The following is a 72089-nucleotide window of genomic DNA, read 5'->3' on the forward strand; positions in this document are numbered from 1 at the left end:
CTCCGGCCCCGGAGGAACATGAGGGCTATCCAGGGGCCGACCAAACGCCATCTCCGCAGGGGTGCGGATCTCTCCCCAGCATGAGGAGGGCAGGCGTGCAGGAAGTGGAGTCTTGGACAGCGGAGCGGCATGCCATGAGGACCATAGGCAGGTGCTTGTCCCAGTCACGCTGGTGTTTGGAAGAGACGATGGCCAGCTGCTGTCCAAGCGTTTTGTTGAAGCGCTCCACAAGGCCATCACTTTGAGGATGGAGAGGAGTAGTGCGGGTCTTGTGCATACCCAGCCTCTCACATATGGTGGCGAACACACGGGACTCAAAGTTTCTGCCTTGGTCGCTGTGGATGGACTCTGCAGCTCCAAACCTGCTGAACATCCCCGCTGTCAGGGCGTCGACGATGGTCTCTGCCTCCTGGTCAGGCAGAGCACCTGCCCCTCTGGCTCTCTGAAAGACATGAGCCACTGGAGAGCAGAGTGGTCAGTCCTTACAGTAAAGGGCAGACCACCCAGGTAGTACTTGAAGTGTTTGACGGAAGCCACAACAGCCAAGAGCTCCCGCCGGGTGACACAGTAGCGGCGCTCATGTTTGTCAAATGTTTTGCTGAAGTACGCCACCACTCTCTTCCCCTCTGGCCCCACCTGGGCCAGCACCCCACCCATGCCCACATTGCTCGCGTCAGTGTCCAGGATAAAGGGCAAGGTGAGGTCAGGGGGCGAGCACGGGGGCCTCGATCAGTGCACGTTTGAGGGTGTTGAACGCCTCCTCACACTCCACTGTCCAAGTGAAAGCCTTGTCCTTCGGCAGCAGGCGGTTCAGTGGAGCAGCAACGCTTGAGAAGCCCCGTACAAACCTCCTGTAGTACGAGGCCAGGCCCAGGAAGCTCTTCAGCTGACGCTGGTCGGTGGGGGTGGGCCAGTCTCTGACAGCCCCTACCTTGTCCTCCATGGTGCTGATCCCCTCCTTCCCCACTCGGTGGCCCAAGAAGGACACCTCTCTCCTCATGAAGTGGCACTTCTCGGGGTGGAGCTTCAGACCTGCGGCAGCCACCCTCTCCAGCACACGCCGTAGCGCCCCCAGGGCTGACTGGAAGGAGCTGCCATGGGCCAGGATGTCATCGAGGTATACCAGACACTGCTGTCAGGGGATGCCATCCAGCTCCCTGTCCATTAAACGCTCAAAAGTAGCTGGAGCGTTGCACAGGCCAAAGCACAGGACCTTGAACTGCCAGTGTCCTCTGTTAGTGGAGAACGCAGTTTTGGCTCTGGCCTCTGGGGAGAGGGGCACCTGCCAGTAGCCACTGCGGAGGTCTAGTGAGGAGAACCAGGAGGACGCCCCCTAACCAGGTCCAGCGACTCATCGATACGTGGTATGGGGTATGAGTCCTTCCTGGTTACCTCATTCAGCCGCCTGTAGTCCGCACAGAACCTCAGCTTGCCCCCCTTCTTCGGAACCATGACGACTGGCGCCGCCCAGGGGCTGTCTGAGGGCTCAATGAAGTCTGCCCGCTGCATCTCCAACACAGCCTTGTCTGCCGCCTCCTGGCGTGCCAGCGGGATACGGCGGGGACGCATCTTGATGGGTCGAGCATCACCTGTGTCGATCTCATGCTGCACCAGATGAGTCTGACCCACCTCTTCCTCACTCAACGCAAAGCTGTCTCTGAATTCAAACAGCAACTGCCACAACCGTTCCTGCTGCTCGGGGTCAAGACCAACACAGTTCCTCCCCATATCTCCCTCACTGCAGACAGTGTCCTCTCCTCTCCCATCTGGGGTAGCTGGGCTGGGGGTGCGGCCCGGGCTCACAGAGGGCTGTGTCATGGAGGTAGCTGGGGGAATGTAACACACCGCCGTAGGTGACAGGGGGACTGGGGAAAAGTCACACACAGCTGTGGGGGGAGGGGCGCAGCCATGAGTCTCTGCTGCTTTAACTGTTGGAGTAAAGGGTTTGTTGGGTTGAGTGAATGTGACATTAGGGGGACATGGTGACTTCCGTCCCTCCCTGGAAGCTCAGTGTGCCCCTATTTAGGTCTAACTGGCAGCCTGTGCTCCTAAGAAAGTCCAACCCCAGGATACAAGGGTCCTGCACAGCCGCCACCCACACAGGATGACGCACAGTCCTGCCCCTACTGTCAGAGTCATTATTCCCTTCCCTTTCATGGGTGCCAGCTCCCCTGTGACTGTGCGGAGCTGCACAGTTGTAGGCTCACACTGAGTCCAACCTGGCACAATATCTGGCCTCACCAGGGTTACTGTGGACCCAGTGTCCACCAGGGCGGAGCAGGGCACCCCTCCACAGTGACAGGGACATGACAAAAGTCCCCAACACAGGTCCGGCCCACCACAACAACAGGCTCCATCCGCTTGCCCTCGTCTGCTTCTGGGGGAAGTGGAGCCTTGCTTCCCCGTCTGTGCCGGTGGGCTCCTCCTGAAGATGATGGTGGTTGGGATAGAAAGCCACGGGTCCGCACTACCCAGTCTATGCGGACCCCGAGCCGTTTCCCTGAGCTCTGGGGGACATGGGGCAATCTCGGCGCAGATGGCCTGGCTGGCCACAACCCCAGCAGACCCTGGGACCAGGGCGTGTGTTTCGTTCCGCCTGTAGCGACACAGCACGAATGAGTTTTGTCATTTCGGCCACCCAAGCAGGCTTTTCCGGCTCCGGGCTGCTCTGCCCCCAGCTCGCACAGAGGGTGTGTCTCCCTGCACCCCCACCAAAGCCCCAGCTGAAGCCCCAGCCCACACCAGCTCCCTCTCCAAAGCCATCTCCAAGGCTGTCTGCAATGACTCAGGATGAGCCAGCTGGGTCTATATGCGCAGCTCCGTAGGGAGAGAGCGCCTGTATGAACTGGTCCCGTGCTAGCTCGCTCTGCACGGAGGGGGCATGTGAGCATATGCCCCGAGAGAGGCTCTCAATGTCATTAGCTAGCACCCGTAGAGGCTCTCCAGGCTGCCTGCGTCTATTACTCAGTTCGGAGCGCCGTAGCCCGGGCTGTACACACTGTCCATAGCGCTCCTCAGTGCTCCCACTAAAGCACCATAATCATGCCTGTCCTCGGGCTAATCAATATCAAACAGGCCAGAGCTTCATCCGTGAGGCATAAAGCCAACTGCAGTGCCCTTTCTTCATCCGACCACCCCTAAAATGAGCTAACAGTTCAAACTGAGCATGAAAAGCTTCCCAATCTTAACAGATACGGACGCAGCCGGCCTCTGGGAACTGGGCGCCGCCATGTTTGTTTACATCCTGAGCCCCAGATTCCTCGTCACGCCGCGTAGCCACGTCAGCCACTTGCTGGGTCCGCCCACCAGAATGACCGTGCATAAATGAACAATACAGAGTCGACGAAGTTTATTAAACACTCCTGCCCGCAAATAGATCAGCCGCCATCACTCTAACGTAAGAGAGAGAGAACCTCCCTCAAGCGGCCTCTGCGCTCCGACGCCCTGGCGATCTCCTCAGACAGAGCCCCCGGGTACGTCCATTCACACGCACCTCCTTGGCCATAATCGTCCCCTACCTCCACCTTCACATTTCGGATTCCCTCGTCATCATGAAGCATTTTCAATCCCCGTTCTCACCTACGGTAGCTAGCCACATAAGTCAGCTAGCTTGCTGGCTAACTGAGAATGTATCAACGCATTTTTACTTCTGACACCAATGTAATGACCTGACTAGATCATAAATGAACAATTGTCCAGACAGAGGCTTGAGTTTGCGAATTGACGGTTTATTAAACCAACTTTACACAGGCTACTGTTTGGGCCGTAGCACACGCCAAATAGATGACAGATAACCCACAAGCCAATCGTGACCTTCTCTGTGAAGCCCAGACGTCAGGAGAGAGAGAGAACAAAGGCTGAACCTGGTCTTAACTTCCAATGCTCCACCCCCTGCCCAACCCCCTCCACGCCACTCCGCCAACCACCAGGATGCCCGGCATCAGAACATTCCAGGCATTCCCGTGATTGGCAGATAGCAGGTTGATTGACATGCCACTTTCGGACCCCTACAAAACCGGGTACTGGTCAGTACAACACAACCACCTCCTAGCCTAACACATAACACACAGCTGTCTACCATCTACTGGGTCTGTACCATCACTCATTCTACAGTACTGATAAGTGATTTGTATGGCTGCTCTCTCTGTGGGCCTACATTGTAACAATGAAATATAACTTTTTCATATATTTAAACTATTACTGAGAGACAGAATATTGAATACTGACATGAATAACTGCATGTGGAAATGTACTTTTGTGCAAAAATAATTAAACGGTTAGAGAGAAACATTGAATTGTAAATTTATTCATTCTTGAAAATGTAAAAAAATATCAACATCATGAAATATTACACATAGACAAAGATGGGCCTGACACCATGAAACAACACATTTCCATTCAGTGGTACATTTGACCACTGGACATCCATAATGTACACTTATTTTGGAAAACATATTCATTATCAGCCTGTTTGTTCATTTCAATGTGTATTAAGCTGGATAAAACACACATGGATCTCAGTTGTGATATGTGCTTGATCATAGTGAGAGGAATCTTGAAGGCTATCCGTTAACGATGGGTGTTGTTAGGTTCACAGTCTGGTCTCTGGAATGGCAAACAAGTCAAAAAGGTGATGCAACACCTATGGGGCGAAAAAGAACAGACATTTAAATGTACTAAGTACACACTATTAGAGAATATCCAGAGACGGTCAAAGAAGGCTGGCATACTTTTGAGATATCTTTCTGATGTAATAAGGATTATGCAGTGGGGATATCCCATTGATCATAACCTGGCACAAAGGCTGCATTCTTATCACCCCTTTGAACTTACCGTTCTCTCTGGTCTCTAAGGGGAAGACGTTTTTCAGTTGCTCTATGACCTGTTGAAGGTGATCGGCTGTAACACCCTGCTCTGGCTCCAAGGCAGGCCCTTGGAGCCAGAGGGAAAACAAAGGCATGAGGGCTCCCTTTTAGACAAGCCCCTAATGGCAACATGTCTTTGATAGTTAATCCTCATATCAAACTAGCGTAGTATGTTACCTGGGGGTTCTGTGTTGGAGGCTCCTGAGCTTAGCTGTCTCCCCAGCTGGTCTCTTCGTGACACAGGAGAGTACGCAGATGATGGTGTTCCAGTCGATACATTGTCCTCTGAACCCTCTCTGTTCTGTTGGACTCACAAAACATATGCTAAAATCACAAGGAAATAAAAGGATGCACTTTCATGTGGACAGGACTGTGCATTCGAGGCATCCCCCTATTTGCTAACCTCTTGCTGAGACTCACCTGTTGTAGAATCTCCCTGAGCCGGTGAAGCTGGGACTCTAGCTCCTTGTTGTGGTCCTCCAGGATCTGCATGCGGGTTTCCAGCCTGCCCTTATGGTGCCTCAGGCCTTTGGCCTCAGCCAGCAAGGCCCGGTCCTGGTAGTCCTCCTGGTCCACAGAGCCCTCCCTCAGGTGTGGACATGCCTGGGCCTCAGCGTGCTGCCACTTCAGACGTCGGTACTCCCCCTGGAGCACCCTGGGGGAAATTACACCTTTGTGACCCCAGGCACTCATTTGTGTTTTTATGTTTTCATCTATGCTCTTATGGCAGATCAGAGGTAAACTAATGATGATTGGATATGATTCGATACCCTGATGGCAGAAATATTTTGATTTGGATGTGATTGGACTGACCTCACCACTCATGAAATGATAAGGACATGAGCGTTAATGACCTCTCACCTGTTCTCATTCTCCAGCATGGCCAGTGTCCTCTGCAGCTCATCCTGGGTCTCACAGCCTGTATAACCCAGGTAATGATGACAGGAGGCCAGGGAGTCCTGCTCCAGACGGTCAAGATACTGATCCTCATCCCTGGCCATTAACAGAGGGAAGGACAGAATGAACTATGCGGACATGTAAGAAAGATCATGTAATGTTCATCTTGGACACAGTCTCATTTTGTATCATTAAGTAAGAGCTTTATATGATAAACTTACAAGCTCTCATTGAAGAAGGAGCAGTTCTGGTCCTCCATATCAGCAAGTCTTGAACAGAAGCAGACAGTAAAAACATACAGTACCAGTCAAAAGTTTGGACACCTACTCATTCAAGGGTTTTTCCTTTTTTTAACTTCTTTCTACATTGTAGAATAATAGTGAAGACAACAACACTATGAAATAACACATATGGAATCATGTAGTAACCCCAAAAATGTTTTTTTTTATTCTAAATATATTTGAGATATTTGATTCTTCAAAGTAGCCACCCTTTGCCTTGATGACAGATTTGCACACTCTTGGCATTCTCTCAACCAGATTCACAAGATAGTCACCTGGAATGCATTTCAATTAACAGGTGTGCATTGTTAAAAGTTAATTTGTGGAATTTATTTCCTTCTTAATGTGTTTTAGCCAATCAGTTATGTTGTGACAAGGTAGGGGTGGTATACAGAAGAGAGCCCTATTTGGTAAAAGACCAAGTTCATATTATGGCAAGAACAGCTCAAATAGACAAACAGAAATGACAGTCCATCATTACTTTAAGACATGAAGATCAGTCAATCCAGAAAATGTCAAGAACTTTGAAAGTTTCTTAAAGTGCAGTCGCAAAAAAACATCAAGCAATATGATGAAACTGACTCTGAGGACCGTCACAGGAAAGGAAGACCCCGAGTTACCTCTGCTATAGAGGATAAGTTCATTAGAGTTAACTGCACCTCAGATTAAAGCCCAAATAAATGCTTCACAGAATTCAAGTAGCAAACAAATCTCAACATCAACTGTTCAGAGGACACTGTGTGAATCAGGCCTTCATGCTCGAATTGCTGCAAAGAAACCACTACTAAAGGACACCAATCATAAGAAGAGACTTGCTTAGGCCAAGAAACATGAGCAATGGACATTAGACCGATGATGAAAACCATTCTTTGGTCTGATGAGTCAAAATGTGAGATTTTTGGTTCCAACCGACATGTCTTTGTGAGATGCGGAGTAGGTGAACGGATGATCTCCGCATGTGTGGTTCCCACCGTGAAGCATGGAGGAGGAGGTGTGATGGTGCTTTGCTGGTGACACTGTCAGTGATTTATTTAGAATTTAAGGCACACTTAACCAGCATGGCTACCACAGCATTCTGCAGCGATATACCATCCCATCTGATTGCGTTTAGTGGGACTATAATTTGTTTTTCCACAGGACAATGACCCAAAACACACCTCCAGGCTGTGTAAGGGCTATTTGACCAAGGAGAGTGGTGGAGTGCTGCATCAGATGACCTGGCCTCCACAATCGCCCGATCTCAATTGAGATGGTTTGGGATGAGTGTGACCGCAGAGTGAAGGAAAAGCAGCTAACGAGTGCGGGAACTCCTTCAAAACTGTTGGAAAAGCATTCCAGGTGAAGCTGGTTGAGATAATGCCAAGAGTGTGCAAAGCTGTCATCAAGGCAAAGGGTGGCTACTTAGATTCTCAAATATAAAATACGTGTTATTTCATAGTTTTGATGTCTTCACTATTATTCCACAATGTAGAAAATAGTAAAAATAAAGAAAACCTTTTAACGAGTAGGTGTTTCCAAACTTTTGACTGGTACTGTAGTTCACTGTGAGGTAAATGGAATGTGTATCATAGGAGGGAATTCCCAGAAGTACAAATGCAGCAGTCTAAACATTACAAGGGGGAACAACTGTTGCTCCTTCTGTTGCTCCTAAATCAGGCTTCTGTGCTTTTCTGTAGACACTTTCCTTGGCAGAATTACATTTCTGTGTTTTCCTCACTTTTTGCTTTAATTTCTTATAAACATGACTAACTGTTTTAATATGATTAAGCCGAAATAAGGAAGTCACACCACTCCACCATACTCATTAGTGGCATCATGTTCATCTGTGTGGAGAAGATTATTTCAGAGAAAAGGCACATTGTGAGCAGTGCTGCTGAGGGCCGACTGTAGGGACAGATAAAGACTTCATGCATGGATAGTGAACAGATGAAAATTAAGAAGTTACTAGAGAAGTTTATCGAGATTTCTTCACTAACATTGAAGTAAAGAAACTGACAAATGTGTGTCTGACATAATAGTTGCTTTGTTGAAGTAAACACAGCGGTGCCGGGGAACACGTAGTGTTCAGCAGGCGGCTGATCTCAGACCAGCTGTTACAAATATAGGCTGCATGAGTTATTGCCTGAGAAACTGGATTATAAGGTTCTGTGGACACTGCTAACCTTCAGCGTGCTCTCCTCCTGGCCCTAGTGCTGGTAGGCTTCAGGCCCACTTTTTCTGACTCAGCCTGACCCAACACCCCCAGGGTGAAGTCCACCCAGCTAATGGGCAGCAGCAGGTGGCTGATACTATATTAGGATTTCTTGACTCATACCTGCAGGCATAGTGCTCAATCCTGGAGTGTGTGTCCGAGTGGGGAAGCCTCGGGGATGAGCTGGGCCTAAAGGAAGCACAGAGATGTCAATCAAAGTCAGGCGTCAATCTGTGCTCACAGTCTCCGGATGTGCCATCACATAAGACCTCCCAGGGTTTAGAACTAATTCTGTGGACTCACGTCTCCTCACTCCCTGACCTCAAGACAGACTGTACAGGCAGGTAACCCCTCTGGGGATGCTTGCTGAAGTACTGCTTTGATCTGAACTTGTTCTTCAGTGTTTTGGCAAAATCACGCATCCTCTCCCCTGAAGTGGTCTGTCAGAGATCAGAAAATAATGTACATTGCAATTCCATGGGAATATTCTTGTAGCCATGCTTGGGTGTAGTATGGCATAATAAAATGAGTCTTACTGGGGTGTAATACTCCATGATGGGGTAAATTAAAGCCTTGGCCTTGGTAGTACGCCCGGACAGGAAGCAGCTCTGACAAATGTCCACATTAAACTGCTTGAGGCTTCTGTATCTGGGGGAAAATTAGTTAAAAAGCCTAAATATGATTGACATTCTCTATATGGTTGAAATGGTGTTCCCCTGTCGAGGCCCTATGGTTCACCTGAAGCCTTTGATGGGACACTGTTTGCAGATGGAGCACTTGGCCTGGTGTTGGGCGTTCTCTGCCTGGACCACTCGCTGCAGCACGGGCAGCCACACAATGGACTGGGGCTCCAGGCTCATCCACTCCAGGAAGTGGGACAGCTGGATGGTGGTCTTCCCAGGAGCCTGCAGCCACACGGTGGGGAGGAGAAGAGGACCATGAGACCACCAGAGATCCCGAAGGCAGGGCCTGTGCTCTCTGGCACCCTGAGGACAGCTGGTCCCCTTCAGAGACTGACTAAGTAGAGCTGTAGCAAATTACTGGCGCTTCACAGTCATTCATTGCCAGAAATAATTAATGACATTGATGATAAGAAATGTTAAAGCAAAGCCTCATGAGTCACTAATGTTCATTACTGGACTAAATTCTCATTAAAAAGGGTTTGAAAGGCACTCCATGTTACATTTCTTGAGGGCCTTGATGAGAGAAATTGCATAATTAAATTGTCATTGCCGTTTGGGTTCCAGTGGTGTGCTCTAATCCAGCTGTGGAGCCTGATAAAGCCTGTCTACTATAGTAGCATCCCGATGCCACTGGAGTGAAGGACTGCTGAGTATCTATCATGGGGACATACCAGAGGACAAATCACATATTTACTACACAAACAGACATGCATGTGGACATACAAATATACACAACGTATACAAATACACCAGTGTACACATATGTACCTCCGTAAAGCCCACACAAACAAGCTGACAGACAGCAAAAGGTCAGAGCGACAGAGCCTGTGGTAATTAGCCCTTTCAGATAAGTTAACGCAGCCTGTTAAAATGCCATGACCCCTTTGACATAGTTGACTGTTTACTAATCTCACTCAGATATGTCAAGATGAAACAGAGGCAGCAGACATATGACTGGCTGATCTAAAAGAGTCTATCAGAGGCGTTGATGTCTCAGTATTTATCATGAATGTTTGACATGAGCTTTTAACACGATACAGTTTAGCATAACTGTCATCATAGATGGTTAGTTGAATAGGGCTCACAGTGTTTAATCAGGCATATATATGCATCTCTCCACCATGGTCTCAGAGATACTCAAAGATATATAAACAGCCTCAAGTCCTCTGTGATATTAGTCTGCTGCTCACATTATTTGTTATAGATTACACCTTACAAATGAATAAAGAATGTTCAAAATCCCCTTTGATAATCAACATCACATATCATGATTGGAGATACTCTAATGACAAGTATCAGTTTTTAACACAGAATGGATTTTATTTATTGTAATCTCACACAATAACAGGGAATTAGATGGGGAAAACATTAGCTATACTTAACAGTAGTAGCTAGTTTGATCAATGTAAATCCTAGCTCACCATGCGAAAGCAGCTGGCCACGCTTGGCTCCACATTGCTCCCTCCAAAGGCAGCCACCTCTCCTAGCTGCCATGGGATCTGGATTATCTCCTGAAGCAGGGCATTGAGGTGTGGCTGGTCAGCACATCCACCAGGCCCAGACACCTGCCAGAACAGATCTGACATACCCTCTCCTCAGACAGGACATATAGGACACAACCTACACTTCTCTGTACGATTGATTGGAAATGCATCATATACAGTAACAAAGCACATCTTACATTTGCATTTCTCCTGAATCTCAGCATTGCATAGACACACCAGTCCTGTCTTGAAGGATAGGATTCTCAGCTGCCCATTACGGCCACTAGAGGGTGCAGAGAGAGAGAAAGAGGAAGTCTCAGTGTTTAACTGCCGCACAGTATGGAGTGAGGTGGATGTTTTTTCACAGTTGTATACATTCTTACTCAACAGAGTCAACTGCCATCTAAGCATGAGATAATGCAGTAATACACCCTCACTATCTCTCTCCTTCTCACACACAAATGCACATGGTTCAATACCCATGCACATTCATAAGATATCCAGGTGTTAGCCCCAGAGCACTATACTCACTCTTTTGGCCTTCAGCCGCTCAGCTGAAGTGCATATAAATGCATATATATATACACACACACACACACACACATACACACACACACATATATATGGATATATATATATATATGGATATATATACACACACACACACACACACACACACACACACACACACACACACACACACACACACACACACACACAGCTAACCTTGTGGGGGGACACAATTCAGTCACATTCAAAATCCTATTTTCCATAACCCTAACCCGTACTCTTACCTTAACCTTAACCCTATCCCAAAGACCCAACCTTAACCCTAAACCAAACACTAGCTCCTAACCCTAATCCTAAAACCAACCCTAGCACCTAACCCTAATTCTAAGATTAACACTAACTCTAACCTTAACCCTAGAAATAGCATTTGACCTCGTGGGGACTAACAAAATGTCCCCAGTTGGTCAAATGTTTGTTTGTTTACTACTCTTGTGGGGACTTCTGATCCCCACAAGAAGTTAAACACGTCCACACAGTCTTCACACACACACATACAATCGCCCAGGGACAAATGCACGCTATCCAAAGAGCGTAAAGGCCGCAGTATAAAACACACACACACACAAACTGAGCGCTGTCACGCATCATTGGATATTTATTTGATACTTGGTTGGTGATGTTGCCCTGGGGAATATTGTTCACTAAACTGAATGGCTAATCCAAGGAGCCCTGCTAAGAGTGATGTACTGTAGCTAAATTATCTAAGAGATAGAGAGAGCAACCCCTGATGTGGGACTGACCTAGGATGTCTCTTAGAGGAAGAGAGGAAGATGCAGAGAGAGATGGAGGGAAAGTATTTAAGGGAAAGAGTGGAGAGAGTGACATGTTATGGAATAGATAGAGATTGGGAATAGAAAGGCTAAAGGATAGACAAAAAGGGGAATAAACTGTAGAAAATGAAGATGTTCCATTAGGCAGACCTGTCGTATACGTTGAGCAGCCAGTTGAGACACATGTCCACACAGAGCGGGATGTCGAGCAAGACGCCATGTTTCTCCTCCAGCTGCTCGTACAGGCTGGTCAGAGCATTGATGACCTCCAGGACATCCATAACCTCAACAGCGTCCGTCACGGGGTCATCATACCCCGACCCCAGGCCCTGGAAAACCGCTGCCGCACAGCCAAGGCTCAGCTTGTCCACTTTGGGTAGAGGGGAAAGGGAGAAGGGCGTTAGCTGTGACACTACTGCTGCGGTGATTGAGTGGGGTAATTAATATGACAGGCCACTGGGCACAGTAACACACTCACATCTCAAGGCCTGTTGTACACGTCGCAGCTTCATGGCTGTTCGGTAGGCAGAGAACCTGATATTGTTCAGATCAGCTGGGGAAAGATGGTAAATAATGGCACCTTTAGATCAACACCATAATAGGAAGCATCCTTGCAATCATATGGCGATCCTTTTCTTCAGTCTTACCAAGTGCCTGGTAGAGCTCTTTCATTTGTGGATGATCCCAACAAGTGGTCTGGGTTTGATGGCTGTAGCAAGAGAGAGTAACATGTAGAGAGACGTAGAGGAACAGGGGTCACAGTAAATATTGAGGTCACAGTAAACAAACTGGGACACGGGTCGCAAAAAGAGGGAAACTGTTGTGACATGCTACAGTGGTTCTTCCCTTAAAAGTTGCGGCCTTATTGCAGCACAGCTTGCGGAGTGCCGCATAATTATATGGCACGTTATTTGTCAGCTATTGTTGCCAGAATGACACAATTTACCCCAATCTGCCACCATCTACCACAAACGGTCGCGGCATAAGCTCTAAACTTTTAAAGGACGAACCACTGTATGCTGCTAGACTTGTATTTGTGCTGGAAGGCTGATGTTTTTTCACACTGGTTTTGTGTTTTTATTTATGCTTACTTAATGTAGTATGGCACTTTGTCGGGCGATATGGCACGTTCCCATGGAATCTGCACTGAACCTAAAATGAAACAATGTAAATCAAGCAAGCACAACAATGTAGCATGGAAAATGTAACCAGAAGAGCAAGGGCACACAGCATGGCAAATGTAACCAGTGTTCTGAGGGGGTTCTCCAGCAGAGAGAGAGAGAAGCAGCTTACCAGAGAGGAAGTGCTGGGACCTGGGCCCAAAGTCTCTGTGGGCATCCTGCAGATGCCTCAGCCTCTTCTCAGTGGACTCCTGCAACAGGGAAACACACACACTACAGCACACACATCTCTAAGCCTGCTACAGCACATTCCCAGGGACAGAGTAACATACTACACGTGATCTGACAACAAGAGGCTTTAGAAGAGTGATGGGAAAAATGAGACTGCTGGAGAACATTGTTGCAGGGGAAGATCAGGATTGTAAAATCTCATATAGGATTTTAGCCTCTCCCTGTTTTTGTACCTCCAGCAGTTTCCACCTGGTGTTGAGTTGCTGCAGACCCTGGGTTTTGTCCTCTGATAGGGGGACACTGGAGATGGTCAGCTGGTGGACTAGCTGGTTGACATGCTTCATGCCCTCCTGACCCTGAGTCAGCTCCTCCTGGAACAACTACAACATAGAGACCATGCCAGTCACTAACACGGCAACCATTTGCCAATCATAACACAACATCCTGGTATGTAGGGTCTTTGACCAAATACTCTGTATCTGCTGGTAAAGCAATCTAGAATAAATCAAACTATATAATGTGCAGAGAATAGCTGCTAATTTAGTTATTCTATGCCTATGCACACGGATTATGCATTTGGAGCATATCAGCTCACTTTCAATGTTAGTCTAAGTAGTCACTATATAATGGAAAATAAAAATGGACCTTGGTAGTGGAAAACAAAAATGGTTGTATGTTGGTGATTCCTGCATACCTTAGTGGCATCGATGTGGTCCTGCAGTGAGTCAATGAGGAGGTCTCCTATGGGCCCCCAGGCCTCCTGCACCCCCTCAGCCTGCTCCATGTCCAGGCACAGCTCCCCCACAGCCCCCTGTAGCTCTGTGAGGCGCTCCAGAGTACACTGCATGTGTTTGTGGCGCTGAACACTGCGTGACATCACACTCTCCCACAGGTCTCCGGCCACTGCGGCCTGCCTCCACACCCAGCGACCGACACTCTGCTGTTGAGTACTCACGTCTACAGACAGGAGATGCAGAGTAACAGAAAGGGCAGATCTCACTGGAGAGACAATGCCAAATCAGGATTCAGCTTATTATGAAATAAGCATTTTCTTCCTAACCAGGAACACATAACTAACTTCTTGACTTATTGGTCTGATAATTGGGTTTGCCATATCTTGTTGACTTCCCCACCTTTGCTGTCATCTGGATCCACAGAGGCACATTGTGACAGAAAGGCCTGAGCGGACTCCAACACCGAGTAAATAAAGGGTCCCCGAGACTTTAACTCCTCAACGAAAACCTAAAGAAGAGATCAACAGAACAGACATCCGTTCCATCGTCATTCCATCTGCTCTGGGTTAAGTGCTGCACATAGCAGCATAACAAGACTTACCGTTAATAAAACCACAAAACTGGAGTATGCACAAGACACTGGATATCTTGTTTTTTTCATCCTTGTAACTGAATTAGATAACAGACCTCTGTGGACTTGCAAATATAGCCAGGAGCAAACAAGAGAAGAAATATTCACAAGCTCAGGCTTCAGACTGAATCTGTGTTGATTTCCAATGACAATACATTCAGACTACATCATAATGTGGGTTGAAGTACTCTCTCTCTATTTAGAATTTCTCTTGGACTACATTTCATACATTGCATGTGTTGGGAATTTGCGATTCATGACAACAGACATACGTCAAAGACTGTAGAGATGATTTTGCACGGGCATATAAAGATCATCAAAACCATTCCCATAAACAATGGCTTAATGTGAAATAACTGTACAAGGCCATTTTTATGCTCATATTTTATTTATATTCGGCACATGTGTATTGTGTACATATCCTGCAAAAGAATTGACAATAAAAGTCAAACAAATAAAATGTTCACCACTGTTCAAAAGTTTGGGGTCACTTAGAAATGCCCTTGTTTTTGAAAGAAAAACACATTTTTTGTCTATTAAAATAACATACATTTGATCAGAAATACAGTGTAGACATTGTTAATGTTGTAAATGACTATTGTAGCTGGAAACGGCAGATTTTTTATGGAATATCTACATAGACGTACAGAGGCCCATTATCAACAACCATCACTCCTGTGTTTCAATTGCACGTTGTGTTAGCTAATCCAAGTTTATCATTTGAAAAGGCTAATTGATCATTAGAAAACCCTTTGCAATTATGTTAATATAGCTGAAAACTGTTGTTTAAGAAGCAATAAAACAAATGGGATAATGGGCCTCTGTACGCCTATGTAGATATTCCATTAAAAACAAATCTGCCGTTTCCAGCTACAATAGTCCTTTACAACATTACCAATGTCTACACTGTATTTCTGATCAAATGTATGTTATTTTAATGGACAAAAAAATATATATTTCAAAAACAAGGACATTTCGAAGTGACCCCAAACTTTTGAACAGTAGTGTATATCTTATAGATTGTTTTGGCCTACCTGATGTATCTCACTCTGATGTTTGTAGCTTGTTATATCGCCATGTAAAGGCAAACTGTCAGATAGCTCCTCGTCCTTCACAGATAGCCAATCAATGATGCCCTGTAGCGAACGCTGAAGCCTCTCATTAATGTCTGAGAGAGTCTCCAGTCCTTCACTGTGTGGATTGGAAATATATTTTGAAACACAGACAAACACGAATCGTACATACATTGTTAAATGTTGAGTAAATACAGCAATTTTCTCACAAATCATTCCAAAATATGTGAAGTTTGAAAGTGGGTAATCTATATGTGTGGGTGGTTAAGAATTTCAAACACATTAATGGATGTATTTGAAATGTACTGTAATGACTTCCTCAGAAAACCGCGCCAGACCATGCTCTCCATCTAGGCCTATCAGCACAGTGCGAGAATCTCAATTGCATAAACCTCACATCCTCTCTCCTCACCTTCTTCTCAAAACCTATTGGATGAGAAAGCCAGAGGTGAACTTCTCCAAATGGGTTTTAAGAAGGAGGCGAGGGGAGAGGATGTGAGGAGTATGCAATTGAGATTCTTCCAAAGATGCCCTAGAGTTCAACAGTGACCCCTGACCTGACCTAAACTTCAAGAGTCAATCAATGTCCTGCCAGAGGCCACTTCTGAGCCGAGCAGTCTGAATGAGGGAACCCTCAAACGCACAATCCAACATGGTACTGACAAGTAACATTCTTGCAGGGCATGTTCCCCTCTGTGTTATCTATGATTCAGAACAACGTCTACTTTCTGTCAGTTCAATGTCAACACCAGCAATTAAAATGCTACATCCAGCCTGTCTATTAAGTGCTGTGAGAGTCAGTGGGGGTCCCTTCATGGTTTATGTGCTAATTAAAGCCTGGGAGATAAGCTCTGGGTTAGCACTAATTTACTCCGCTCTCCATAGAATTCTCCCTGGTTCAATAAGTTCCACTTTCCTCGGCAGTGACAAAAACAACACGGCACACAAGTAGCAATTTACCAAAACTGTAAACGGTAACCAAACAGGAAAATATAGAATTGACAAAACAGAGCCACAGACACTGGTCCAGAAAGTCAGGGGCTAAATGAACAGATGGCAGATGATAAGTAGCATGATATAAATACATCTAGGAGGGCACATCACAACATATTTGGTAAAGAAAACACACCACAGTTAAGGATATTGTGGAATAAATATCTATTATAATAATGATAATAATTTATTGAACTTTTATAGTGCTTTTCATTGCAGACAGAATCTCAAACCGCCTATTATTAAGCAAAATAAACAACAAGCAATTTTAAAATGATTATGTGATTTTACCATCACACAAATGCATGCTTCAAACTATCAGGGTTGTGTTTGACTTCTACTGGCATCACAGTAAAAAAATAAAAATGGGTTGTTCTGTATGAAAGCTGAAAGCTAATGCCCGGGGAAATGCAGGGTTGCATCTCTCTTCTTTTACTTGACTGGTTTACCTTGTGTAATAATTAACCCAGAAACATCAGTCCTCACATCAGCGTACACAAGACCTACACACATGGACAGGCATAACACACCCTCACATACTGTACACAAACACTGCACAAATAAACATGCTCTTCGTAGACTCATGCTCATATTAAGACTCAACTTATACATAATATTATGAAAACACATTCATGCACATTACATCCATTAATACATATATTACATACAAAGATCATACTAAGTATGTGTGGTTTCTGCAGATCCAAGGCTAACAATAACATTTCAGACATGGCCCGTCAACAGAAATACATATTTCTGCCCGGTGCTATACACTTCTCTCTAAGCATTAGGAATAATGCATTATACACAAATCCTGCCTCTGCAGAGTCCTACCTGGTGTTATGAGGATTGTGTTGGACTCCCCTACACCACAGACACATCTCACAGTCTTCACACTGCCCTCCCTGCTGGCTGGCTGATCGTCTACCGTCTCTGGCCCATTCCTGGTCCCTCGGAACCCCAAGGTGTGGCTGTGGCTCACACTGACACTGTGGCATGGAGAGGTGTCCCCGAGCTAGATGAGACACAAGCAGGTACACATGACAGATGGCCATTACAATTACAAACAAATAAACAGCAAACGTAGACAAGAATCGGACTAAATCTTTCAAATCAAATCAAATCAAATCAAATTGTATTTGTCACATACACATGGTTAGCAGATGTTAATGCGAGTGTAGCGAAATGCTTGTGCTTCTAGTTCCGACAATGCAGTGATAACCAACAAGTAATCTAACTAACAATTCCAAAACTACTGTCTTATACACAGTGTAAGGGGATAAGGAATATGTACATAAGGATATATGAATGAGTGATGGTACAGAGCAGCATACAGTAGATGGTATCGAGTACAGTATATACATATGAGATGAGTGTGTAGACAAAGTAAACAAAGTGGCATAGTTAAAGTGGCTAGTGATACATGTATTACATAAGGATGCAGTCGATGATGTAGAGTACAGTATATACATATGCATATGAGATGAATAATGTAGGGTAAGTAACATTATATAAGGTAGCATTGTTTAAAGTGGCTAGTGATATATTTACATCATTTCCCATTATTAAAATGGCTGGAGTTGGGTCAGTGTCAATGACAGTGTGTTGGCAGCAGCCACTCAATGTTAGTGGTGGCTGTTTAACAGTCTGATGGCCTGATGGCCAAACCGTGAAGCATGGAGGTGGAAACATAATTCTTTGGGGATACTTTTCTGCAAAGAGGACAGGATGACTGCACCGTATTGAAGGGAGGATGGATGGGGCCATGTATCGCGAGATCTTGGCCAACAACTTCCTTCCCTCAGTAAGAACATTGAAGATGGGTTGTGGTTGGGTCTTCCAGCATGACAATGACCCGAAACACACAGCCAGGGCAACTAAGGAGTGGCTCCGTAAGAAGCATCTCAAGGTCCTGGAGTGGCCTAGCCAGTCTCCAGACCTTAACCCAATAGAACATCTTTGGAGGGAGCTGAAAGTCCGTATTGCCCAGCAACAGCCCCGAAACCTGAAGGATCTGGAGAAGGAATGTATGGAGGAGTGGGCCAGAATCCGTGCTGCAGTGTGTGCAAACCTGGTCAAGAACTACAGGAAACATGATCTCTGTAATTGCAAACAAAGGTTTCTGTACCAAATATTATGTTGTGCTTTTCTGACGTATCAAATACTTATGTCATGCAAAAGAATGCAAATGAATTACTTAAAAATCACACAATGTGATTTTCTGGATTTTTGTTTTAGATTCCGTCTTTCACAGTTGAAGTGTACCTTTGTAGGAAGTGCTTTGTAGGAAGTAGGAAAACCTGCAAAATCAGCAGTGTATCAAATACTTGTTCTCCCCAGTGTATGTGGGATCTTAATTTGACCTATATTGTCACATCAAAATAGTCCTGCAGCAACAGGATTTGAACGGTTAGTCCATAATGTTGCTTGATCGATGGTTAGGCTATTAGATGGCCAAACATCGACTAATTGAAAAGTGCAATACTGTTAATATGTGTGTTAGTGTGGGCTTTCAGTGTATTTATGCAAATCACAAAACTCATCTGCATTTCCTAGGGTGCAGGAAGATTATCAGCAATAATGGAGTGCTCAAATTAAGATCCTACAGCCACTTCATTGCCAGGAAAAACATCAAATGCATGTGACAGACAACTTGCAGGGCAGAGTCATTTGGCAAAAGAGCCCATTATCACACATAATACAGTTATTGTATGTCACAATATCTCCGTAAAACAGGACTAAACAGAAATGGTTTCCTTATCATTTAGGGCCCTCTCACTATCTTAAAAATAGAATTTTGGTGAGAAGTGAGAACCTTGCGATTAGAGTGATATTTCCAAAGGAACTTGGGTATTAGCTGGGGAGGAGTAGTGCAGTGCAGTTTCGCGGCCCCCGAAAGTTTAGAGTAAGCCCCTCACCCCCCTTTTACTTCAGGATGAATTTTTTTCTTCCATGGCGCAGTAAGAAAAATGTGCAGTATTTATAGCGAATGTCATACGGTTTTACACATTTTGTCATGAGGCTGGGAGAAAATGTTGCTGTTTTAGAGTTCAGTACAAGGCGAGACCCAGATGCAGACACAGGAGGCATATGGTTGGAGTCTTATATGTATTAATACAATGGGGTAAGGCAAGAGAATGGTCGTGGACAGGCAAAAGGGTCCAAACCAGTTCAGAGTCCAAAAGGTACCGAAGGGCAGGCAGAATCAAGGTCAGGGCAGGCAGGATGATCAGGCAGGTGGGAAAGTAGTCCAGAGTCAGGCAGGGTTCAAAACCAGGAAGACTAACAAAAAGATAAAAGCAAAAGGAGTACGGGAAAAATACACTGGTTGACTTGACTAACATACAAGGCAAACTGGCACAGAGAGACAGGAAACACAGGGATAAATACACTGGGGAGGTTTACGTGTTGCTGTGTGTCGTTGCCAACCTTACTTTGCTTCCTGACAACTTTACGGTTTTTACTTTTTAATTCCGTTTATATTTTTGGTTTTTCCTTCACTCAACTTTTTTTCATTCAACTTTTTCACTCCGGACGCTTTATCTGGACGTGGTTCGTCAGGACCTCCAACAGCCGAAGCTAAGTAGTAACATTAACATGATGCCTTCTAATTGCAGTCGCTGTACTCAATATACAGGAGAACGATCGCCTTATGGCGAAGATAGCTGTGTTGCAAGCCCAGCTTCAGACGCAATCGTTAGGCAAGGGTAATTTCAGTGTAGGAAAGCATGAAACAGCGTCTGTGCCACCAGTAAGTACAGATAGTAACGGTAGTATAAATCCCCTGGCACAGTCCCCGCAGCCAGACAACTTTCTCATGGTTTCTGACGGGAAATGTAGGAATGCTCAACCGGTGTCGCTCATTCAGCCGACAGAAACTTTCAACCGGTTTTCCCCATTAAGCAGCCGGTCTGAGTCAGAGGCCGAGTCTTCTCTGGTCTCTACTCCTCCCGTTACGGGGTCTGAGACGCCGAAGCTTCCCACCATTAGCTCTGACAAATTGAAAACCCTAGTCATTGGCGACTCCATTACCCACAGTATTAGACTTAAAACGAATCATCCAGCGATCATACACTGTTTACCAGGGGGCAGGGCTACCGACGTTAAGGCTAATCTGAAGATGGTGCTGGCTAAAGCTAAAACTTGCGAGTGTAGATAGTATAGAGATTTTGTTATCCACGTCGGCACCAACGATGTTGGGATGAAACAGTCAGAGGTCACCAAGTGCAACATAGCTTCAGCGTGTAAATCAGCTAGAAAGATGTCGGCATCGAGTAATTGTCTCTGGCCCCCTCCCAGTTAGGGGGAGTGATGAGCTCTACAGCAGAGTCTCACAACTCAATCGCTGGTTGAAAACTGTTTTCTGCCCCTCCCAAAAGATAGAATTTGTAGATAATTGTCCCTCTTTCTGGGACTCACCCACAAACAGGACCAAGCCTGGCCTGCTGAGGAGTGACGGACTCCATCCTAGCTGGAGGGGTGATCTTATCTTATCTACCAACACAGACAGGGCTCTAACTCCTCTAGCTCCACAATGAAATAGGGTGCAGGCCAGGCAGCAGGCTGTTAGCCAGCCTGCCAGCTTAGTGGAGTCTGCCACTAGCACAGTCAGTGTAGTCAGCTCAGGTATCCCCATTGAGACCGTGTCTGTGCCTCGACCCGGGTTGGGCAAAACTAAACATGGCGGTGTTCGTCTTAGCAATCTCACTAGGATAAAGACCTCCTCCATTCCTGTCATTATTGAAAGAAATCGTGATACCTCACATCTCAAAATAGGGCTACTTAATGTTAGATCCCTTACTTCAAAGGCAATTATAGTCAAGGAACTAATCACTGATCATAATCTTGATGTGTTGGCCTGACTGAAACATGGCTTAAGCCTGATGAATTTACTGTGTTAAATTAGGCCTCACCTCCTGGTTACACTAGTGACCACATCCCCCGTGCATCCCGCAAAGGCTGAGGTGTTGCTAACATTTACGATGGCAAATTGCAATTTACAAAAAAAAAATGACGTTTTCATTTTTTGAGCTTCTAGTCATGAAATCTATACAGCCTACTCAATCACTTTTTATAGCTACTGTTTACAGGCCTCCTGGACCATATACAGCATTCCTCATTGAGTTCCCTGAATTCCTATTGGACCTTGTAGTCATAGCAGATAATATTCAAATTTTTGGTGACTTTAATATTCACATGGAAAAGTCCACAGACCCACTCCAAAAGGCTTTCGGAGCCATCATCGACTCAGTGGGTTTTGTCCAACATGTCTCTGGACCTACTCACTGTCAGAGTCATACTCTGGACCTAGTTTTGTCGCGTGGAATAAATGTTGTGGATCTTAATGTTTTTCCTCATAATCCTGGACTATCGGACCACCATTTTATTACGTTTGCAATTGCAACAAATAATCTGCTCAGACCCCAACCAAGGAGCATCAAAAGTCGTGCTATAAATTTACAGACAACACAAAGATTCATTGATGCCCTTCCAGACTCCCTCTGCCTACCCAAGGACGTCAGAGGACAAAAATCAGTTAACCACCTAACTGAGGAACTCAATTTAACCCTGCGCAATACCCTAGATGCAGTTGCACCCCTAAAAAATAAAAACATTTCTCATAAGAAACTAGCTCCCTGGTATACAGAAAATACCCAAGCTCTGAAGCAAGCTTCCAGAAAATTGGAATGGAAATGGCGCCACACCAAACTGGAAGTCTTCCGACTAGCTTGGAAAGACAGTACCGTGCAGTATCAAAGAGCCCTTACTGCTGCTCGATCATCCTATATTTCTTTTTGATACTGTCGCAAAGCTAACTAAAAAGCAGCATTCCCCAAGTGAGGATGGCTTTCACTTCAGCAGTAATAAATTCATGAACTTCTTTGAGGAAAAGATCATGATTATTACAATGCAAATTACAGACTCCTCTTTAAATCTGCGTATTCCTTCAAAGTTCAGTTGTCCTGAGTCGGCACAACTCTGCCAGGACCTAGGATCAAGAGAGACACTCAAGTGTTTTAGTACTATATCTCTTGACACAATGATGAAAATAATCATGGCCTCTAATCCTTCAAGCTGCATACTGGACTCTATTCCAACTAAACTACTGAAAGAGCTGCTTCCTGTGCTTGGCCCTCCTATGTTGAATATAATAAACGGCTCTCTATCCACCGGATGTGTACCAAACTCACTAAAAGTGGCAGTAATAAAGCCTCTCTTGAAAAAGCCAAACCTTGACCCAGAAAATATAAAAAACTATATCGAATCTTCCATTCCTCTCTAAATTTTTTAGAAAAGGCTGTTGCGCAGCAACTCACTGCCTTCCTGAAGACAAACAATGTATAGGAAATGCTTCAGTCTGGTTTTAGACCCCATCATAGCACTGAGATTGCACTTGTGAAGGTGGTAAATTACCTTTTAATGGCATCAGACCGAGGCTCTGCATCTGTCCTCGTGCTCCTAGACCTTAGTGCTGCTTTTGATACCATCGATCACCACATTCTTTTGGAGAGATTGGAAACCCAAATTGGTCTACACGGACAAGTTCTGGCCTGGTGTAGATCTTATCTATCGGAAAGATATCAGTTTGTCTCTGTGAATGGTTTGTCCTCTGACAAATCTACTGTAAATTTCGGTGTTCCTCAAGGTTCCGTTTTAGGACCACTATTGTTTTCACTATATATTTTACCTCTTGGGGATGTCATTCGAAAACATAATGTTAACTTTCACTGCTATGCGGATGACACACAGCTGTACATTTCAATGAAACATGGTGAAGCCCCAAAATTGACCTCGCTAGAAGCCTGTGTTTCAGACATAAGGAAGTGTGTGGCTGCAAACTTTCTACTTTTAAGCTCGGACAAAACTGAGATGCTTGTTCTCGGTCCCAAGAAACAAAGATATCGTCTGTTGAATCTGACATTTAATCTTAATGGTTGTATAGTCGTCTCAAATAAAACTGTGAAGGACCTCGGCGTTACTCTGGACCCTGATCTCTCTTTTGACGAACATATCAAGACTGTTTCAAGGACAGCTTTTTTTCCATCTACGTAACATTGCAAAAATCAGAAACTTTCTGTCCAAAAATGATGCAGAAAAATTAATCCATGCTTTTGTCACTTCTAGGTTAGACTACTGCAATGCTCTACTTTCCGGCTACCCGGATAAAGCACTAAATAAACTTCAGTTAGTGCTAAATACGGCTGCTAGAATCCTGACTAGAACCAAAACATTTGATCATATTACTCCAGTGCTAGCCTCCCTACACTGGCTTCCTGTCAAGGCAAGGGCTGATTTCACTGCTTTTTTTACTGCTAACCTACAAAGCATTACATGGACTTGCTCCTACCTATCTCTCTGATTTAGTTCTACCGTACATATTTACACGTACGCTACGGTCACAAGACACAGGCCTTCTAATTGTCCCTAGAATTTCTAAGCAAACAGCTGGAGACAGGGCTTTCTCCTATAGAGCTCCATTTTTATGGAAGGTCTGCCTACCCATGTGAGAGACGCAAACTCGGTCTCAACCTTTAAGTCTTTACGGAAGACTCATCTCTTCAGTGGGTCATATGATTGAGTGTAGTCTGGCTCAGGAGTGTGAAGATGAACGGAAAGGCTCTGGAGCAACGAACCGCCCTTGCTGTCTCTGCCTGGCCGGTTCCCCTCTTTCCACTGGGATTCTCTGCCTCTAACCCTATTACAGGGGCTGAGTCACTGGCTTACTGGTGCTCTTTCATGCCGTCCCTAGGAGGGTTGCATCACTTGAGTGGGTTGAGTCACTGATGTGATCTTCCTGTCTGGGTTGGCGCCCCCCCTTGGGTTGTGCCGTGGCGGAGATCTTTGTGGGCTATACTCGGCCTTGTCTCAGGATGGTAAGTTTGTGGTTGAAGATATCCCTCTAGTGGTGTGGGGGCTGTGCTTTGGCAAAGTGGGTGGGGTTATATCCTTCCTGTTTGGCCCTGTCCGGGGGTATCATTGGATGGGGCCACAGTGTCTCCTGATCCCTCCTGTCTCAGCCTCCAGTATTTATGCTGCGGTAGTTTATGTGTCGGGGGGCTAGGGTCAGTTTGTTATATCTGGAGTACTTCTCCTGTCTTATCCGGTGTCCTGTGTGAATTTAAGTATGCTCTCTCTAATTCTCTCTTTCTCTCTTTCTTTCTCTCTCTCGGAGGACCTGAACCCTAGGACCATGCCACATGTCTACCTGGCATGATGACTCCTTGCTGTCCCCAGTCCACCTGGCCGTGCTGCTGCTCCAGTTTCAACTGCGGCTATGGAATTCTGACCTGTTCACCGGACGTGCTACCTGTCCCAGACCTATTATTTGACCATGCTGGTCATTTATGAACATTTGAACATCTTGGCCATGTTCTGTTATAATCTCTACCCGGCACAGCCAGAAGAGGACTGGCCACCCCTCATAGCCTGGTTCCTCTCTAGGTTTCTTCCTAGGTTTGGCCTTTCTAGGGAGCTTTTCCTAGCCAATGTGCTTCAAACAGCAAGCATTGCTTGCTGTTTGGGGTTTTAGGCTGGGTTTCTGTCCAGCACTTTGAGATATCAGCTGATGTACAAAGGGCTATATAAATACATTTGATTTGATTTGATTTGAGAATAAGTGACACCTGGAGTGGGTGGAGACAATCACAAGGACAGGTGAAACAGATCAGGGCCTGACATTCAGAGATTTTTGAAAGATGGGACAATCTAAAAAATAAGAAAAAACACAAATATTTACATTTATCTTAATATTAACAACATTTAAATATATACATTGAACAAAAATATAAACACAACATCAAGTTTCAAGTTTCAATGTCACAAGTGCAGTGAAATGCCTTTCTTGCAAACTCAAAACAAGATTTTAAAGTTACAGTTCATAAGGAAATCAGTCAGTTGAAATAAATAAAGGCCTTAATCTATGGATTTCACATGACTGGGAATACAGATCTGCATCTGTTAGTCACAGATACCTTAAAAAAAGGTACAGTTGAAGTCGGACGTTTACATACACTTAGGTTGGAGTCATTAAAACTCGTTTTTCAACCACTACAAATTTCTTGTTAACAAACTATGTTTTTAGAAAGTCGGTTAGGACATCTACTGTGTGCATGACACAAGTAATTTTTCCAACAATTGTTTACAGACAGATTATTTCACTTATAATTCACTGTATCACAATTCCAGTGGGTCAGAAGTTTACATACACTTAGTTGACAGTGCTATTAAACAGCTTGGAAAATTCCAGAAAATTATGTCATGGCTTTAGAATCTTTAGAAGCTCATGAAATAACATCATTTGAGTCAACTGGAGGTGTACCTGTGGATGTATTTCAAGGCCTACCTTCAAACTCTGTGCCTCTTTGCTTGACATTATGGGAAAATCAAAAGAAATCAGCCAAGACCTCTGAAAAAAGATTGTAGACCTCCACAAGTCTGGTTCATCCTTGGGAGCAATTCCCAAATGTCTGAAGGTACCACATTCATCTGTACAAACAATAGTACGCAAGTATAAACACCATATGACCACGCAGCCGTCATACTGCTCAGGAAGGAGACACGTTCTGTCTCCTAGCGATGAACATGCTTTGGTGCAAAAAGTGCCAATCAATCCCAGAACAACAGCAAAGGACCTTGTAAATATGCTGAAGGAAACAGGTACAAAAATATCTATATCCACAGTAAAAAGAGTCCTATATCAACATAACCAGAAAGGCCGCTCAGCAAGGAAGAAGCCACTGCTCCAAAACCGCCATAAAAAGCCAGAGTACGGTTTGCAACTGCACATGGGAACAAAGATCATACTTTTTGGAGAAATGTCCTCTGGTCTGATGAAACAAAAATAGAACTGTTTGGCCATATTGACCATAGTTATGTTTGGAGGTAAAAGGGGGGTGCTTGCTAGCCGAAGACCACCATCCCAACCGTGAAGCACGGGGGTGGCAGCATCATGTTGTGGGGGTGCTTTGCTGCAGGAGAGACTGAAATAGATGGCATCATGAGGAAGTAAAATTATGTGGATATATTAAAGCTACATCTCAAGACATCAGTCAGGAAGTTAAAGCTTGATCGCAAATGGGTCTTCCAAATGGACAATGACCAAGCATACTTCCAAAGTTGTAGCAAAATGGCTTAAGGACAACAAAGTGAAGGTATTGGAGTAGCCATCACAAAGCCCTGACCTCAATCCTATAGAAAAATTGTGGGCAGAACTGAAAAAGCGTGTGCGAGCAAGGAGGCCTACAAACCTGATTCAGTTACACCAGCTCTGTCAGGAGGAATGGGCCAAAATTCATCAACTTATTGTGGGAAGCTTGTGGAAGGCTACCTGAAACCTTTGACCCAATCCAAACAATTTAAAGGCAATGCTACCAAATACTAATTGAGTGTATGTAAACTTCTGACCAACTGGGAATGTAATGAAAGAAATTAAAGCTGAAATAAATCACTCTCTACTATTATTCTTTCATTTCACATTCTTAAAATAAAGTGGCGATTCTAACTGACATGAGACAGGGAATTTTTACTCTGATTAAATGTCAGGAATTTTGAAAAACTGAGTTCAAATGTATTTGGCTAAGGTGTATGTAGACTTCCGACTTCAACTGTAGGGGCTTGGATCAGAAAACCAGTCAGTATTTGGTGTGACCACCATTTGCCTCATGCAGCGAGACACATCTCCTTCACATAGAGTTGATCAGGCTGTTGATTGTGGCCTGTGCAATGTTTTCCCACTCCTCTACAATGGCTGTGCGAAGTTGCTGGATATTGACGGAAACTGGAACATGCTGTTGTACACATCGATCCAGAGTATCCCAAATATATTCAATGGGTGACATGTATGGTGAATACTCACCATGGAAGAACTGGGACATTTTCAGCTTCCAGGAATTGTGTACAGATCCTTGTGACATGGGGCCGTGCCTCATGCTGAAACATGAGGTGATGGCGGTGGATGAATGGCACGACAATGGGCCTCAGGATCTCGTTATGGCATCTCTGTTTATTCAAATTGCCATCTGTAAAATGCAATTGTGTTTGTTGTCTGTAGATTATCCCTGCCCAAACCATAACCCCACCGCCACCTTGGGGCACTCTGTTCACAACGTTGACATCAGCAAACCGCTCGCCTACACAACGCCATCTGCCCGGTACAGCTGAAACCAGTGGCCATCGAAGGAGAGCATATGCCCACTGAAGCCAGTTACGACTCCGAACTTCAGTCAGGTGAAGACCCTGGTGAGGATGATGAGCATGCAGATGAGTGTTCAGAGATGCTTTTCTGATAATTTCTGCAGAAATTCTTCGGTTGTGCAAACCCACAGTTTCATCAGCTGTCCAGGTGGTTGGTCTCAGACGATCCCGCAGGTGATGAAGCCGGATGTGGAAGTCCTGGACTGGCATGGTTACATGTGGTCTGCAGTTGTGAAGCCGGTTGGACGTACTGCCAAATTCTCTAAAATGATGTTGGAGGAGGCTTATGGTAGAGACATTAACATTAAATTCTCTGGCAACAGCTCTGGTGGACATTCCTGCAGTCAGCATGCCAACTGCACACTCCCTCAAAACTTGAGACATCTGTGACATAGTGTTTTGAGACAAAACTGCACATTTAGAGTGGCCTTGTATTATCCCAAGGACGAGGTACAACTGTGTAACGATCATGCTGTTATGATTGTGACAATGGTGGTTCGAGTATTGTATGTTTAAATCGATAAAAAATAGAGAACTTTATAGACCATGAGTGTCTTATTGTACTATATGTAATGAAGACATGAATAAGGGGTAATGGTATAGTTGACCCTGCTCCTTCCTGATTAATTTAGGATTATAGACAAACCTAATGGACTTATCCAAATCTCCGGACAAACGTTTTAGGAATCACAGTCTTGCGAGAAATAATTATTTAAAGTCAGAGCACGCTATTGCAAGAAACTACATTTTTTTGTTAATATCCATTATTGGCAGTTTTTAGAATTTGTTTTACTTTTTGGAAGAGTTTATAATTGTGATCCTTTGCTCCAAACAAGGGAATTTCCAAGCATTGAGCTGACATGGAAATTAATCATATTGAAAGTATTTTGAAAAATCCCCAAACAAATCTTTTCCCTATAAAATTCCACTAAATGTCTATTTTAAGCAAAAGATTATGCTACAAAATCCTTTTTTTTTTTTTTACTATAAAAATAAAGTTTCCCTGATGGACAAGGGTTGTCCCGACTTTCAAGAATCTGAGCTAATTTCCTGCTATTCCACACATTTTGCCATGAGGTTGAGAGAAAATGTTGCAGTTTTAAAGCTATTTTCCTGTAATTCTTAACATTTCTTTCATATGCTATGCTATCCCTGGGCTCGGGGGTGTGTGCTACTTCAGTGCTGGTGCAGGAATTCAACTCTGTTGCCTGGCTAGAAGCAAGTTTGTCTCACACTGTCTGCTCTTGTCACAATCATTATAATAAGTGAACCAAGACGCAGCGTCGTATGGTTCCATCCTCTTTATTTGGAAGTGAAACTCAAAGAAAACAATAAAGCGCAAAACGAAACGTGACACTACTATAGTGCTCGCAGGCAACTATACATAAAAAAAAACAATATCCCATAACCCACAGGTGGAAAAATGCAACTTAAGTATGATCCCCAATTAGAGACAACGATTACCAGCTGCCTCTAATTGGGAATCATACACAAACCCCAACATAGAAAATAAAACATAGACCCCACATAGAAAATATAAATTAGACTAAAACCCCATGTCACACCTGACCTACTCTACCATAGAAAATACAGGCTTTCTATGGTCAGGACGTGACAGCTCTTTGATACGTGATCTGATATAAGCCTTTTAGATTCAATTTCTGTCTTAGGACCAGAGCTTTTGAATCAGTGAAGTTCCCTTAAAAAATAATGAACTGAAAAAACATGTTGACACTTACAACTGTGGCCTAAGGAATTACATGACAGAAAAAAGGGTCTGCATTTATGCATATATGCATATCCGCTGCTGTAAAGAAGTACTCATCATTATTTGTTGATGAGCACACAACTCAATACATCAAATTCCCTGAGTGAGATCTGAGTGGTGGTGGTCAACTAGTGGTGGTCAACAATTTTTTTCCTACCTCCCAGCAGGCTCAACAGCCTGGTCTCAGAGGCTAAACGGTATATAGTATATGTGGTGGTGTGTGTGTCTATTTGTCAATAACAGCTTGTGCGTGATGTCTAATATTAAGGAAGTCTCGAGGTATTGCTCACCTGAGGTAGAGTAACTCATGATAATCTGTAGACCACACTACCTACCAAGAGAGTTTGCATCTATATTTTCCATAGCAGTCTATTTACCATCACAAACTGATGCTGGCACTAAGACCACACTCAACGAGCTGTATAAAGCCATAAGCAAACAATAAAGTGCTCATCCAGAAGCAGCACTCCAGTGGCTGGGGAACCTTAAATCCATTTACGAATTTCTACAAGCATGTCACATGTGAAACTCTAGACCACCTTTGAGGTGGCGCACAATTGGCCCCAGCATCGTCTGGGTTAGGGGAGTGTTTGGTTGGCCGGGTTGTCTTTGTCCCGTTGTCCTTGTCCCATAAATACAATTTGATTTGATTTGATTTAAATCCGGGACACTCAAATTAGTAAGACATTAAGTTTGGTATTGTTACATAAGACAGATGGTTACTTAAGGCAAAAATGAAAGTAGGGTGGTTGGTTGGGGTGGATGGCTAGGTGTATAACATGAATGTCTAGCAACCCAAAGGTTACGAGTTCTAATCTCTTCATGGACAACTTTAGCATTTGAGCTAATTAGCAACTTTTCAGCTACTTACCACTTTTTTACCTACTTTGTAACTACTTAGCATGTTAGCTAACCCTTCCCCTAACCCTATACCTTAACCCTTTAACCTAATTCCTAAACGTAACCCTAATGCCTAACCCTAATACCTAGCCGAGCTAACGTTAGCCACCTAGCCACCTAGCTAAAATTCGCAACATATTGTACGTTTTGCAAATTCATGCGAATCCACAAATTAATACATTCCATAGAAACGTAACATATCATACTAAATTTAATGTCTTGGAGAATACGAATAATTCAAAAATTCAACAACTTTTGCACTTATTTTACTTTTAGCCTCACCACTAGAAAGCCTCAGACAGCCTCACTACAGCCCCAGACAGTCTGCAGTCTGCATCAGACCTGTTGACCTGTAGCCCTATTACATTGGCTGTGTAGTACAGGAGTTAGAGGCCTTTTTAAATCAAACTAAGATCCTACATCTGTTGTACCATAAGGCATGGATTGCCAAGAAAAAGATATGGTGCATATGACAGACATAACTTGCAGGGCAGAGAGGGGGTGGGGGGGGCAGGTTGCCTAGTGGTTAGAGCGAAAGATTGCAAAATCGCATCCCCGAGCTGACAAGGTTATAATCTATTGTTCTGCCCCTGAACAAGGCAGTTAACCCATTGTTCCTAGGCCATCATTGAAAATAAGAATTTGTTTTTAACTGACTTGCCTAAAGGTAAAAAAGGTTTTAAAAAATGTGATCTTATACGCTAGACAGACCTTTTCATTAAGCCATTCCAAGACATTTAAATGTTTCCCCTTAAACCACCCCTAGTGTTGCTTTAGCAGTATGCTTAGGGTCATTGTCCTGCTGGAAGGTGAACCTTCCGTCCCATTCTCAAATTTCTGGAAGACTGAAACAGTTTTCCTTCAAGAATTTCCCTTAAATTTCCCCATCATTCCTTCAATTCTGACCAGTTTCCCAGTCCCTGCCGATGAAAAACATCCCCACAGCATGATGCTGCCACCACCATGCTTCACTCTGGGGATGGTATTCTCAGGGTTATGGGAAGTGTTGGGTTTGCACCATACATAGCGTTTTCCTTGATGGCCAAAAAGCTCAAATTTAGTCTCATCTGACCAGAGTACCTTCTTCCATATGTTTGGGGAGTCTCCCACATCCTTTTTGGCGAACACCAAACGTGTTTGCTTATTTTTTTTCTTTAAGCAATGACTTTTTTCTGGCTACTCTTCTGTAAAGCCCAGCTTTGTGGAGTGTACGGCTTAAAGTGGTCCTATGGACAGATACTCCAATCTCTGCTGTGGAGCTTTGCAGCTCCTTCAGGGTTATCTTTGGTCTCTTTGTTGCCTCTCTGATTAATGCCCTCCTTGCCTGGTATGTGAGTTTTGGCGGGCGGCTCTCTCTTGGCAGGTTTGTTGTGGTACCATATTTTTTCCATTTTTTTATAATGGATTTAATTGTCCCCGTGCGATGTTCAAAGTTTTGGATATTTTTTATAACCCACCCCTGATCTTTACTTCTCCACAACTTTGTCCCTGACCTGTTTGGAGAGCTTCTTGGTCTTCATAGTGCTGCTTCGTTGGTGGTGCGCCTTGCTTATTGGTGTTGCAGACTCTGGGGCCTTTCAGAACAGGTGTATACAGTGGGGCAAAAAAGTATTTAGTCAGCCACCAATTGTGCAAGGGGCTCCACGCAAGATCTCACCCCGTGGGGTCAAAATGATCACAAGAACGGTGAGCAAAAATCCCAGAACCACACGGGGGGACCTAGTGAATGACCTGCAGAGAGCTGGGACCAAAGTAACAAAGCCTACCATCAGTAACACACTACGCCGCCAGGGACTCAAATCCTGCAGTGCCAGAGGTGTCCCCCTGCTTAAGCCAGTACATGTCCAGGCCCGTCTGAAGTTTGCTAGAGAGCATTTGGATGATCCAGAAGAAGATTGCGAGAATGTCATATGGTCAGATGAAACCAAAATATAACTTTTTGGTAAAAACTCAACTCGTCGTGTTTGGAGGACAAAGAATGCTGAGTTGCATCCAAAGAACACCATACCTACCAGAACGACTGATCCGTGTAAAGGAAAGAATGAATGGGGCCATGTATCGTGAGATTTTGAGTGAAAACCTCCTTCCATCAGCAAGGGCATTGAAGATGAAACGTGGCTGGGTCTTTCAGCATGACAATGATCCCAAACACACCGCCCGGGGAACGAAGGAGTGGCTTCGTAAGAAGCATTTCAAGGTCCTGGAGTGGCCTAGCCAGTCTCCAGATCTCAACCCCATAGAAAATCTTTGGAGGGAGTTGAAAGTCTGTGTTGCCCAGCAACAGCCCCAAAACATCACTGCTCTAGAGGAGATCCGCATGGAGGAATGGGCCAAAATACCAGAAACAGTGTGTGAAAACCTTGTGAGGACTTACAGAAAACATTTGACCTCTGTCATTGCCAACAAAGGGTATATAACAAAGTATTGAGATAAACTTTTGTTATTGACCAAATGCTTATTTTCCACCATAATTTGCAAATAAATTCATTAAAAATCTTACAATGTGATTTTTTTTTCTCATTTTGTCTGTCATAGTTGAAGTGTACCTATGATGAAAATTACAGGCCTCTCTCATCTTTTTAAGTGGGAGAACTTGCACAATTGGTGCTTGACTAAATACTTTTTTGCTCCACTGTATATACTGAGATCATGTGACAGATCATGTGACACTTAGATTGCACACAGGTAGACTTGATTTGACTAATTATGTGACTTCTGAATGTAATTGTTTGCACCAGATCTTATTTAGGGGCTTCATAGCAAGGGGAGTGACTACATATGCACGCACCACTTTTCCGTTTTTTATTTTTTCAAATTTTTTGAAACAAGTTTTTTTTTTCATTTCACTTCATCAATTTGGACTATTCTGTGTATGTCCATTGCATGAAATCAAAGTAAAAATCCATTTAAATTACAGGTTGTAATGCAACAAAATAGGAAAAACGCCAAGGGGGTGAATACTTTTGCAAGGTAGTGCATAACAGTAAAAGTAACTATTATTTTCAACCCAGCAAGCCTTAGAAATCCATGTTAAAGGTTTAGACATTCTCATCCTACCACAGAGAAAATCCTTTAAATAAACAGTTAAATGAATTCACTCCTCAGGCCTTCAAATTATTTCATGAGCACTCTTTTTGAAGACAAGTCTCTGAAATAATGAACTGTACAATGCAGAGAAATAAAATGGTTAATACGCTTAGCTGAGCAGAAAATCTAATTAATCTGGTGTTTTCAGCCAGAGAGGAAAACAAGTCAACACCTCTGTCTCTGCAAACTAACACGGACACATATACGGGATAAACGAACAAAGCAAACATTCAAAGTAAATCAACGTCATACGTAAATATCAATATTTGTCTATTGTGCAAAGACATGACTTTTCCCCACAATAGCATTCAAGCTGTGGCAATTTGGTACCAGCATAAACAAGCACTTTGGAATAAAAAAAATAAACACACCCCTGCTTTGAACCCATTTTAAGCAGACCTCAGGGTTCCAGCAGCACTATATTAGTATGGTAATAGTATGGTTACTGCCTTTTATTTTATTTGACCTTTATTTAACTAGGCAAGTCAGTTAAGAACAAATTGTTATTTACAATGACGGCCTACCAAAGCGCAAAAGGCCTCATGCGGGGACGGGGGCCTGGGATTCAAAATAAAAAATAAAAACAATATCAATTTAGGACAAAACACAAATCACAACAAGAGAGACAACGCAACACTACATAAAGAGAGACCTAAGACAACAACTGTAACAAGGCAGCAACACATGACAACACAGCATTGTTGCAACACAAGATGGTAGCAGCACAAAACATGGTATAAACATTATTGGGCACAGACAACAGCAAGAAGGCAAGAAGGTAGAGACAACAATACATCACACAAAGCAGCCACAACTGTCAGTAAGAGTGTCCATGATTGAGTTTTTTAATGAAGAGATTGAGATAAAACTGTCCAGTTTGAGTGTTTGTTGCAGCTCGTTCCAGTCGCTAGCTGCAGCGAACTGAAAAGAGGAGTGACCCAGGGATATGTGTGCTTTGGGGACCTTTAACAGAATGTGACTGACAGAACGGGTGGTGTATGTGGAGGATGAGGGCTGCTTTAAAAGAGTCTGGCACATGCACTTTAGTACAGACACTTTAGTAAAGAAGGCAAGTGCCTTCACATCCCTCTATGTTGCCTGAGTGAGTGAAAACCAAAGACACTTTAATAAAAGAGTACAATTTCAGAGTAATGCACATGCTTGACTGTTGTATTTCTACTTACGGTCAATGTCCCTGGTCAGGTTGGTGATCATCCAGTCACAGAGCCCTGATTCCATTCCATTGGAGTGACTGTGGTCTGGAGGACATAGCATAATGTGCTGCTGTTTCACATGGATCTCCTCATGCAGTCTGTGAGTCTTTAACATACAATGACAGCATAACAATCTCAGACTGCTTACGACTTCACATTAGTTAATTGCACTTCTGGGCAAATTGTGTAATGCAACTCTTGATTGGTATGAAGGAAAATACATAACTTACAAACTATTATCAACTACATAGAAATTAATTTCTCGAGATATCATCACACACAGACAAAAGTGATTCACAGCTGAATCTTACCATTGCGCTCAATCGTTCCACAGACTAGACAATGTTCCGAGGACAACCAAAAGTCTCTGTGGTTCCTGAGAGAAAGTACGTCCACAATCTGCTCACTGCCACACCCGTCCTGCTGCATCACTCACAGCGCCAAAAGGAGAAGAGAAATTGAAAAGCAAATGAAAGCCAGCAGCCAGCAGCAACGGAGCCGATGAGGATAATGCCACATTAACTCATCCTCATCTTCAGTGCACTCAAGTAGACTTCCAGAGGACGACACATGCACAGGGACCTCCAGCGCCTCAAAGAGCAGGCTGAGGGGGGAAGGGAAGGGTGACCCTCCTCAGGGGGTGGCTGAATCACTGGAACTGGCAGTGTCTAGGTTCTCTATGGGGAAGGATTCTCTTTTGATGTCCAATGTTACATATCTTCTGTGATGAGATGTCTAGTGGTGCCTTATGGTAATCAATAAGTATATGGGAAATAGCGGAGTCATCTTCATGCTATAATGAAAGCTATTCACAGTTCAAGGTAATTTCTTATTATGGCATGGTAGTACCCTTAGGACATATGTCTATACAAGGATTAATATCAGTATGTGCTTATAAAGGCCAAATTCGGGTCGCTTTCAGTGGTCAAACATTCATTGATGACCAGCATTTAAAGTGTATGAAATCTATGGGATGAAATCTATAAACTATGAAAGGGCACCACCTGGTGCCTCGATAGCAATTTACAGTAGTTCAAACAGGGGAAGAGCTGTCCGTCCACCGGAAGTGTAAACTACTTAAGTAAAAATACTTTAAAGTACTACTTAAGTTGTTTTTTGGGGTATCTGTACTTTACTTTACTATTTCTATTTTTTACAACTTATAATTTTACATCACTACATTCCAAAAGAAAATATTATACTTTTTAATCCATACATTTCCCTGACAACCCAAAGTACTAGTTACATGTTGAATGCTTAGCAGAAAATTGTGAAATTCACACATTTATCAAGATAACACATGGTCATCCCTACTGCCTATGTTCTGGGAGACTCACTAAACACACATGCATCTTTTGTAAATAATGTCTGTGTTGGTGTGTGCCCCTGGCTATCCAGAAAATTTAAAAACAAGACAATGGTGCCGTCTGCTTTGCTTAATATAAGTAATATGAAATGATTTATACTTTTACTTTTGATACTTAAGTATATTTTAGCAATTGCATTTACTTTTGATACTTAAGTATATTTAAAACCAAATACTTTAAAAACTTCTATTCAAGTACTATTTTACTGGGTGACTTTCACTTGAGTAACTTTCTAATAAGGTATCTATACTTTTACTCAACGATGAAAATTGGGTTATTTTTCCACCACTGCTGTCCACTACACACCACACCCCACTCAATAAATGTCAGATGGCTACAACAACACATTTTTTTAAATTCTAAATTTTGTTCAACAATATTATCTAATTGGTATGCTTTTCACACAGACAGTTAAGTATGTTGATTAAATTATATCCTGTGTGAGTTGAATACCAGCTAGAATGGAGCACATTACAGAATTACAAATTGTAAAAACCATTCTGCTGTGCAGCTAGTACCACACATTGTGTGTCAGCCATAGAGATAGATAGAGGGCTCTAGATGGATATAACCAACGATGTATATACACTAAATGACTGACAATGGGCACTGTTTTGAAATCACTGCGCCTCCATCTTAGCACTCCCCCACCAGTCTAAAAAATATTTTATTAATGTATACATTTGTTTTTTCCATGTTTATTCTATTACAGACACCTTAATTCATACTTTTAAATGATATGTGATCAACAAAAAATTTAAACAATTATGAAAGTTCTAATGTTACTGTACCCACTACAACAATAAAATACTTAAATACATGTAATTTTGTCTTTGAAACGTTTCACTGAAATACTGTAGAATTCCATTCATTCCTATGGAGGAATGCTCCTTCAAAGCCTCTCACTGGCCAATACATAGCATCAGCAATTCAGGGTTTATGTACATCGCTAGGTATAACTCGTTTTAATTTCGACATTGCCATTGAGGGCTTCTACCATTTTAAAGTAGTCAACTGGGTGGGGATTCCCTGGGGTTGGGAGCAATGACTGTATATATGAATGGACAAAGCTATCGATCACGTGACACCATTCATTCCTATGTGAAGACTCAATAGTGGATTGAAGCCGAATGAAGTCAGTTAAGGCAGAGTTCATCTCAGCCTATGCCTCCCTCCAGTCCCTCGACTTCTTGGCACTGACGGAAACATGGATCACCACAGATAACACTGCTACTCCTACTGCTCTCTCCTCGTCCGCCCACGTGTTCTCGCACACCCCGAGAGCTTCTGGTCAGCGGGGTGGTGGCACCGGGATCCTCATCTCTCCCAAGTGGTCATTCTCTCTTTCTCCCCTTACCCATCTGTCTATCGCCTCCTTTGAATTCCATGCTGTCACAGTTACCAGCCCTTTCAAGCTTAACATCCTTATCATTTATCGCCCTCCAGGTTCCCTCAGAGAGTTCATCAATGAGCTTGATGCCTTGATAAGCTCCTTTCCTGAGGACGGCTCACCTCTCACAGTTCTGGGCGACTTTAACCTCCCCACGTCTACCTTTGACTCATTCCTCTCTGCCTCCTTCTTTCCACTCCTCTCCTCTTTTGACCTCACCCTCTCACCCCCCCCCTACTCACAAGGCAGGCAATACGCTCGACCTCATCTTTACTAGATGCTGTTCTTCCACTAACCTCATTGCAACTCCCCTCCAAGTCTCCGACCACTACCTTGTATCCTTTTTCCTCTCGCTCTCATCCAACACTTCCCACACTGCCCCTACTCGGATGGTATCGCGCCGTCCCAACCTTCGCTCTCTCTCCCCCGCTACTCTCTCCTCTTCCATCCTATCATCTCTTCCCTCTGCTCAAACCTTCTCCAACCTATCTCCTGATTCTGCCTCCTCAACCCTCCTCTCCTCCCTTTCTGCATCCTTTGACTCTCTATGTCCCCTATCCTCCAGGCCGGCTCGGTCCTCCCCTCCCGCTCCGTGGCTCGACGACTCATTGCGAGCTCACAGAGCAGGGCTCCGGGCAGCCGAGCGGAAATGGAGGAAAACTCGCCTCCCTGCGGACCTGGCATCCTTTCACTCCCTCCTCTCTACATTTTCCTCCTCTGTCTCTGCTGCTAAAGCCACTTTCTACCACTCTAAATTCCAAGCATCTGCCTCTAACCCTAGGAAGCTCTTTGCCACCTTCTCCTTCCTCCTGAATCCTCCTCCCCCTCCCCCCTCCTCCTCTCTGCAGATGACTTCGTCAACCATTTTGAAAAGAAGGTCGACGACATCCGATCCTCGTTTGCTAAGTCAAACGACACCGCTGGTTCTGCTCACACTGCCCTACCCTGTGCTCTGACCTCTTTCTCCCCCTCTCTCCAGATGAAATCTCGCATCTTGTGACGGCCGGCCGCCCAACAACCTGCCCGCTTGACCCTATCCCCTCCTCTCTTCTCCAGACCATTTCCGGAGACCTTCTCCCTTACCTCACCTCGCTCATCAACTCATCCCTGACCGCTGGCTACGTCCCTTCCGTCTTCAAGAGAGCGAGAGTTGCACCCCTTCTGAAAAAACCTACACTCGATCCCTCCGATGTCAACAACTACAGACCAGTATCCCTTCTTTCTTTTCTCTCCAAAACTCTTGAGCGTGCCGTCCTTGGCCAGCTCTACCGCTATCTCTCTCAGAATGACCTTCTTGATCCAAATCAGTCAGGTTTCAAGACTAGTCATTCAACTGAGATGCTCTCTTCTCTGCATCACGGAGGCGCTCCGCACTGCTAAAGCTAACTCTCTCTCCTCTGCTCTCATCCTTCTAGACCTATTGGCTGCCTTCGATACTGTGAACCATCAGATCCTCCTCTCCACCCTCTCCGAGTTGGGCATCTCCGGCGCGGCCCACGCTTGGATTGCGTCCTACCTGACAGGTCGCTCCTACCAGGTGGCGTGGCGAGAATCTGTCTCCTCACCACGCACTCTCACCACTGGTGTCCCCCAGGGCTCTGTTCTAGGCCCTCTCCTATTCTCGCTATACACCAAGTCACTTGGCTCTGTCATAACCTCACATGGTCTCTCCTATCATTGCTATGCAGACGACACACAATTAATCTTCTCCTTTCCCCCTTCTGATGACCAGGTGGCGAATCGCATCTCTGCATGTCTGGCAGACATATCAGTGTGGATGACGGATCACCACCTCAAGCTGAACCTCGGCAAGACGGAGCTCCTCTTCCTCCCGGGGAAGGACTGCCCGTTCCATGATCTCGCCATCACGGTTGACAACTCCATTGTGTCCTCCTCCCAGAGCGCTAAGAACCTTGGCGTGATCCTGGACAACACCCTGTCGTTCTCAACTAACATCAAGGCGGTGGCCCGTTCCTGTAGGTTCATGCTCTACAACATCCGCAGAGTACGACCCTGCCTCACACAGGAAGCGGCGCAGGTCCTAATCCAGGCACTTGTCATCTCCCGTCTGGATTACTGCAACTCGCTGTTGGCTGGACTCCCTGCCTGTGCCATTAAACCCCTACAACTCATCCAGAACGCCGCAGCCCGTCTGGTGTTCAACCTTCCCAAGTTCTCTCACGTCACCCCGCTCCTCCGCTATCTCCACTGGCTTCCAGTTGAAGCTCGCATCCGCTACAAGACCATGGTGCTTGCCTACGGAGCTGTGAGGGGAACGGCACCTCAGTACCTCCAGGCTCTGATCAGGCCCTACACCCAAACAAGGGCACTGCGTTCATCCACCTCTGGCCTGCTCGCCTCCCTACCACTGAGGAAGTACAGTTCCCGCTCAGCCCAGTCAAAACTGTTCGCTGCTCTGGCCCCCAATGGTGGAACAAACTCCCTCACGACGCCAGGACAGCGGAGTCAATCACCACCTTCCGGAGACACCTGAAACCCCACCTCTTTAAGGAATACCTAGGATAGGATAAGTAATCCTTCTCACCCCCCTAAAAGATTTAGATGCACTATTGTAAAGTGGCTGTTCCACTGGATGTCATAAGGTGAATGCACCAATTTGTAAGTCGCTCTGGATAAGAGCGTCTGCTAAATGACTTAAATGTAAAATGTAAATGTGTCTCATGGAGGAGACATAACATGCGCAGTTTGAGCTATTCTAGGAAGTGACGTTGCAGGTTAGCTCAGTGCTCCGTCTCTCATTGAGTAACTCAAGTTGAAGGCCTACCAGTCTACTTCAGGCTGCCATTAGCCACTAAATTATACTTGATTTCTTCTGTGGGTGATTTTAAAATAATTAGTTCAAGGACATACAGTGAGTGCATTCAAAAAGTATTCAGGCCCCTTGACTTTTTCCACATTTTGTTACATTACAACCTTATTCTAAAATGTATAAAATTGTTTCCCCCCTTATTAATTTACACACAATACCCCACAATGACAAAGCAAAACATGTTTTAGACATTTTTGCAAATTTATAAAATAAAAAAACTGAAATATCAACATTTACATAAGTATTCAGACCCTTTACTCAGTACTTTGTTGAAGCACCTTTAGAAGCGATTATAGTCTTGAGTCTTCTTGGGTATTGTCACGTCTGTGTCTGCGTCTGCGTCTGCTCCTGCTTCTCCCCTCCGGCGTTCAACGTCGCCAGAGTACTAACCACCGGTCCTGGGATTCATTATTACGCACACCTGGAACTCATCATTACGTGCAGGAGTGAATCATTACACCTGGACTCCATTACCTTCATTTCCTCCCCTATATATGTCTCGCTTCTCAAGCCGGTGGTTTCTGGTCCCCTAGCTGATGCTGTCCCCCACGACACACCTCCACCCCTGGACATCGAGGGGAGCCCGGCGTACGCTGTCAGATTCCTACTGAACTCCCAAAGTTGTGGGGGTCAGCTCCAGTATCTAGTGGACTGGGAGGAGTGTGGCCCAGAGGAGCAGTGTTGGGTTCGGGTGGAGGACATTCTGGACCCAAACATCATCCGTGATTTCCACCTTCGCAGCCTGGACCGACCCCCTCCTCGACCTCAGGGTCGTCCTGAGGATGGAGCCGCACATCAGAGGGAAGGGGATACTGTCACGTCTGCTCCTGCTGCTCCCCTCAGGCGCACGACGTCGCCAGAGTACTAACCACCGGTCTTGGGATTCCTTGATTCATACCTGGACTCCATTACCTTAATTTCCTCCCCTTTGTATGTCACTCTCCCAGGTTCCCTCACCAGTTGGTATTGTTCTTGTGTATCGGCATACTGCCTTATGTTAGTGTCGTGGTCTTCTTGTTTTAGTAAAGCGTTTCACCTGCACCTGCTTCCGACTCACCGCCCCATCTTTACAGGTATGAGACTACAGGCTTGGCGCATATTTGGGGAGTTTCTCCCATTCTTCTCTGCAGATCCTCTCAAGCTCTGTCAGTTTGGATGAGGAGCATTGTTGCACAGCTATTTTCAGGTCTCTCCAGAGATGTTCAATTGGGTTCAAGTCCGGGCCACTGGAGGACAATCAGAGTCTTGTCCCTTCGCCCCAGTCTGAGGTCCTGAGCACAATGGAGCAGGTTTTCATCAAGGATCTCGCTCTATACTTTGCTTAGTTCATCTTCCCCTCAATCCTGACTAGTCTCCCAGTCACTGCTGCCGAAAAACCCAGACACAGCATGATGCTGCCATCACCATGCTTCACCGTAGGGATGGTGCCAGGTTCACTCTAGACGTGACACTTAGAATTCAGGCCAAAGAGTTCAATCTTGGTTTCATCAGACCAGAGAATCTTGTTTCTCATGGTCTGATTTGTCCTCCAAGCGGGCTGTCATGTGCCTTTTACTGAGGAGTGGCTTCCGCCTGGCCACTCTACCATAAAGGCCTGATTGGTGGAGGGATGTAGAGATGGTTGTCCTTCTAGAAGGTTCTCCCATCTCCGCAGAGGAACTCTGGAGCTCTGTCAGAATTATTGGGTTCTTGGTCACCTTCCTGACCAAGGCCCTTCTCCCCCGATTGTTCAATTTGGCCGGCGGCCAGCTCTAGAATGTCTTGGTGGTTCCAACCTTCTTCCATTGAAGAATGATGCAGAAATGTTTTGGTACCCTTGCCAAGATCTGTGCCTTGACACAATCCTGTCTGAGCGCTACGGACATTTCCTTTGACCTCATGTCTTGGTTTTTTGCTCTTACATGCACTGTCAACTGTGGGACATTATTTAGACAGGTGTGCCTTTCCAAATCATGTCCAATTAATTGAATTTACCATAGGTGGACTCCAATCAAGTTGTAGAATCATCTCAAGAATGATCAATGGAAACAAGATGCACCTGAGCTCAATTTCGAATCTCAAAGCAAAGGGTCTAAATACTTATGTAAATAAGGTATTTCTGTTTTATTATTTTTTATAAATTTGCAAAAAGCTCTAAACCTGTTTTCACTTTGTCATTATGGGGTGTGTAGATTGATGAGGAAAAACATGAATTTAATACATTTTAGAACAAGGCTGTAATGTAACAAAATATGGAAAAAGGTTAGGGATCCGAATTACTTTCTGAAAGCACAGTACATCTGCTGTATGAGAAGCAATTATTGGTACCATGATTGTCTTTGAAGAAAAATGTATTTATTTGTAAAAAATATTTACACAAAGATTACCTCCATTCACTATAATGGAGGATGAGGTCGCAATGTTATCGTTCTTGCTCATTTAAAAACAAAAAGCCTGAAACTATGTCTAAAGACTGTTGACACCTTGAGGAAGCGATAGGAAAAGGAATCTGGTTGATATCCCTTTAAATGGAGCAAAGGCAGGCTATGGAACATGGAGTTTTCAAAATAGAAGCCACTTCCGGGTTTGAACAAGGCTGTAATGTTATAACAAAATATTTTTGAAAAAGGTTAGGGATGAATTACTTTCAATACAATAACATATGCATATATGAGAACTGAGACTTAGGAGCACCGTTTAGTTTGTCTTTGAAACAAAAACTGCCCCCATTTATTTGAAAAAATATTTCAAGAAGATTACACAGTGTTCAATGCTATCAGTTTGAGGATGCTGGTGGCAATAAATACATTACTTGCTCATTTAAAAAACAAAAGCCTATTGAAACTATGTATAAATTTTGAATATGCAACTGTCCTTGTAGGATACCTGAATGAAAAGAGAATCCTCGCTGATATCCCAGCTTAAATGGAGCAAAGGCAGGCATAAATGTCACAAGTTTTCAAAATGATGATAACTCAACTATTTTATCCGGGTTTGATTTTCCCAGGGTTTCGCCTCAGATATCAAAAGGTTAATTCTTTATTCAGAGCGTACTCTGAAGTCAAAAAGGCAAACACTGTTATAGTTTATCACTGTTCACAGACAATTTTTTGATAGTTTTGGAAACTTTAGAGTGTAACACAATGGTCTATCCAATACTAATAATAATATGCAAATATATTACACTAGCCTACTAGGGATTGTTTCATTAACTGAGACTGAGGAGCAGAGCAAATTCCAATTAGGGGAAAAAAGTATACAGTTACTATCTTTCCATAACATGTTAAGGCCGGCAACTGAGGAGAATGAGGGGGTCAATTAAAGATGTTGCAGAACTGCTGTAGTTGAAGCACCACTCCCTTTTGACCAGTTTCCCTGATGTTGCCACGGCAATCAAGCTGTTTTTACCATCCCTGTAACTGTCGCTTCTGTGGAGAGATTGTTTTCTAAGCTAAAACTCATGAAGAACTACCTAAGAAGCATTAGGCTCTTGGTCTGAAATGCGCTTTTGAACACCTGAGTAAACTCCACTCAATGCCCCGGCACCGTCGTAGCCTTGACCACATATTTGTTCACCAATATCCGCTTATACTGTCAATCAGTTAAAAATATATATATATTTGCGGAGGCTGCTGGGGTGTCCGGTACGCCAGTGTGATGTCATCGCTGCTTGCACTGCTCCCTGTGAGCACTGAGTGCTAGTGTGCATGTGAAATTGGTCTGTATAAACCGGATGCAACTCAGATAAAGACAGTCCATGAATCGGACATCTTGGATATTTCAGTGGTAGGGAGCTATCAGACAATTGTCAGAGCATTGTCTTCTTCAAATTTGAATGCCTTTGGTTTGCAAATGGATTTGAGCTATATCACCACCATCTAGTGGCCACAATAAATGAATGACATGCAGGATTTGGTTCAGTTCACCAGCACTGCAGGTGGCAGGCGGGTAAATCATGAATATAGCCCCAATGGCGCTGCCCATGCTGTCACAGATGCCATAATAGCCCAGATATGAAGATGAGTCCTCTATCTATCTCTATGGTCTCAGCAGATCTCAAAGGTCGTGAAGACCACTTGTGGCATTTCACATTTGCTTGAATTCTATATAATCTCGCATAAACTATTATTTTGTTCAACCTGTATTTATATGTATTTACAATACCTCTGTTTGCAATGATGGTGGGGAACCACCAAAAATAGTAGACTTGGATACTTTTTAGACATACTGCTGACGTTCACAGAGGCCTCGAATAGCTTCCGTTTGTCAGTCGCGTTGATTGGAAAGGAGACTGTGGGAAGATCTTAATTTGAATTCTCCTCGCGTCCTCTCTCCTTCTCAAAACCCATTGTATGAGAAAGCCAGAGGTACCGCCCCTCTGATCTTCTCCTCCAATGGGGTTTGAGAAGGAGACGAGGAGAAAGGACGCGAGGATTCACAATTGAGATGGTCCCTGTTTCTGCTTCACTTGCCCAGTGAGCTTCGGCGCACACTGGTAGGACTCGGATATTCTATTCTAACACTTCAATGGAGGAACAGCCCAAAGATCGGGCACAAGATAGACGATATCACCACTATGGAGAAGAAAGAAATCATATTCAATACAAATCATCTCTAAAAAATGATCAGATCTACTTCCAGTACCAGGAAACGCAGACGAAGAAAACAGGTTGGGCCATCCGGAAAAGTTAGCCAGCTAATACAAATGACTTAACTAGCTAGATAGCCACATTATTACCGACGTCAATGTAGCGTGCTAGCTCGCAAGACAGTCATAGCAGGATGGTAGCGAGCTGGTAAATATCAATTTAACGTATTAGTTAGCTGTGACTAGAGTTGAGTATGGCTAGTTTAGGGATAGTTAAACGTCGCGTGACAGCTGGTGGTTTGACAGAGGGGATTGACCTTGTGCGCCGGTTTTTACCACCCATTTCTACATTTATGGTAAACTGACAATTCCCCTGTGTGACTAATTAGTCATTTTGTAGTTAAATTATTTTGTGACGTGAGTACGTTGTTTACACCACAAAGTAAGGGCTAATTTGGTATGAATTCCGTGAAATATTTTGTTAACAAAAACAAGCCGGCTCCACTGGAATGTTCTGAATTGCCATTTCCTGTCGGCCATGTTAGAAAATGCAAGCGGGGAAGCTAACGAGCTAGCTGGCTAATCCTAATAACGAGAGGGAGCATAAAATACGTTTCAATGTTGTTTTGTTTACAAATTACCACTTGGCTACAGTCAGGGCTACAAAAACAAGATGAGTAGTTACTTAACTTAATTTTGAGACTTTCCAGTGATTTAAATAACTACTGGAGCTCGTGCCAGACATTTTAAACTTACGCAGCTGCGGCTTGGTCGGGCCTGTTGCGTCTATCTAACTCGCCATGAAGCCACGCAAACATGTTAGCCTGGGTAGATGACCTGAAGAGTGTTAACAGTTAGTTGTCTTTCTAGTTAACTGATTGATGCATAGGATTTAGATTTTTAATAAACAATCCTGAAACAATTGCTTACCGATGTTTTAGCTACATGATTTGAAATGTAATTGTAGCATCGCCAGTTTATTTAGACTAGTTTAGACTTGATGCTATGCATGCAAAGAAAATTGTGCATACATTGAACCCTCGCTTCAGTTCAGATAAGGAAAATAAAACGCTTAACACAATTTGTTATTCTATAACATTACTTAAGATGTTTGTTAACTCGTATTGTATACAGCTATCTTAGGAGCAAGATGGCAAATCATTAATTTAGTTGAATGCTTTGTCTTTAGACGCTAGTGTGGTAAATACTGTTGAATTAGCTAGCAAAGTCAGGCTCAGTCACACTGACAACCACCTTCCTGTTACTAAAAGTTCTAGGACTGTAGGTAATGGCTATTTCTACATACAGCACACGTTTTTCTGAAGTGACTTAAGTATGGTATCTGTTAACAAGTAGGCTATGGGACTACTATGTTCAAGGGAATCTGATCTGGGTACTGGCATGGTTGCTTGCTACCAGCTGACCTATTCAGTCTAAATTGCCATGATACAGCAGCGTCTTATAAAGGCCTCACCATGTTTCCTGCAAAAGGAGCTTTGAGGTTGCATAGGTCTTGTAAACAGATTAGGGCTGTTAGTGTCTTTTGATATAGAGAGGTGGTAGGGAATTATGGAATTTCCTTGGACTTATGTTTGTGTGTCTGTTCACATGTTATTCTATCACTGGCAGTGCAATTTTCTTTTGTTTCCATTTACAGGCAATGGGAAAATAAAGACCAGTGACGTGGAGGGGGAGAAGATACTGTCTGCAAATTTTTTTTTTTGTATCCCTCGTCCCACCAACAGTAATGGTAACAGACATTTGATAAACACTAATGTAAAACAGAAGTCAACACGGAAGGTTTATACCACTCTTTCAAAAATGGACAGCAAAGACGGTTTTGATCACAAGAAGAATATGGACAGCGACAAGGACTTGGATTTCACTAATGACTATGAGGGAAAGCTGTTGGACAAGGATTCTGCATTGCTTCTGAATGGGGTGGTAAACTCTGCTCATATTACCAATGGTTACTCCAGCAAGTCACCCCCTGACAACGATTGCAGTGGCTCAGAAAGTGGATATACTACTCCTAAGAAACGCAAGGCCAGACGCAACAGCATCAAGAACACAGAGCATGTGACAAGCGAAAAGGAGAGAGCCATGCAACAGGGTAATGCTACACAGGAGCCAGAAGCTTCTGGACTTGAACCAATTGAGAAAGCGGTGAACTTGAGACTTGTCCATAAAGCAGATCCCCAGACAGCAGTCATGCAGATGGGAGCCCCAGAAGTGGCTATGGGTGAGTTGCAGAGGAAAAACTCAGACAGTAAAACTGCTGCAGTTGCCTTTGGTAAAAAGTTTGAGGATAGGCCCAAAGCCAAGCTCTCAACCTCTACAAAAGAGGACTCTTGGACTTTATTTAAGCCCCCTCCCGTATTTCCTGTGGACAACAGTAGAGCTAAAATAGTGCCCAAGATCAGTTATGCAAGTAAAGTTAAGGAGAACCTCAACAAAGCAGCCCAAGCTGGAGGAGATATGCATCCTCCTCAGGTGCCTGATAGATTATCACAGGTCCCCATGTCTGCTATGAAAACCATCACCTCAGCTAGCGTTACTAATGGTCCTGTTTCTGGAGATGGAAATGGTTATCCCTCTGTTGGTACCTTCTTCACTCCTGCTGCTAGTAGTATTCCACCAGCCCCCTCTCTCCCATGCGGGGAGAACGTAGCATCCTTTTTGGACAATGACTGTAGTTCTTCAACCAACCTTACAGCAGATCTGAGAAAGTGTACTCTTTTCGTTTACCCTCTAAACCCTTTAAATATGCAACCTGTGCTCCCGAGTGCTCGCCAAGTGGACACCCCGGCTGCTCAGACAAATCAGAAAGCCTTGGGGGACATCTTTCAGAATCAGTGGGGACTGTCCTTCATCAATGAGCCAAATGTGGGGCCAGAAGGTGGAAGCGGGCCGGTAGCTGCTGTGGAGGGAAAGGCTACGGTGGTCACTTTTCAAGGGGAGCCATGCCCTGCTGTTGCAGCTGAGGCAGGCCTTGACGCTAGCCTATCAATCCCAGAGCCTTTCCTTCTCACTTTGGCTCAAGACTCAGAGAAAAGGACTAGTGCCCCAGCTTGCCCCCCTGCTACAATAAAGGGTGAGGATGGGGCAAAGGCTCAGCTGTCTGGACTGGATGAGACAAAGGTTGAGGCGAAGGGTCTAGGTGCAGTTGTGGCCTCTGGTAAAGACATTAGTGATGAGCCTGCACAGGCCCCCCTGACCAACCTGGTGTTGGGTCCATCTAAAGAGCAGACTCCCTCTAAGAGCCTGGACAGAGGTAGCTGTGGGTTGTTTGATCTGAAAGCTGCTGTTACTTATCACACTAAAGGTAAGTCCTCTTGCTCTGCTGTGTCATTTCTATAAACACATGGTAGTACCAGTGCTTGACTTGGGAAGAAAGCAGTGCAGGTCCATTAGACCATGTTCAAAAATGTACATTGCTATAGCTATATCTGATTATTCACTGTTAATGGTTCATACACATTTTGACTGATGGAATTTCATGACTTCTAACCAAATCTCCATGACCAATAATTAGTGGTGTCTCCTACATGAAAAAGTCTGCAAAAATGTGGTATTGACACTAGAAGGCTGCTGGTCTGTTTTCTATATGAGCAGCTGATGTTTAGGCTACAATGTGGTGTTTTAGAGCGGGGCTTGAACAAAAGCCTGCACACCCAGTAGCTCTCCTATAGGATGGTTGGCCACCCTTATAAGGTTAAATATCTATGCACGGCATAGAAGTTGTTTGTCGTTTAGGCTATTAGAATATTTTTTTAATGTTGGAATTACATGGCTAGCCTACTGTTTCAATAGAGGAATCCCAGCTTTCCAATAATGGTATCAGATTTATTTCTCAACCGTGCTGGTGGAAAAGGCATCAACATTAATGCTTATAGCTAAATGGTTAAGTAGCGAGAGCGCTTTTAGTATGACTAGTTATGTTTTGAATTGGCTATATAGTTACTCTATCATTATTTTATAGGCTACCTCTGGCAATGGCCCACTGGCACACACGCAAATGATGCACAGCACACAGACACGCTGAAGGTTAGGCCTAATTCTGATCATGGCTGATAGATTGATAATATACTATATTTAGGAAAACGCAATATTAAAATTCCATGACTTTCCCTTATTTGACAACTTGGAAAAGCGCATTCAGGCATGGCGCATTCTCAATCTGCGCATTCTCAAACTCAGTCTACTGGTACGCATATACCGGATTCACAGACTAGTGGCAAATAAACCTGAACAAAGTGGAATCCGGATATGAATGCCCACTCTCCATTGCTATTCGATTCATGTCCCACCTTCATTCTGCTTTGATCAACCTTTTGACGTTGTGTGTGAATCCGGGCCGGCGATAGGCAACTTTGTTTCATAGAGGAGCCGGTATGCAGTTCTCAAATATTTGGAGGTGCCGGTACAGCACTTCAGACAGCTCTGGCCCATGTCGAGCACTGGTTATTACACATTGGTAGCTTTAACCTACTATTTCACTTGCACCAAAAGCTTTTAATCCTTTAGCATCACATTATTGTGTGTAAAAAAATATGTTATGCACCTGGAGGTATTAATCAATCTTTGTTTTTTCTATACAGAAATGGAATATGTTTTCAATTTGCAAAAACAAGGTAAAGGTCCCTCTTCTGTACAGTGTTTTCAAAGTTGTGAAATTGGGTTTTCCATTTGATGTTCAAACGGTATACAGCTGAAGTTTGAATAATATATATTATAAATTGCTAACTACGTTCCACAGGGCCTACACACTGAAACATTTCTGTCCTTCCCCCAGATCCAAAAAGAGTAGTCTTCTATGACAAGACCAAGGATGGACCTGATCAGTGAGGTAGTGAATGTCTGTCAACACTAACCTCCTCCCTACCTGGGTGCTGCAGTTATCTTTTTTGGCGGTTATAATCCCCTTGGAAAAACAAAATCGAGACAACTGTGATATTGGGACTGACGGATGAGTGTCCTGTGACAGACTTTCATTGGAAATATAGAATGGCATAATGGGGACACATTTTGCCGGGGGGTGGGGGGCATCGCCGGAGAGGAAGGGTAATGTGAGGACATATAAATCCAAGTATTGGAATTAATTTGAGCACAGAAGCTTCTGCTGACGCTCTGGACTACACCGACGCAAACACTTGAAAGAGATGCTGGGTGCCTCAGACTCCCATGTGAACGGACACTTGTGACACTTTCTGCTGTGTTAGACATTGGTCTCATAGCGCCTTCCTCTGGGTGTTGAGGAGAAATAAGATGAAGGCCCAAACTGCACCTCCCAAGCCTTTATCCTGTTGCCCATTGAACTATATGGCGAGTGTTGGTCTTACAGTAAGATGCCTCAATCATTTTATGTCCTCATGCATTCAAATTATTCCAATATATGTAGATCTGTGCTATGATTTATACATACACATCAGTATATGTGCAAATTTGAATTCATTTTGAAATAAAATGAACTATAAGCTCAGATAAGAATGCCTTGAAACTGAAAGATTACGAGAAGACTGTTAGGCTGCAGGTTAAATGATAAATACATTTGAGGGAAAGCATTTGTCTTAATTACTTTAGTGAAATAACTATGCCCAGCAAAGAACTGACTGCTGGGTATCTCTTGACGCCTATTTTGTTTTGTATGGTTTAGCGATTTCAGATGTGATCTACAGTAGGAACAAACTCCCAGAGCACAGATGGGTTCATTCTAATCTTGTGGTTCGGTTTTCACTTTTTGGTAGGCATGCTAATCAGTTGAAAAAAACAGTTTTATTATATAATTGTCTTCATCTGAGTTTGCTTTTATGTTTATTATTTTGACTCTTCTTAAACCCTTGCAGTTGTCAGTCCACATACGGAATTCATTTCAAATTAAGATGGATGTAGGCTGTTCCTTAATTTGTAGCTTCTCTTGAGCTATTCACCTGATTGTGGGAGTTTTATGAAAGATGAGAAGTGACTTATTGTAGCACAAGGGCTATGTATGTGATTTTTTTGTTGTTGGGTTTGGTGTATTTGATCCGTAAGAGGCTCAAGATGTCAGTAATTCATTAGACCTACCTAGGCTATATTTGCTGATACTACATGGAGAAATGGCTCATTTCCTTATTTTCTTGCTCAAGCGATTTGCTTTTCATTTGCTAGCCAATTTATTCAGCCTAGGATACTTTGTGCTTTTTCAGCTTTTGGTCTTTTAATCTCTCTAGTTATGACAATGTATTTCTTGCACAGAGTATTGGTGTGGATGAGACTTGAAAAGTCGCAGTTTAATATAACCAAGAAAAGATGACAGAACCATCGCAATACTAATTATTTCATGTCGCAGACCAGCCACTTTGTTATACTGTTTGTAGAGATGTGGTGATAATTTCATAATACAGTTTCATCCAGTCAGTGTCTTTGATCAAAGTGGTTGTGTCAAGAGGCCTATACATGGCAAGGCAGGCCACATTTGGTAATACAATGAGTGGACAGCCACAATGTCATTGGAACTACCATCTCTTTTTTTTCTTTTTGGGGGGGGGGCTAAGGGAGGAAGTGTCTTAGCTTATTTTCTCTAGCATAAGTGATTTGGTTGTGTGGATTAATAGCACTTTATGTAACACTTTTAAAAAATATATATTTTAATTACTACAGATACACATACTATATGAAATACTAACTTCTTTTAAGGATGGCTTTGGACTGTTGTTCTTTTTAAGACAAATAAATGAATAAATACCGAAATACAAAATGTCACTCAGGTAGTATTGGTAAAGCCATGACAGTTGGATAATATTGTGTTCTGACAAATGGTTCAGAACAAGATCCTCGTATTGTGCTCAAATATGAATTGGAGTGATATTTAATAATGAACTACAGAGCTGTGATTTAAAATACCAAAACATTTTGCTTGCAGGAAACACTGACATGGCTTGCAATCAGCTGTCATAGATATGTAGGCTTCGAACCTTTAAGTTATCTGTTCAGGCAATTTCACTTTAAGCACACTGATTTCCACCGGTTTCCACCTGTAATAGGACAGTGTGATCTTACTGTCCCTGAATTTTTTATTTTTTTTTACCTCTTCATTCATGGGCTGAAGCATTTCTGAGTGTACCTACTGCTGAATCCCAGTCCAGGTTATATGCAAAGGCAGGAATCTATGCCTGAGATTCCTAGTCCAGCCCTCTCTTGGGGTTCCTGGTAACCTCTTGGCTTATTCTTGTAGACAAAGGGAACTACAAGATGGTCAAACACACCCCTGTTGTGTACAAAACTGTGTCTCACACACTAAATTACTTCACTGTGGAATTCTGAGCAAAGGATAGACCTCTGGGACGTGGTATCTAAAACCTCTTGTTTTGCTTCCATTCTATGCCGTGTGTATTATCAGAGTAGATCAGCTTCAATCAAGAGCACAAAATATCTTATTTTGCTAATGCTGCACAACAGCGAAAATATCACTTATTTTGACTTGATTGGCAGCGGAAATTATTTTTGTGCGATGGACAACCCAGTTTGCAATGGTGGACAATAGCGGCAAAAAGTGTTTGGGATTTTTGTGCTTTAATTGTTTATGCACAGTTGATGTAACTTTACTGGGTTCCCTAAATATTGGAATATGAAACACCAGAACATACCATGAGGTAAAAAAGCCAAAACAAGTGGTCTTTTTCATAACTCTAACCCTTTTTTTGCATTTGATCCTGAGTGGAAGAACAAGAAGCCCTATGCTTCTTTGTAAAGTCTCTTGCGTGGGTGTGTAGAAGTGTGCTAACAGTCCAAAGTACTTCAACTGTTCATCGTTTTTGATTCCGACATGTCCCCTAATGTTGAATTTAATTCTTAAAGCCCCTGTGCAGTCAAATGTAATTTCCCGTGTTTTATATATTTCCACACTGAGGTTGTAATAATATTGTGAAAATGACCAGAAATTTCAGCCTGTGTTGGTGGGATGGAGTTTTGGCCTGCCTGGTGACATCACTACGCGTTAAATTAGTTAATAGACCAATAAGAGTTCCAAACTTCTCTGCCAGTAACAGCTTGGCAAGTTTTCAGTTTTCCCACTCAGGCCACTCCCAGACAGTCCTAGCAATTATTTTGTTGAGAAATTGTGCTTTGCTAAGCTTTTTTCCCCAATTAAATCAGTCAAAAAGAATCACACTAAGGTACCTATTGTTCCCAGAAATTATTTGATATTTAGGTAACAGCTGCATTGGACCTTTTTTAGAGGGATCAGTGATCTCCAGGGAAATATTGCAAAAGTCTTCAAGCACTTAAGCAAAATGGGTGTTTTTATTTTTCTTGTACATGCATTTCAGAAAAACATATAGCTATATTACTTAACGATAGTGTTGTAGCCTGTAAACCAAAAAACGGTTCTTAATGGAGATTGTTTAATGAGCACTCTGCTGGGCAAGTGAGCGAGTTGGTGTGATGAAAGAAAAGCATGAAAGTGATGATTCTCTGTATTTTCAACCCCCTTAGGAGGTGCAAGCACCTCAAGGATACTCACACAGGCCTCTGAGTTCTGAATGATTGGTTAGGCCACTTTGCCTAGCTGTTTGGTGTGTGTGTGAAAGTGAGTTCTTTCCAATTATATGCAAGTGTCCCTTTTTTTTTTTCAAGACCTCATGTTCAGGTGCCTGTGTGAAAAGTATGCTTTTACAGTAATTTTAAGAATATTTTTGTGTGTTTTGAAAATTGTTACTAAAAGTGATGTGCCATTTTCTTTGTCCAATATTTCTTTCTACAACATTTTGCAATGCTGTTGAACATTTCTTACAGCTTCCTTTCACTGACATGGAAGAAGCTGAAAGCAATGTGCGTTTTAGCTGTTTTGAATGAATTTCACAGCTCTCAATCATATGACCTGCAAATAATTGTTCAGTGGGCTTGTGTTTGAATAAACTGCTTGCTGGTATATTCTAGTCAGTCCGTTGTTATGGTCTGAAGTAGAGCAACGTTGACTTTTACTTTTCAATTGATCTAACACGTGTTTAATAAGCTGTTTTTATTTTTGAATTTTCACTTTTTATTTGTAGTTGCACAACCCGAGCGAAACTACTTTGCTTCAAAGGAAAATGGGGAGAATTAGGCTAAGGTCTCATTTGATCATAACACGTACCTACTTTTTTAAAGACCATTTACGTTGCTGAATTCTCAATTTTATATAAAGCCCCAATGATCAGATCCTTGTGGCTGAAAACAATGTTAAGCCTACTCCTTGCTTAGTTTAGATATTTTTCAGAGTACACATGATTTATGTTCAATGCATTTCCTCAAATGGTAATGGTGGCGATGTGAGCACTGAACACAAAGTGTTCCTGATAAGAATTTCTCCCTGATGTTCATCATGTGTTAAAGGGGAGCGACGTAAAGGAGATAGATGTACTGTTTGATAACCATCTTATTTCAAGTTTGCCAAAGGTACAGTACACAACTCAAATATTCAGCTACTGTATGGTCCATGCACTTAGATTGGAAAGACTTTGATGGTTTAAGCCTAAGCCACCTGTTGTCTGAGCCAGTTTGGGTGGGACCACAGCAGCTGAATGCCATTGTGGGAGTCCGTCTTCTCCCCCCAACCCATAAATAGAAATAATAACAAATACCAAAAGTGCTGCTTCTTCCAGTTATCGATTGTCTGTAATGGGAAATGCTGGACTTAGTGTTTTGTTCACCATTTTCGTCCTGTCTCCCACTTTTTGCTGTCCATGCCTGCTGTTTAAACGTTTTTATATGGGGGGAGTGGGCGGGCGCACGCATGTTTACTCTCTTTGGCACCTGAGATATTTGTAGACACATCACTATGTTAACGACAAGGAAGAAGTGTTATTTCTGGGGCTCCACAGTGCTACTGCTTCTTTTGAAAGGTGGTGTGGTCATACGGAATATGTGTCTGAAGATTACAGCTGTGTGGTGCCAAGTCCATCTCTGTACCAGTTCTCACTGTCATATCTTGTTGTGCCTGTTGATGAGTTATCAATCTGCTCCAAGTAAATTGACCCCTCAGAATTTGAGGCAACAGCAGAAAGTGTATTTTATAATTTGACATTTAAGTGTTAATGTGACATCTGAAAAGGTTTAACAAATGCATCACATTATGAGTACCTAAATGTATTTTTTTTATTTTTAAAGCATGATAATATCCCTTAAATTCCAAACCAATGTAATAAATTAAAGAAATTCAGTGTTCACAATTTCAGTTTCCATTAGTGTTCCATTTCCGTTTTAAAGTTGTTTTCTTCTCCGTCACCCTAACACTTTCAATTGAAATGTCATTGCATGGAAATAAAGGATTTCACAGTAGGTCTGGGACAAGACTTGGACAATTGAAGAAGTGTGCCTGATTCCACAGGAGGCTGCTGAGGGGAGGATGGCTCATAATAATGGCTGGACCAGAAACAATGTATTTGAGTTCGATACCATTCCATTTATTCCGTTCCAGCCATTACCATGACCCTGTCCTCACCCTGTCCTCACCAATTAAGGTGCCACCAACCTGTGCCTGAAACGACAATAGAGCCCCACAGTAGTGTCATAATACCCATAAAGGGCTGTGTTTCTCATCGGCTTACCTGGCGTGCCGTTTTAATAACCATACATCTCTCCCAGACAAGGTGACTAACCAGTATATTTGGATCTATTTACTCTGATTTTAAAATGCTGATTACCATCAAAGTAGACATGTAAGACTACAAATCCCTGCAAGCTCCTGCACGTCATCTCTAGCTGACACCTTTGTTAACAGGCACTGTGTCGATTTAAAACTTGCACAAGACCGTTCACAGAAATGTAGCCAATTTATTCATTACTACATTTAACGTAGTTAATCCTGAGATTCGGCAGGTGCCCATTCAAACCCTCAGACAATTTACAAACGAAGCATTTGTGTTTAGTCGGTCCGCCAGATCAGAAGCAGTATAGATATTCAAGGATGCTCTCTTGATAAGTGTGTGAATTGGACCATTTTTCTGTCCTGCTCAGCATTCAAAATGTAACTTTTGGGTGTTTGGGAAAATTTATGGAGTAAGAAGTATATTTTATTTAGGAATGTAGGGAGCCAAAATATAAATAGTAAAGGACAGAGACCCCCAAAAAACTACTTAGTAGTACTTTATAAAGTATTTTTACTGAAGTACTTTACACCACTGGAAACCCTGTGGGCAAATGAGGAACAGCAAGTACCCAAAGAAGAGGCAATATTAGGTTACCCATTCATAAAAATTTGAGGCTACTTTAGATAGCAGAAAAACATTAATTTCTCTGTCTGAAAATAAACATGAGTGGTAAAAGTGCTGTCCCAGTTACCCTGACAACACCCCCATCTCCTGGTGGTCCTGAAACACTGCAGTATAGCTATTCATATTGTGGCAAGCAGCACTTCTTGGGATTGGGTTTGCTATTAGCTAGAATGAAGCTGTGTTAAGCTGATGGTTGTGTGTCTGTCTTTGTTTCTGTGTGACCGGACATTCTGCTTCTCTCAGGTCTCAGGTGCCGAGTAGCAGATCTAAATTGTTTTATGATCTAGTTTGACTGATCTGCCTCGCTCAGTGGCGTCCATCTGCAAAGCCCAGCTGGAGTGTAACGCACACGAAGAGAGTGGATTTGAACTAGAGGTCGACCGATTATGATTTTTCAACGCCGATACCGATTATTGGAGGACCCAAAAAAAAAGCACTTACCGATTAATTGGACGATTTTTTTAAAAACCAATGTATTTGTAATAATGACAATTACAACAATATTGAATGAACACTTATTTTAACTTAATATAATACATCAATAAAATAAATTTAGCCTCAAATAAATAATGAAACATGTTCAATTTGGTTTAAATCATGCAAAAACAAAGTGTTGGAGAAGAAAGTAAAAGTGCCATAGGTGCCATGTAAGAAAGCTAACGCTTAAGTTCCTTGCTCAGAACATGAGAACATATGAAAGCTGGTGGTTCCTTTTAACATGTGTCTTCAATATTCCCAGGTAAGAAGTTTTAGATTGTAGTTACTATAGGAATTATAGGACTATTTCTCTCTATACCATTTGTATTTCATTAACCTTTGACTATTGGATGTTCTTATAGGCACTTTAGTATTGCCAGTGTAACAGTATAGCTTCCGTCCCTCTCCTCGCTTGAACCAGGAACACAAAGACAACAGCCACCCTCGAAGCAGCGTTACCCATAGAGAACAAGGGGAACAACCACTCCAAGTCTCAGAGCAAGTGACGTTTGATTCGCTGTTAGCGCGCACCCCGCTAACTAGCTAGCCATTTCACATTGGTTACACCAGCCTAATCTCGGGAGTTGATAGGCTTGAGGTCATAAACAGCTGCTGGCAAAATGCACGAAAGTGCTGTTTGAATGAATGCTTTCGAGCCTGCTGGTGCCGACCATCGCTCAGTCAGACTGCTCTATCAAATCATAGACTTAGTTATAACATGATAACACACAGAAATACGACCGAATCCGGAAACTATCATCTCGAAAACAAGACCTGGATTCGTTCCGTATTTTATCTAACGGGTGGCATCCATAAGTCTAAATATTCCTGTTACATTGCACAGCCTTCAATGTTATGTCATAATTAAGTCAAATTCGGGCAAATTAGGCAGCCCAAACTGTTGCATATACACTGACTCTGCGTGCAATGAACGCAAGAGAAGTGACACAATTTCACCTGGTTAATATTGCCTGCTAACATGGATTTCTTTTAGCTAAATATGCAGGATTAAAAATATATACTTCTGTGTGTTGATTTTAAGAAAGGCATTGATGTTTATGGTTAGGTACACATTGGAGCAACAATACGCACCTCATTGATTATATGCAACACAGGATACTAGATAAAATAGTGATATCATCAACCATGTGTAGTTAACTAGTGATTATGATTGATTTATTGTTTTTATAAGATAAGTTTAATGCTAGCTAGCAACTTACCTTGGCTTACTGCATTCGCATAACAGGCAGTCTCCTCGTGGAGTGCAATGTAATCAGGTGGTTAGAGCGTTGGACTAGTTAACTGTAAGGTTGCGAGATTGAATCCCCAAACTGAAAAAGGTAAAAATCTGTTGTTCTGCCCCTGAACGAGGCAGTTAACCCACCATTCCTAGGCCGTCATTGAAAATAAGACTTGCCTAGTTAAATAAAGGTCTACATTTTATATATTTTTTTAATCGGCCAAATCGGTGTCCAAAAAGACCAATTTCCGATTGTTGTGAAAACTTTAATCGGTTGACCTATAATTTGAACCTCCATTCCTGAAGCCAGAACATCAACCCACTTGTTCAATATTGCTCTTCTCTCGTTGTTTCATCCATTTCCTTTCCTATGCATATGTTAACCTTAGTTTAGTGTTCTACTATTTATTTATGCATGTGTATTATATGTTTGTAGCTGGTTAAGGTTCCCACATCTCTTATCGGATTAATCCTCTTCCAGGCTCACAGCCCCAACCAACAAGTATGGCTGTTAAAACAAAAAATCAGTGTAGACTTGATATTTATCTAAGAAGCAAAAGGCAATGTATGAATAAATCAGTACACACATCACTTTTCAATAGTGTATGCACTATGTACTGTGTGAATACTTTCCAGTAATAGTTGTGTTATTTTATATTAGTGCTGAAGTTTGATTTGGGAAAACGTTTGATTGTAATAATATCCTGCAGTTCTGGCTGCGCCTTGCTCTCCCTCTCCCATCCTTCCCTGTTCACTGCCACTGAACCTGCCTCAGCTGTTTTGCTTTTTTTTGCTTCCTCTCTGTCATGAGGTGTTTTTACTGACACAACTTGCTTGTTTAACCCATTGTGTTATACATGTACTCTTTACTGATCTCCTTTTTGTGCTTAGTGACAAAAGGTCTCAGAATATTGTTGTTGATTTCTGTCTGCAGGAAGTTCAAAATCAAAATCAAATCAAATTTTGACCTGCTATGTAAGGCTGCTGGAAAACGTGTGGCAACCATGCATTTTCCCCAGCACTTTTCAATTTTGATGCATTTATATGTTGATGGTGCATTTATATTTTTGTTCAGTATATAGGATTTGAGCTAAAAACATCTTAAAATATTATTTTTAGAACTTCCAATGTTAGTCCCCACTACAACTACCCAATACTGTAACACTTCACAATAAGGTTCCATTTGTAAGGGGTTTATAAAAGGGTTATAATTGTTAATGATTATTTAATTATTTATAAATGCATTAAACCATTAATAAATGGTTATTTCATTGGTCAAAATAGTGCAATAACTGGTCAGTGTTTGCCATGTAGTGAGCCAATATTTACCTCCAGTTATTAACAATTTATAAATGCACTTCCAAATGCTTATAATATTGAACCCTTATGTATCATCATGCAACCTTATTTTCAAAACTTTGTTCTGGTCTTTTGTGGGAGTTAAATCTGCGATTAAGTGAATACTTATTTTCTCACTTGTGGGTGTGATGCATTGGTGCTCTGTCCCAGGACTTGGCACACCTTCTTGGCCCACCAGAACATTATTCCTCCTCCACCAAACTTTACAGTTTGCACTATGTATTCGGGCAGATAACCTTCTCCTGGCACCGCCAAAGCCAGATTTGTCTGTCGGACTGCCAGATGGTGAAGCGTGATTCATCACTCCAGAGAACACGTTTTTACTGCTCCAGAGTCCAATTGCCGTGAGCTTTACACCACTCCAGCTGACGCTTGGCATTGATTATGGTGAGCTTAGGCTTGTGTGCGGCTGCTTGGCCATGGAAACCCATTTCATGAAGCTCCCGACGAACAGTTATTGTGCAGAAGTTGCTTCCAGAGGCAGTTTGGAGCTTGGTAGGTAATGATGCAACCTAGGACAGACGATTTTTACGTGCTCCAGCACTTGGCGGGCCCGTTCTGTGAGATTGTGTGGCCTACCACTTTGCGGCTGAACCGTTGTTGCTCCTAGATGTTTGAACTTCACAATAACTGCACTTACAGTTGACCGGGGCGGCTCTAGCAGGGCAGAAATGTGATGAATTGACTTGTTGGAAAGGTGGCATCCTGTGCCGGTGACACTTTGAAAGTCACTGAGCTCTTCAGTAAGGCCACTCCACTGCCAATGTTTGAATATGGAGATTGAATGGCTGTGTGCTCGATTTTATTCACCTGTCAGCAACGGGTATGGCTGAAATAGCCAAATTCACTAATTTGAAGGGGTGTCCATATATTGTGTATGTGGAGATATGGGATTAGAGCATGACAATGTTCTATTTCCCACGAGGCTTGGCGGTTATCGAGGGGAGTGTTGGAAAGAGAGGAACTGTTGTCATTTGCGATGGATGTAAAAAACAGACTTGGCTTTCTGTGTAATGAAAAGAAAATGTGTCTCCTTGCATATGTAACAGACACAGTATTTGGGGAAACTGAACTAACCGAACGCGAGCATGCTGGGGAAATACAAAAACAATTATTTGACTGTAATCCTGGCTCAGTTGACATGCCGGTATGTGAAATCGAACAGCTGATCGAGTGGTCATGTGACCGAATGCTGCAGACAACGCATTTCCAGGTCACTATGGAGGAGTTTTGGTTCCTGACTTTACTTGGCTCATCGCACTCTAGCGACTCCTTGTGGCAGGCCGGGCGCCTACAGGCTGACTGAGTTGTCAGTTGAACGATGTTTCATCAGACACATTGGTACAGCTGGCTTTCGGGTTAAGCAAGCGGGTGTTGAGAAGTGCGGTTTGGCGGGTCATGTTTCACTCGACCTTCGCCTCTCCCAAGCCCGTTGGGGAGTTGCAACGACGAGGTGGTAAAAATTACAACAACTAGGTGAGTTGAGAATACAATTAGAAATACTGTTTGAATGTTTTGCAATTGACTGCCATAACTATTGACCCAATTAAAACATTTAACATTGGCTGTTAATTACATGTATTTTCTTTCACATGGTTGAGTCGTGAGAATTTTCAGATATCATAATGGGGTCGTAGGCCAAACATTTTTGGGAGCCCCTGTACTAAATGGAGTGTCTCGGGTTTTAAGTAAATGCTCTGAGATCTGGTTGTTAACATTGTAACCACTAGTGTGCTGATACGCTGTAAGAGCTTTTGTTCCCAAACCATTGCAGTGTAAGAATTGTAAAGGATTTGGCCATTTTTCAAGTATGTGCAGACGGACAGAGTATATTGAAGAACGGTGTGTGGAAGAGGCTCACTGCAATAATCCTCTGTTCTGAAGAAATACAATTAAATGAAAGTAAGACCACTCCTGGTCACTCTGACAGACTCCACTTTTCCCAGGCATACTTCACCATTTCCACACCTCAGGGGTCTCCCACATATGCGTCCTTACTCAAACGCATCCCAACAAGAAGTGATTCATTATCATTCATACAAGTATGATCCATTCCAATTTTAGACAATTTGCTTTTTCTTTCAGTTTTCGATACAACTGTTTATGGTGAAGACTAATGTCCATTCAGAACATTGGTCTTCACCAACTTTGCTCGACACTCTACTTGATTCGAACTGTTCGTCCACTTCCGCCATCTTTTGTAGCGTGAGATTGCATCTCAGCCACGCACATTAAACACACTGTGGTAAATTTTTTAAAATGGTGGAAGACCGACCCATCCAAGCAATACGCAGGGAGAGAGAAGTTGGGGAAGGTGCACGGAAGGGGAGATGGCGGAAGCAGGAGTGTCTTTTGGAGCTGAAAGCACGTCGAGTACAGTTAGCAAGAAAGACGAGTGGACAACAGTGAAGTTTAACAATGGGACAAAAAGGGCTAAAATTGTTGTGGAAAACGAGTCTGATGAATCGTTGTTTGTTGGAGTAGGTTTTTTGGAAAAGGATATTTATTTGGGAAACCCTTTTGAAGTCACGAGGATGGTGAAGAAGGCGTTGGGGAAAGTATCCAAGACTGGTATGGTGCTGATATCGTCTGTATCTATAGAGCAAAAGGAGCGTGCATTGTGGCTTGCGGAATTATCTACGCATGAAGTGAACAGCTTTGATTTTCAGAGCAGTGCACATTGATAATAAATATCTTAGGCAAAAAATTACAGGAGTAGTTAATGCACGTTACTTAACCCGTCTGGAGAATGGGGAAAAGGAGCATCTTTTGTAAAGTCGGGATATATAAGGTATGTCGTAAGATCGTTCATGCAAAACATGATGGAATGTGTAAAAGTGTAAAAAGTTTGGCCATGTGTCAAGTGTTTGCAGACAGAAGGAATATGTTATTTAAGAGTCAATGTAAAATGTTGCAACTGTGGTGGGGGATCATATTTCTGAATTCCCTGAGTTCTCTGTTAGGGTGAAAGAGGTTGAGTTATCAATGTACAGCAAATATTCTATGTGGAGGCGCTGAAGAGCGTTGAAGGGGAAAGAGGCCACAGTTGTGAAGAAGATATGGATGTGGATGCACCACAACCAGTTCCAAATCTTATACGTCAATCAAGTGATCTGGATACTTATTGTAAAGAAGGTGAATTTTGTTGCATTTATAGCCACAGTTATTAATTGTACTGCACGAGTGTCCAAGAAGCTGGACATCCTTATATCTGCAGCCGATACGTTTTTGGGCCTTAAAAGATTTAACAGCAGAAGCACTGCAAGGTCTACTGTCGCCAGGAAATGTTCTGCCATTACAGGATCCTTCTGAGCCTGTGTAGGAAACAGAAAAGCAGGCAATTTTAGTTTAATTAACATTTTGTTACAGATAGTTTGCATGGATTTTTTATTTATTTTTACTCTGCATTTTTTCCTTTTTGGATCATTATTATCCATTAGGTGGCGGAATGTACAAATAATTGTTGCGAACTGTCACGCCCTGGTCGAAGTATAGTATGTTTGTCTTCATTTATTTGGTCAGGCCAGGGTGTGACATGGGTTTTTGTGGTGCGTTTTTGTCTTGGGGTTTTGTGGGGTGTCTAGCATAGTCTATGGCTGCCTGAGGTGGTTCTCAATCAGAGTCAGGTGATTATCGTTGTCTCTGATTGGGAACCATATTTAGGCAGCCATATTCTTTGAGTATTTCGTGGGTGATTGTTCCTGTCTTTGTGTTTGCACCAGATAGGGCTGTTTTGGTTTTCACATTTCATTATTTTGTAGTTTCTTCATGTATAGTTTGTTCCTTCATTAAAATATCATGAATCATCATCACGCTGCATTTTGGTCCGACTCTCCTTCTCCACAAGAAAGCCGTAACAGAATCACCCACCACACCAGGACCAAGCAGCGTGGTGACAGGCAGCGACAGCAGAAGCAACAAAGAGAGGAATGGACATGGGAGGATGAATTGTTTGGAGAAGGACCCTGGGATCAGCCTGGAGAATATCGCCGCCCCAAAGAAGAACTGGAGGCGGCGAGAGATGAGAGGCGCTGGTATGAGGAGAAGCAACAGCGGCAGCAGGAGCAACAATATCGGGACGACACTACTTGGGAGGAAATAGACAGGTGGGCGGTCGACCCAGAGAGAGTGCCGGAGCCCGCCTGGGATTTGCTGGAGCAGTGCGAAGCAGATTATCGGAGAATGAAGTTGGCGAAGCAAGCATGGCGGCGCGGACAGAAGACCGAGAGTCAGCCCCAAAAATTTCTTGGGGGGGAGGGGGGCTCAGGGAGAGTGTGGCAGAGTCAGGGTTCAGACCTAAGCCAACTCCCCCTGTTTACCGCAAGGAGCCATGGATATTATCGGAGCTATCAGCGAAGCTGAGGGCTGAGTCTGAGAGGGTCGAGGAATTATTGGACAGAATGGAGGAGAGTGAACAGATGGGAGATGAGGAGACACTCTAGGAGTTGTTAATAGAATTGGAGGAGAGTGAAGAGAGAGAGCAGTTGATTTGGCGTAGTATGCAAGATAGTCGCCCGACGGAGCGCGTCGGGGATTTGATGGCACCTGGGTCAGCGCTCCATACTCGTCCTGAGGTGCGTGTTAGTCGGCTGGTGAAGATTGTGCCAGTCTCACGCATCAGGCCTCCTGTGCACCTCCCTAGCCTTGCACGTCCTGTGCCAGTCCTGCTCTCAGGCTCTCCAGTACGCCTTCACGGTCCGGTCCATCCTGTGCCACCTTCACACACCAGTCCTCCGGGGGCAGCTCCCCGCACCAGGCTTCCTGTGCGTGTCCTTGGTCCAATACCACCAGTACCAGCACCACGCACCAGGCCTTCAGTGCGTCCCGCCTGTTTAGCACTGCCAGAGCCTTTCTCCTCTCCTGCGCTGTCGGAGCCTTCCTTCTCTCCAGCGCTGCAGGAGTCTCCTGCCTGTTCAGCGCAGCCAGAGCCTTCCTCCTCTACAGCGCTGCCGGAGCCTCCCGCCTGTTCAGCGCAGCCAGAGCTGTCAGTCTGCATGGAGCAGCCAGAGCTGTCAGTCTGCATGGAGCAGCCAGAGCTGCCAGTTTGCATGGAGCAGCCAGAGCTGCCAGACTGCATAGAGCTGCCAGTCTGCATAGAGCTGCCAGTCTGCATAGAGCAGCCAGAGCTGCCAGTCTGCATGGAGCTGCCAGTCTGCATGGAGCAGCCAGAGCTGCCAGTCTGCATGGAGCAGCCAGAGCAGCTAGATCCGCCAGTCAGCCAGACTCTTCCAGATCTGCCAGTCAGCCAGACTCTTCCAGATCTGCCAGTCAGCCAGACTCTTCCAGATCTGCCAGTCAACCAGACTCTTCCAGATCCGCCAGTCAACCAGACTCTTCCAGATCCGCCAGTCAACCAGACTCTTCCAGATCCGCCAGCCAGCCAGGATTTGCCGGATCCAACTACCTGCCTGAGCTTCCCCTCAGTGCCGAGCTTCCCCTCAGTGCCGAGCTTCCCCTCAGTGCCGAGCTTCCCCTCAGTGCCGAGCTTCCCCTCAGTGCCGAGCTTCCCCTCAGTGCCGAGCTTCCCCTCAGTGCCGAGCTTCCCCTCAGTCCCGAGCTGCCCCTCAGTCCCGAGCTGCCCCTTAGTCCCGATCTGCCCCTCAGTCCAGTGGGGTTCTGGGTGAGGACTACTAGGCCATGGTCGGCGGCGAGGGTGGACTATCCTAGGACGCAAGGAGGAGGAACTAAGACATTTATGGAGTGGGGTTCACGTCCCGAGCCGGAGCCGCCACCATGGACAGACGCCCACCCGGACCCTCCCTATTGTTTTGATGTGCGTCCGGGAGTCCGCACCTTAGGGGGGGAGGTTCTGTCACGCCCTGGTCGAAGTATAGTATGTTTGTCTTCATTTATTTGTTCAGGCCAGGGTGTGACATGGGTTTTTGTGGTGCGTTTTTGTCTTGGGGTTTTGTGGGGTGTCTAGCATAGTCTATGGCTGCCTGAGGCAGTTCTCAATCAGAGTCAGGTGATTATCGTTGTCTCTGATTGGGAACCATATTTAGGCAGCCATATTCTTTGAGTATTTCATGGGTGATTGTTCCTGTCTTTGTGTTTGCACCAGATAGGGCTGTTTCGGTTTTCACATTTCATTATTTTGTAGTTTCTTCATGTATAGTTTTTTCCTTCATTAAAATATCATGAATCATCATCACGCTGCATTTTGGTCCAACTCTCCTTCTCCACAAGAAGGCCGTAACACGAACACCATTAAACCAAAGAAGAAGACTCATCCAAACTGTCCCTGTTCATCCCCTGGCATATGCCTTTGAACCTGTTCGTTGTTGTTCCTTAGTAGTACCTTCAAGTCATTTTGAGCAAGATAATGTAGTTGTAGACAGATTACACTGCAGGCTGAACAATTGTGAGTAGTGCGCTTGTGGTACAACTGTACTACGATGCCCACAGTCACAGGACAACTACATTGTATTGTAATGACTTGGCAAGATCATAAATTAACAAAATGTCCAGACAAGAGGATTGCGTTTACGAATTCACGGATTATTAACCATTTTTAACACATGCTATTGTTTGGTCATAGCCCATGCCAAATAAACCAAGGACAACAGTATCAAACAACGGTGACCCATCTCTTGTTAAGACCAGACATAAAGAGAGAGAACAATGGCTAAGCATGGTCTTACATTTGCGGTGCTGCACCCCCTGCCAAAACCTCCTCCACTCCACCAACCACAAGGATGCAGTGTTGCCAACTCCTCAGTAAGGAAAGTAGCTATTGGCTGTCCTAAAAGTAGCCAGAAGTCGCTAAATTACGCCATCGCCTTATTTGCATAATTGGCCATGTGCATGTAATTGTGATGGACGCTGTAGGAGAGAGGAATAACGTTGTGGGAGAGACAAAAAGTGAGTAAAAAACAACCTAAATATGTTTAGAACTACAAATGAGCAAGCCACAGAGAGTGGCACACACAGCGAATAAGAACCAGATATTTGAGCCTATACTCTTCCTTCGGCACTTAATGGACCCCATTGTCAATCCCCGTCATAAGAGGCATTGTCAGTCCCTATCCCCAGGAGTTTTTCTTTTTTAAGACAACACTTCGAGGAAAGCCACAACAGCACCGGCTATAGATTTGGCATCTCCTCCCTCCAACTCAACAAGCCCCAGAAATGTTGATACAATTGTCTGCTTGGTGTCACTAAAGTACCTTATCACAACCCCCAGGTACTTAGAAACACTTACACCCGTGGACTCATCGAGGAGGAGGCTGAAACGCTGGTCACCCACATCTGCAACCAACTTCTTCAGAAAGTATGGTGCTAGAACACCATTCATAATTTCTGTGCACTTTGTCCTGTGCATTTTGAAGTGGGTAGCAGCAGTGGAGTCTGAGAAAGCAGCTCTACATTCTTCTCCAATGTGATCACATGCCAGCATGGAACAGTGTTCAGCGATAGCTAATGTCATGGTGGCCTCAGCCTTTTTTGCAGAGTAATTTTTTAAAACCATAAATGACAGCTTGTTTTGGATGGAACTGTTATAAGGCTTTGCCTTTTTTGAGTATTTGAGTTGTCATGTGTTTTTTTACATCACTAAATTTGGCATAGAAATCAGCCTTACAATACAGGCAGTATGCCCGTGAATCATCTCCAATAAACGGCTTCAACCAGCCTTTGAATTCAGGGGTTGATTCCCACTCTTTTCTGTATTTCTGAGTGTACATGATGAGCAAGCCAGCTAGATGTTTAGCTTATGTCACAGAGAGGCACACACACAGTGGACAAGGTGAGTAAGTGACTGAGGCTGTGTGAGTCAAATGCAGTGATTTATTTTTGTGCAGTGATTTATTTTAGACAAAGAACATTTTACATTTACATCCCGCCCTGATTGATGGGCGTGATCAGCCAGTGTCGGCTTCCCGCATTGCACGATTCATTTGCAGTCTGGATGTGGAGGGGTGAACATCTCCTGCTCTGACTGCAGCTGCACGAGGACTGGGCAGCTTGTGAGTTCTTTCGGACGTGGGTGGGGCCTGGTTGGGGCCCACGGCAGCACTCGCTGCTCGTTGAGAAGAGTAAGAACGATAAGTGCTTTATCTTCAGTCTCTCCAAAAGTCTCCAATAACAGGAACTAGCGAGCTAGCTATTCGTAATGCAATCCACTTTCAATGCCTATTATTTGTAGGCTCCCTTGAATCCATTCCAAAATCGCGCACAATCTATAATTATATATTTTCTTATTACCATACTTCTGATTACTGTTACAATCATAAGCATTCTATTTTTTAAGGACCTTGTTTATTTCTTACAATAAGGGCGCACTTAATAATCAGTATACATGTTTCAGTCTTTACAGATTGACTGCCTATAAGCAATTCACCCTGAGGGCACTTGGGAAAGAGGAACTGGATGCCTATACCTGCCTGTGTGGTCTATGCAATATGATCGCAATTACTACAGATTTGGAAATGCTTTTTATGATGGAAACATTAGACCTCCTCATGCAGTCTATTTTACATGTTGTTTATCCTTCATATATTTGATGCTACCTACTGTAGGAAATGGTGTAATGAATATAGTCTGAAGCGGTGGGTGGCGTCCACGTCTCTGAAGTCTGACCAGAAGACTGCTCCATCTACTTCTTCTCCGGCGGCGTTGTTTTGGGTCAGCCTCTGGAATCAGTTCAAATGCCCTGGGTGGTTCAGACAACGGATCTGCTTCAGGAAGGTCATATTCCTGGTCATAGTGCTGGTAAATTGATGTCGTTCTGATATCCAATAGTTCTTCCTGGCTGTATGTAATAGAGGTCGACCGATTAATCGGAATGGCCGATTAATTAGGGCCGAGTTCAAGTTTTCATAACAATCGGAAATCGGTATTTTTGGACGCCGATTTGGCCGATTTAACCTTTATTTCATCTTTATTTAACTAGGCAAGTCAGTTAAGAACACTTTCTTATTTTCAATGATGGCCTAGGAACGGTGGGTTAACTGCCTCGTTCAGGGGCAGAACGACAGATTTTCACCTTGTCAGCTCGGGGGATTCAATCTTGCAACCTTACAGTTAACTAGTCCAACGCTATAACCACCTGCCTCTGGTTGCACTCCACAATGAGACTGCCTGTTACGCGAATGCAGTAAGCCAAGGTAAATTGCTAGCTAGCATTAAACTTATCTTATAAAAAACTATCAATCAATCATAATCACAAGTTAACACATGGTTGATGATATTATTAGTTTATCTAGCGTGTCCTGCGTTGCATATAATCTGACTGAGCATACAAGTATCTAACTGAGTGGTGGTAGGCAGCAGCAGGCTTGTAAGCATTCAGTCAAACAGGACTTTTGTGCGTTTTGCCAGCAGCTCTTCGTTGTGCGTCAAGCATTGCGCTGTTTATGACTTCAAGCCTATCAACTCCCGAGATGAGGCTGGTGTAACCAATGTGAAATGGCTAGCTAGTTAGCGGGGTGCGCGCTAATAGCGTTTCAAACGTCACTCGCTCTGAGACTTGGAGTGGTTGTTCCCCTTGCTCTGCATGGGTAACGCTGCTTCGAGGATGGCTCTTGTCGTTGTGTTCCTGGTTCGAGCCCAGGGAGGAGCGAGGAGAGGGACGGAAGCTATACTGTTACACTGGCAATACTAAACTGCCTATAAGAACATCCAATAGTCAAAGGTTAATGAAATACAAATGGTATAGAGAGAAATAGTCCTATAATTTCTATAATAACTACAACCTAAAACTTCTTACCTGGGAATATTGAAGACACATGTTAAAAGGAACCACCAGCTTTCATATGTTTTCATGTTCTGAGCAAGGAACTTAAACGTTAGCTTTCTTACATGGCACATATTGCACTTTAACTTTCTTCTCCAACACTTTATTTTTGCATTATTTAAACCAAATTAAACATGTTTCATTATTTATTTGAGGCTAAATGTATTTTATTGATGTATTATATTAAGTTAAAATAAGTGTTCATTCAATATTGTTGTAATTGTCATTGTTACAAATAAATAAAATAAAAAATTGTCCGATTAATCGGTATCGGCTTTTTTTGGTCCTCCAATAATCGATATTGGCATTGAAAAATCATAATCGGTCGACATCTAGTATGTAAATACACTTAAGATTTTCTGGGCTAACAATTTAAGAAATAATACATAAAAAATAAAAAAATACTGCAAAGTTTCCTAAGGACTAGAAGCGAGGCAGCCCTCTCTGTCAGTGCCATCCATCTTGGGGGTACCCTTCTTGAAGGAGAGGTGCAGTGTGAAGCTGGGGTGAGGCTCGAAGGGGACATTGGCGGTACAGATGAGGCCTCTCAAGATGTTATCTCAGAAGTTCGAGACTTCAAGAGACTTCTTGACTGTACAGTTCACACAGCGCTGAAACGTACCCAGCCCACTTGGGGGACAACAATTACGTACCCAGCCCATTCGGGGGACAACAATTATGGCAGATGTCATTCAAGGGTCTGGCTCATTTTGAATTGCTGCGGCTGTAAGCCGCCTTTCTCATGAACAGCCGCTGCCAGTCCAAAACCTTTTCAGTGCATTCCTCTTGTCAGTGGGTGGATGAGTTGGTATAGCAGAGCTACTGTACCTATGAGGGTCTGTTTTAATGACGTGGCTTTGGAAGGAAAGCAAGCCATCACCTCACGAGTGCAGCTTGGACTTTACTATAAATCTGGCTGCTCATGAAAAAACAAAGGGGAGAAATTATAATTGAAGCTAATTTTCAAACCCCACTGGGAGGATGTGTGGAGAGAAATGGGAAGGATTGAAATGGTCATGCAGTGCATTATACAACAACTCATGTGGGAAGTCATTCGATATGTATTTGATTGAATGGTTGATGATAATGTTGATGTTTCTTTGGCTGGCTCAATAGTGGGGTTTTCCCCATCACAGCTATCACATTATATCCTCTTCTGCTTTTCCAACTAGGCCTCTCTTGAGGGCTGATCACCTGTGTTGGATATTTTGGCTTGGCCTCTACCAGCTAGGTCTACACCTGCCTTTGAGCTTGTCACTGCTTATATGTTATTTGATGGCATGATAATTACCTGTCTGCTGTCCTGCAGGTCAAAGGTCATCCACAACCTAACATGTTCAATGTGACTCTCTTGCTCTCCTCCTCTTCCTGGTTAGTGGTTCAGACTGCTGTTGGGCAACTGCTCTGAGCCCTCCGGTGCCTCACCTCCCATGTGAGCTTATGGCGCCACATCAGTCAGTGTTTATGACACTGATCCATTCCTGAGGCTATTACTCTGCTGATAGTAATAATTCTTCCATCATGGCACTGGTGAAATCCCCCAACGGACGTGTGCTCCTGTAATGGACTGTCATCCTGTGCCATGGCCTTGAATCTCTGTAGTTCTAGTCTGTCAGCAGATATTAGAAAGGCTGTCGGCTTAAAGCAGACCTTCTCCCAAAATAAACTGGGCTTCCTTCCTCTATTTCCCTGGGCCTTATCTCCACCAGGGGATTAGCTTGGCTTCTGGTAGCCAACTGTTTGCTAACATAAATCCCTGGTATAGTGCATATCATAACTATTCACCCTCCTTGGATTTTGTCAAATTTGACTATGTTACAAAGTGCTATTAAAATGGATTTGTCATTTTTTTGTCAACGATCTACACAAAACTCTAATGTAAAAGTGGAAGAAAAAGTCATCAAAAAATATATATTACAGAAAAGGAATACACTTATCTTGATTAGATAAGTATTCGCCCGAGTCAATACAGTACATGTTAGAAACACCTTTGGCAGCGATTACAGCTGTGAGTCTTTTTGGGTAAAATGGTCTGATTTCATATTCATATTTACACCTTTCTTACTCACTTCTCAGTAGTTGGTATTGACAACCCTTACTGCCCCCACTTAAATTAAGTTCAGCCTATAAAGCCTTCAGAATGCCTTCATAAACACTACATGAATGTGTAAAGCATAACCATATGTTATGCTTTATAAAGGGTTCATTAATGTGACATAACTGTGTGACAATCACCAATGTCAAATGTGGCCTAGACCACTATGTCAAATATGATATAAACGTGCTTTATGAAGGGTGACCTGTCTGCTGAAGGGTGGCACAAGCTCTAAAGTGAAGTCATGTTTGTCACATTACACCTCATCTGGTTCCCAGACACTTACGTGTGTCTGGTGGACCAATGCATAAAGCTTGGCCTTCATTAGTTAGGGTTAAAATACAATTTTAAGAGGATAAATTATGGAAATGAAAAGAGTTTAGCCATAATTGTGACTTTGTGAACTAGTGACGACAAGGGAATGTTTTTGCTAGTAAAGGACATAGCCTGATGACAAATGTTTTACTCTGTAAGGTCAGTCCCATAGAATTCTATGGTCACTCCCACTAAGGCCAACTTTGAATGGTCGATATCTCAGGCTTATATGTGCTGTGTGCACAATAGCCTGGACACAACGTTACAACACTTGATGAAAGCCTCCAACATAATGACACTTTAAAGTGGCTTTCTTCTGGAACCAAGTTACATGTTCCTCAGTACACAAACATGCACACAACACTTTAACGAGCGATACCGCCCAGGTCTTTGACACATTCACCCACTCCCCTGCTGAAAGATCAAAATGTTGTCACCATTGTAACAGGTTGTAATCAAGCCCTGGTCCCCAGCATGGGAACAAAAGAGGAATAACTGGTGGGGTAGTCTCAGGTTGAACTACTCTAAATGATCTTGGCTCTGACACACACACACACAGTTTTGTACGTCCATCAACCCATTTAGACACCGCTCACACCTTACAGTAACCTGTGGATCACGAGAGAATGTTCATAAATCAGCAGAACGTTAATGACCTATTTATTAACACTTTGTGAAGTGTGACACCGTCGGTCAATCATAACACATTCGTAAAGACTATCGCATGACACTGTACTTTAAAGTCAGACCCTTTGGTCATGTATAACACATACAGAAATGCCTTGTATCATATGAC

General features: G+C 43.5%; 2 protein-coding genes across 4 annotated transcripts; one reads left to right on the plus strand and one right to left on the minus strand.

Annotated features, from left to right (window-relative positions):
• Positions 1-4296: 4296 nt before the first annotated feature.
• On the minus strand, positions 4297-35384 carry LOC118391346 (dystrophin-related protein 2-like). The gene is made up of 24 exons (XM_035782661.2): positions 34998-35384; positions 34657-34792; positions 17359-17539; positions 15493-15649; positions 14227-14335; positions 13788-14050; positions 13327-13473; positions 13035-13113; positions 12833-12893; positions 12389-12450; positions 12220-12294; positions 11892-12111; positions 10599-10684; positions 10339-10496; positions 8973-9139; positions 8771-8882; positions 8538-8674; positions 8358-8423; positions 5984-6031; positions 5727-5858; positions 5286-5520; positions 5043-5166; positions 4834-4932; positions 4297-4642 (listed from the first exon to the last, which is right to left on the minus strand). Exons 1-24 carry the CDS (start codon positions 34998-35000, stop codon positions 4623-4625), a joined length of 2877 nt encoding a protein of 958 aa, XP_035638554.1. The 5' UTR covers positions 35001-35384; the 3' UTR covers positions 4297-4622.
• Positions 35385-44939: 9555 nt separating this feature from the next.
• Positions 44940-55030, plus strand: LOC118391347 (FMR1-interacting protein NUFIP2-like). Of its 3 annotated transcripts, none has more exons than XM_035782665.2 (4): positions 44940-45048; positions 46498-48165; positions 49442-49474; positions 49636-55030. In XM_035782665.2, exons 2-4 carry the CDS (start codon positions 46662-46664, stop codon positions 49686-49688), a joined length of 1590 nt encoding a protein of 529 aa, XP_035638558.1. In that variant the 5' UTR covers positions 44940-45048; positions 46498-46661; the 3' UTR covers positions 49689-55030. The 3 variants fall into 3 exon arrangements, with proteins under 3 accessions (XP_035638558.1, XP_035638557.1, XP_035638556.1); XM_035782664.2 differs by lacking the exon at positions 44940-45048 and adding an exon at positions 45085-45196; XM_035782663.2 differs by lacking the exon at positions 44940-45048 and adding an exon at positions 45253-45693.
• The last annotated feature ends 17059 nt before the right edge of the window (positions 55031-72089 follow it).

Source organism: Oncorhynchus keta, unplaced genomic scaffold (genome assembly GCF_023373465.1).
Source record: "Oncorhynchus keta strain PuntledgeMale-10-30-2019 unplaced genomic scaffold, Oket_V2 Un_contig_6244_pilon_pilon, whole genome shotgun sequence".
Lineage (NCBI taxonomy): Eukaryota > Metazoa > Chordata > Actinopteri > Salmoniformes > Salmonidae > Oncorhynchus > Oncorhynchus keta.

Coding starts and splice junctions, on each gene's coding strand:
- LOC118391346 (XM_035782661.2), bottom strand. Junction 13,474..13,787: donor ACCACATCGATGCCACTAAG/GTATGCAGGAAT, acceptor TCTATGTTGTAG/TTGTTCCAGGAGGAGCTGAC. Junction 12,112..12,219: donor TGTACAACAGGCCTTGAGAT/GTGAGTGTGTTA, acceptor CTCTACCCAAAG/TGGACAAGCTGAGCCTTGGC.
- LOC118391347 (XM_035782663.2), top strand. CDS start 45,657: ATGTTAGCCTGGGTAGATGACCTGAAGAGTGTTAACA. Junction 45,694..46,497: donor TGACCTGAAGAGTGTTAACA/GTTAGTTGTCTT, acceptor TTCCATTTACAG/GCAATGGGAAAATAAAGACC. Junction 48,166..49,441: donor TGTTACTTATCACACTAAAG/GTAAGTCCTCTT, acceptor TTTTCTATACAG/AAATGGAATATGTTTTCAAT.